At 34.0% G+C, this 64,622-nt stretch overlaps 2 protein-coding genes across 2 annotated transcripts; both read right to left on the minus strand.

The window, feature by feature from the left end:
* Positions 1-4,483: 4,483 nt before the first annotated feature.
* Positions 4,484-22,578, minus strand: LOC149419250 (membrane-bound acylglycerophosphatidylinositol O-acyltransferase mboat7-like). The gene is made up of 7 exons (XM_089637958.1): positions 22,571-22,578; positions 20,918-21,207; positions 17,124-17,275; positions 14,701-14,912; positions 12,022-12,204; positions 6,210-6,345; positions 4,484-4,726 (listed from the first exon to the last, which is right to left on the minus strand). The coding sequence occupies exons 1-7, from the start codon at positions 22,576-22,578 to the stop codon at positions 4,484-4,486; spliced, it is 1,224 nt and encodes a 407-aa protein (XP_089494084.1).
* Positions 22,579-49,154: 26,576 nt separating this feature from the next.
* On the minus strand, positions 49,155-55,631 carry LOC149419251 (membrane-bound acylglycerophosphatidylinositol O-acyltransferase frj-like). The gene is made up of 7 exons (XM_089637750.1): positions 55,314-55,631; positions 54,599-54,870; positions 53,165-53,313; positions 52,320-52,537; positions 51,720-51,902; positions 51,387-51,519; positions 49,155-50,114 (listed from the first exon to the last, which is right to left on the minus strand). The coding sequence occupies exons 1-7, from the start codon at positions 55,571-55,573 to the stop codon at positions 49,857-49,859; spliced, it is 1,473 nt and encodes a 490-aa protein (XP_089493876.1). The 5' UTR covers positions 55,574-55,631; the 3' UTR covers positions 49,155-49,856.
* Positions 55,632-64,622: the final 8,991 nt, after the last annotated feature.

Here is a 64,622-nt window from a genome sequence, read left to right on the forward strand (position 1 = left end):
GATAAAGACCACTCATTTAATAAGCCTTCAGTTATAGATGTATTACATAGAAACAGGATAGGTCTACGCCTCAACAATTTAGAAGCACTTGAAATAAAAAAAATCCCTTAAAGTCAATAAAATTAATTTATTAAATAAACAATTAGATTTAACAAACAGCCCCATTTTAAATATATTTCCCTTTCCTGCACCTATGTTTACCCCCTCTCTCTTAGGTTGATGTTCTCTCTTCCTCTTCCAGCCTAACTATAAGTACCTATACACCTCTGTAATTTATGTAATATGTTTTTATTAACCCTGATGAAGGTTCGGGTTGAACTGAAACCGATTGGTTATAAATATATACAATAAAGTGGTATTCAAACAAAGTTATTTTATTTTAATTATTATAAGTATGTATTCCCACAAAGTGTTTGCTACAAGTGAAAAACAGTAATAATAATTGATTAGATACCCTAAAAACTCACATTTCTAAACGTTTTCACGGAACTGAACAACAAATAAGAACAATCAGTGTTTTATATCAAAATTCGTATGTATAAAGTAACCATTCCGTGAATTCTCTTCAATTTTATTTAACACAGATTTGGTAAACATACTATTTCTTTTTTTTTTATATTGACAATTCGTGATGGAATTCCACTATAAAACCTAACTTCTAGCGATTTTTGGCATATTTTTATTCATTTATTTTGGTACAATATTTTACATTTCATAGTACAATCCAGTAATGTTGGCCTCACTGGGTGGCCGTGCTGAGGCCTCCATTTTATAATAAAAATATATACATAATACATTTAAAGAAAATATATATATAATGTTGGCGAAGAAAAAAAACATAAGATTAAGATAAATTTAAACTAAAAACATAGATTTAAAATAAAAGTAAAAAAAAAAGAAATAAAGTTATAATCGGTATATTTATATTACATGTTGTGTGTTTTATATTGGTTTTGTATGTCACGTATAGGTTTTATTATTTTATGTTATGAAATTTTGGTATTTTTTGTTCTTTAATCCATTTTGTAATTTCGTGTCTGAACTTATCTTTATTTCCTCGATTTTATTTTCAAGTGTTATACTGTTGAATGCTTTTATAGCATGGTATTGATAGTGTTTTTGTCCAAAGCTTGTATTTACCGTCGGAGTTTTTATGTTTTCTTTGTACGCTTGTCTAACTGGTCTGTTTGTGATATTTTGTGTATGTTGGAATTTGATTGTTTTGGTCAAAAATGTAGTTTAGTAGTGTCTTAACGTCTAATTGTCGTATATCTAGTACGTCACTACTGTTGAATATTTGGTCTGTATCAGTTAGTCTATGTTTTTTAGACATTTAAGATCGTTTTCTGTGCGATGTCTATGTAATCGATAGCCGAGTTTGTTGCTCCTCCCCAAGCTATAATTCCATATTCTATTATTGATTGGCAAAGTGCAAAATATATTATGCCTAGTTTACAAAAGGTTTTGAGCGATCGCTTGCCATAATGTGCCAAATTTATAGAACCTAAAAATATGGGATGAACGGTGAAATGAAGGTGAATTCATTGGCTTTAAACCGCAGTAAACAGTTTATATTTTTCAATATTAATATTTTGAGGATTGGTATTAATTAAATAATATGGTAAATATTAGACACCAAGCGGTCTTCTTTTATTTTTTGACTGTTACCGGTTTCAGCTTATTACAGCCATCTTCAGACTGGTTTGACCAGAAATAAAACATGTTTGGAAATAGTTTAAAATTGTTTCAATATGTCATTATAATATTCATAATTTAGACTTTTTGTAAAATACATCGACAATTTCGTACAAGACATTTTGCAATGGTCTTATCCAAAAGAGCCTTAATACTTTGACAATATTACTGGTAAATACGCTAGTAAAACAAAGATATGTATGTGCAGCAGGACCACCAAAGCGAAAAGGACGCAGACCAAATATGAAAAAATGAAATATTTGCATTCAGTAAATCATAATGGCATAATAGAGAAAAAAAAGTTCAGAACTTATTGTTTTTCTTTTCCCTAGTATGAGGTTTTTTATTCAGTTAAAAAATTTTCCTCATAAAACACATTAATGTAACGTAAAATCAGTCAAGTAAATACAACCATCAGATGGTAATAGTAATAAGGTCAAATTATCCGCAGTACTAGTTAGTTAGAGAAATGAAAGGGTATTGTTATAAGCCCTAGCTAGTTAGAGGATTACGAAAGAATCCATAAAATCATAAAAGGGATAATATTATTCCCATATAGATATTGTTTGAGCAACTCAAAAACGTAGGTACGGTGACACATACGCTCCTATGAAAAAAAAATCAAACAAAATCAATGCTGTTTTTTATAAAATGTGTCATCAAAGAACACAAATAGTTTCGTTTTGCGCATCTGTCTATTTAATTTATATTACTATTTTTACACCTGACGATGTTTCTCCCCTCGAAGGATTTATTTTTAATATCATGAACTGTGGCCCTGCCACATACATCCAACCAATTTATATAATTTAATTGGTGTATATGCAATAAACTGGCACTTAACATTACTAAATGTCAAATAATAAGATTTTATAAAATAAAGGAACCGACAATTTATGAATACAATCTTGACAAAATTATATTAAACTCAGTAGAAACAATAAATGATCTAGGTATTATTTTTAACTCAAAACTTACATTTATTAGCCATATAACTAATATTATTAATAGAGCAATGAAGATTTTAGGATTTATTATTAGAATAACCAAACAATTTTGTAACATTGATACTATTCGCATTTTATACATAACGCTAGTGAGAAGCATTTTGGAATATAACTCTACGATTTGGGCTCCACATTACAATATCCATATTCAAGCGATTGAAAAAGTCCAGCATAGATTCCTTGGGTATATTAATTTTAAATTAGGTATTCCAAGAGAATCCGTGGACTATAATTTGTTATTAAACTGGACTAATCTCGTAAATTTATCAGATCGCAGAAAAATCTGTGATCTATTAATATTATATAAAAAAATTCACTCGGTCCTGGATACCCCTGATTTAATAGAACTAATACGATTTCATTGCCCTGGTCGCGCTAACAATAGACTGACTCTACCGTTCTACTATAATAACACACATACATTATCACATTATTACTCACCAATCAGTCGATTACACATTTTGGGAAATGAACATGCTAACATCGACGACATTTATTTCTTAAAATTAGTGCAATATAAACATGCACTCAAAAATTATTTTTCCATAATGTAACTTTATATACGCAATATGGACATGTTGAAATGAAATGATGATATTTCTCATTGTTCTTTTTTTGTTATTTTTGGTTGTGATACACAAATTAATTGTATGTTATTTTTAAGTTTAAAACTACTATTACGTAATGATATTGTTTTTCTTACTTTTGTATTCTATTATATGTTTATTTATAAAAGGCAGTATAGCCGTTTATGTATTTAAAATTAAAAAAATAATCTTCATTATCCATACCATAGAGCAACAATAAGGAATTTGAGTCAAAATATTTAGACTTTTAAAAAACATATTCATGTAGATCAAAAAACACCGATTCTGAATATTTTTACTCACAGAATTAGTAATTAGAATTAACAAATCGTTCTTAAATTATTTAAAATTTTTAAATAATACATGATTGGTCGAAAGAAATCTAATTCAAATGTAATCTGTATTAAGTCTAATAAATTTAAACATCTCTTTCTGTTACATGCGTACTATCATAACAAGAGGGAGAGGTCGCTATACAGTTTTATATTGTGTAGTTCAGTATGTTGATCAGATTTTTGAGATGTTTTATGGTTGTTTTTTTTAGTTTTATCCTTTTTCTTCACTTAATCGTAGTATCTCCCGATATTAGAAGGTTTTGTTAAATTCAAAGCGGTAAAATTGAAGCTATTCCATAATATAATGCAACTCAAACAACTAGCGCGACCGCGACTCAAATCACCTACTGCTAATTTAACGTTTTTGTAAAAATGGGTAAGTAGGAACTCGTTTTAAAAGTCCCGCTTCTTACCGCTCGGATTGCGATCGTTTTGGCGTGCTAAAAAATATTCAAACTTGGAGAATTAATTTAACCATGAAAACGAACGTTAAAAAATACCAGTATTTGTGTTTCAATGTGGATGTTGATTAAAAAAATGAGTAAAATTTCTTATTTGAGGCGTTACTGCGTAATAATATTTCGTCCAAACTTTCCACTATTAGAATTAGAACGCGATAAGCGGCGCGCTTAGACCAGATTCGGTAGTTTTAGTTAGAGCGATGGGAGAGTTGGAGGTCAGATGGAGGTACAAAAGCGGAACCTGTGTTTTCGCTTCATGTCTCATCTAAATATGATACATCAATGTACTACACCTGTGTTTGCGTAGACACAAAACAAAAAAATATAAAATATTTTGAGTAAAAAAAAAAATACAATTTCTCTTAGAGTGTCCAAAATCTCCAGATTGATAATCTATTTTATTTGTAATTGGTCTCCCAAAAATATAATTTACAAGAGACTAGTGACCGATCTTTCTGCAAATAGATGAGGGCAAATCTTCCGAATAAAAAGAAGAAGACGAGTGAGAAGTAAGGAACGAAGTTCATAGCGGCTGCGTGAATAAAGATATAACTGGGTTCCAGAATCAGAAAGGACATAAACACGTGGCCAAATATGTGTGCCTGGATGGTCCACATCGCCACCAAGAATGCAGTGGAACCCTGAAAATTAAGATACAATTTCCATTAGCATTCGATATTTTTCTTTTTCTTCTTTTTCGCCTTGTAAAAATATCAGGTTTTTGAAGTTGGACATGGTACCTACTCATTTGTTATTATTTCTCGCTTTTGGATTGTGTGCGGTGAAAATATCACAAATTCGCGAACTACCTACGACAAAAGTTACAAATTCTTTTCCATGGTAATTTATAGGTACATATCTCATTTTACAAACCTTCTGAGATTAATTCTGTCAAAACCTGATCATTTTTAATGTGGTTCGTGTTATTTTAAAATTATTTAGCAATTCATCTTTGTATAAACTTCTGGAAAGGAAACCAATGATCATAATTCTCCTACATATTATCTTGTCAAAGGAGTCTTCACTAGCTGTTTAGAAGTTCAAAGTATATTACTACAGATCTGTTTTTTTAAATCTCGTCAAACAAGGCGATAACGTAAATACTTTATTCAAGTGATTTTCTGTTGTCAGAGATGCACTAATTACTGAATTAAGAGCACTTTTAATTTAGACTGCAGTCATTTGTACGGAGATTATTGTGCCATTTATAAATTATTGTATTTATTTTAACAATCATAATAATATCAATTATAATAATGAAATTCGGCCACTAACGATTCCATTGTAAATAAGTAGGTACCTAGTATTCGTAATAGTATGCCACTAAGTAACTAGATGGCGCAAAAGTAATCCCTTGGTGTTTTTTTGCAAACCTTTGGTTCTGCTTGTGGATTATGTTAATTTGATACCTTTGTTTTTTTCCATGGCATTTTGCATCACTTTTGCTAGAACTTCTGGCGACAAGTTCACGAAATCATTGCGGATAAACCCGTGACTTAAAAAAACACACAAATGAAGTCTGGAACGGTAAAATCTGGTAATCTTGCCATACCACAGACGAATTAAGAATTCGGCAAAAAATGGACACAATTATTCTGCATTCTTGAGGGGTATAGCGTTCCATGGCTTCTCGACGTGAATTCTGCATATGTTTACTTCACAAATGTGAAAGCAGAATTGATATTTTTGCCGCCATTAAATTTGCTAAAATTATGAATCTGATTAGTTTTGCGCCACCTGGTATATGTAACATTTCGAATGTATTGGTTCATTAAAAGCGATAAATTGTTGTATGGGTATGTTTGTTGGTATTATGACAGTTCAATAATGTTGACAGAAGTTATTGTTTCTCTTCAAAATACACACATAGGTCAATGTTTGTAATTGTCACCTTCAATGCGCTTTTATTTCTATACAAAAACAAGCTTTTTCATTTATTTTTTCAATTCAATGATCGTAATGAAAGAATTTATTATTTTTTCGATATTTTCGAACGGGAAAATATAATAAAAGAAATTAGTCAACAAAAAACAAATAAATGCGATACAACAATAATGGTTTTCAACTTGAAAAATATGTACCTACTTGAAAATTTCAATTGTAGGTATTATAGAATGAACTTACCCATCCTGTTGTGTACTCGTATATCTTGTGGTATGGTTTCTCCGCCACAATGTAAACACCACATAACACCAGACTGGTGAAGTAGCCCAGCTCTAAACCATGCCAATACGCGCTGAACAACATGGTCAGCAGAATACTGGAAACAAACAACGTTCACCATCATTGCACTAAAATCTGGAAAATTGGCATCCGCACTAAAGAATTAACAAATAATATTAGTGCAATCTATTGGATATTGATTTCGATCCCAATCATGTAGAATTTTATGGCTCATAAACCTTTCATTTTCTGACCAAACTGGTTTGGTGTGAATTGATACAAATCACTCTGGGTAGTTCATGATGATTTAACTCGGACGTAGAATTGTTTTCCACTAAACACACTCCATTTTACAATAGCGTATTATCCAAGGTTGATATTTTCAGTTGCGAACTTACCAAATACAAGAGGTCCATAAAATAATATTTCTCTAATGGTTTGTGAATAAAGTTTATGTCTCTATTGTTTATATCTCTATTATAATTTGACTTATATCTACAACCTCTCTCCATGGCTATAAATATATTGTTTTGTAAATTTTTCGTTTTATATAATCTTTTTTTTTGTATAAATTTTTAAATATATATTCCTTTCTCACAAATTTAATTTACTTATGCCATAGTATGCAGTTTCAGTAGAAGTAAAGTCACAAGGAGGAAATCTATAATTGGGTTTATTTTACTATATAATACTTATGTACAAACTGGTTAAATTTAAACTGTCGATTTCCCGAAAATTAATAAATAAATAAATTGTTTTCCAAATGTTCCAACTGTTGAAATCAGCGGAATTTCAGTATTGTGAGAGATAAGGTTCTCGACTAGCCGGAGTTCGCGAATTCAAATCCTGGGGTGCGCAAGTAAATTTTATTTTAAAAATTTGTGTTATTTCACAATTTACTCAATAATATGCAGTATATTTGCAGCACGTTTCAGAGTGGAAGATACTCTGAGTAATCTCTACTAATTCTCTCTTAACCATTTGATGAATTTTTCAAATTCTGTTAAACAACCCGTTCTTAGACTTGATTCAAAAATAAACTTTTTACAGCTTTTGGATTGATATTAATTTGTTTTCCAGGAAAAAAAAAACAATAAATTAAATTTATTACAATAACAACAAACATGTTTATCTACTGATTTAATAGAATCTCTCGTGGTGAAGTGTTCACTCTACTTTCGTCCATACCAAGCACAGACATCTAAATTGATAAACTTGCCCTAACATGAAATCTGGGTATCATTTCGTCATCAGTCATATATTGACCGCCGAAGAGCGCACATTGAGATAACTTCCCCATCGATCTCTTCATCATCTCCTTCTGGGTTGCCATAGTCTCATTGGCTCCAGACGGTCGGGACTCTTGTGCGGCATTCACATAAAAAAGGTTTTAAAAATGGCTCACGATATTTCGTCTTAAAACCAGAAAACCAAATTATTGATAATGTAAAACTATTTTATATTACATTATTTTAACATATATTTTATTAGAAAAGGTATTGTGAAAATTACTGTCACCTCATTTTTTTGTCGTTTAATATAAAAAATTATGAATAAATAATTCACAATGTTTCATATATTTTTCTCAAATTGCGGTTGGAACTTTTGGTTTCATATCCACTTTTGATTTCATATCCCAAAAACAACAGTCAAACTTCTCGGTGTCAATTTAGATTCAGACTTTTCGTTTAAAAGTCAAATAAATAGGACTGTAAGCACCGGTTTTTTTGACCTAAGACAACTTAAGTCTGTCGGAAGAAACCTTCCTTCAGAAGCAACAAAACTACTTATCAACTCTTACGTAGTCTCACGTCTCGATTAAAATGCAACGGCATTTATGCCAGCCTTCCAAAATATCAAATTGACAAACTTCAATCAGTGTTTAATGTTGCAGCACGGCTCATAACCGGGGTTTCAAAATATTCGCACATTTCAGAACACCTTCGTAACCTTCACTGGCTCAAGTGCCCTGAAATAATCCAGTACAAACTGTGCTGGATGGTGTTTAAATCCATCAATGAAATGGCCCCACCCTACATTTCTGAACTATGCTTCCCGGAAAACACTGGTCTGAGGCAGTCAACGCTTAGATCAGCAACATCAGCAGCTGTAGACTGATAAAACCTATGCGCAAGCCAAATACTAAGTTTGGTGATCGCGCTTTCGGAGTATCTGGGCCGAAGGCTTGGAATAAACTCCCTCCGGAACTAAGATCCATAAAAAATCCAACAGAATTCAGGTCTAAACTAAAAACCTACCTTTTTAAGCTGTCGTACCCTTAAATTAAATATACCAATCCTAAGAGAAAGTCCAGTTATATTCAATTTTTCAATTAAGTCCTAAATCCTGTATCTAAATTTCGCCAATAAACAATTAGATAATGTTAATTAAGTGTTAATCTCAAGTGACCTACCAGGTAAGTATTGTACTGTATATTTTCTCCATAAATAGTTAAGTAATAACATAGATCACTGTAAAAATGTATTATAAGTTTGTACAGTAAGGTGAAGTGAAATTTTTTTTTTGAGATTTTCGAAATCGGCATAGTTGGAAAATATGCTCCATATATTAACAATTACAACAAAAATAATAAAAAATATATATTCACAATACCTGGACATCGCCAAAGTTTTATATTTCATAATTTTCACGATTTTACCTAAGTATTTATAGCTCATATACGCGAAATAAAACACACATAAAATGTGTATTTTACAATTTATTTTACAGATAATACATTCGTAGATTGTTAGAATGGAACAAATAGTGGAAATAAAAAAATTACATATATTATTTACCGCATTGAAAAACTTGAAAATTACAAAAGTTCCTATGAACGGTACTGCATTTCGGTGTTAAAAATAGGCATAAGGTGTCTCCAACCTATAACTCTAACCTTGTTTTTATTAATCCATCTCGCCTCAAGGGTCCACAAACAACGGTTGAGGCTTCTGTTACAATTTTCACACATCTCTCTGTAGCTTGAGTGTGGCAAGGAAAATTCTTTATCATTGGTAGTATGACATCGTCAATTATCGTGTGATCGGTAATGGCTTGTAAAATTGTCTCGTCACTTACAAATTTGGTTAGTGGTGGCTCGGTTATATTTTCCCACTTTATAACATCAATATAATCATCTGATGAAAAATCAAAAACAGGCACTTTGAAGGTACGAATAAAGTCTGATTGCATTTTCATTTGCCGAGCTTTCAATATCAAACTATCATAACTTCTCAACGCCAACTCTCTTACGTATTTTCGGTTGTCGTTTAACATGGCTAACAATATATTTTCATGATGCCCAAAAAAGCCATTACGCTGGATTACTGGATCAATAATATCTTTTAAATCACTGGGCATACCGTGAAAGCACTATTGTTTCGTGTAAATGCCTTGCACCGAAAATACATAATGGTTTGGTCTTAATGTTGAACCACATAGGTGCGTAAACTGTTAATACAAATGTCGTTAAAGTTACCATATTTTTCGATGGTTTTAGGGTAGAAATGTAAAGCCGAAGAATCCGATTCGCTGTAGTGAGCCACCTAGATTGTACAATTTTACCGGGATTTGTTTTTGATAAATTTTCATTGCAGAATTCGGAGTCAATAGTTTTACACATTTTCAGTAGATACAGCTGATTTGTACTTAAATACTGTGTATTTGTTGTTAAAATCCGTTTGAGATGTGATTCAAGGCGCCGAATAACACCTCCTTTGTACTGGGGTAACTGCAGTTCCGTCGCATCCAATTGCAACAATTTTTTCCAAAGCAATATCTTTCGAAGACAGTAATGAAATAATTCCATTACTTATTGCTTCAGATTTTCCGGTTTTTAATGAAATGTGTCCCTTGTACTCGCTACCTGGTTCTTTTACTAAACTAACGTGTTCTTCAGTTATTATTTTTCGCCGGTTGTCCTCCATGCTTAAAGTTTTGTCCTTCCGTCCGTCGAAGTATAAACCAAATTGATTGGAATCGATTACTAACGGCTTACTAGTAAGGGCAGTTCTTTTCTTCATTCGAGCTCGACGAATTTTACTCCTATCCACAACGCGAGATGTATCGTTCTGTGAAATTAAGCCAACATCTTGTAATCCAGCGGAAACAATTGCAGCTCCTGTTCGATCTGAAATACAATATCTGTCTAATGTTTTGGCCACAACAGGGAAGTCTTTCACCTCATGGTGAGAATTATTTGGTTGTGCTTCACTTTGCATTATTTCTTGAGGAATTGAAGACGAAGCGCATTTTTTTGAGAGTCTAAAGTTTAAACTACAAGAAGGAATAGCGTCAGTTAATTTGTTTTTGCACTCAAACTCATCATGATGACGTTTCCTTGTTAAAAAAAATCATGTTTTTTTGTAGCATCTTGGTCCAGACCTCCTATCATCATTTTTCGATCCGTTCGCTGATCCAGTAAGAATTTTTGTTCCTTGATAGGAATTTTTCGCTTCTTTTCACACGAACATAAGTCAAAAGATGTGCATCTGCATGTCGCTATATCGAAAAGAAATAGGTTTTTGTCTTTGAAATGTTGAAGTTTTTTACGATAAGCCATAATATTTTTTCTGCTTTTGGACGACTTATTTACTAAACTATAGTACTTATTATAATACGTACGAATTCGTCTCGTAATGCTCCTGTGGTCAATAATGGGAATTGACGCTCTATTCCAGATATCCACTAACTTCACGGAAATTTCTTCATATGTATCTTTAAATTGTTGTTTTTTTAGTATGGTGCACCCACAAAACACATCGTAATACATCTTCACAAGTAGGCAAAACACTATGGTAAATCACTTCCAGAACCGAATACATGATAAGTTAGTTCACTTTTTAACATTGCCATAATGTTCAACTTTCAAAGAACAGTCGATATAAACACAAACTTCGAAAATTAGTTGATTTATTCTACTGCAGCGCACAATTACAAGTACCCACTACGTAAATTGTAAACTCGGCCGACGCGCACGCGATACACTTCACTCTGTTTGATACGCGTTTGGGGTAGAAGGATTCGTTGCTGTGTGGGAATAGTTTAACTGTTCCTATAGTCCTACTTTATAATTATATTATAAAATAATAATGTAATTATATCATAGGTAATAAATAAACACTAGATTTTTTTTTACATAATTATAAGCATTTCTAAGAATCGGGAGAACATTATTGGTGTTTACAGTGTTTTTATCAAAAATTCAAAGTGGTGGCGATGTCGTTATTATAAATAAATATTTTTTATATTTTTTATTTAAGATAAGTACATAACGGAGCACCAATCCCGCGTAAGCCGAATTCTATATTAAGAAAAAAAAATTCTCCATACTAGACCGCTCCACCTTATTGTACAGCGCCCTTGAGGTGTTTTTGCACAAAAACGGCGCTATACAAGTCATCCAAGTATTATTATTATTATATAGGTACATATTTTAATCAATCTGTGGTTAACTTCTATATTTGAATTTTTCATATCGTAACTATAACATATTAAATAACGGAACCAATTGATTTTTAAAAAATTATTTTCGTAGCATACTTTGCGATTTTTTTTCTATCGAGGGAATTTCATATAATTACTTGTTCAACTAATCAAATGTACAGAGGTTATCTTAAAATATGAAATATTTATTTTTTAAGAGCTTACAAACTTAAAGTGTTCGATGTACGTTATAAATCAATAGATAATCTGAGAAACTACGATAAGGCTGCACTATCCTCCTAGCATTACATTCTTACACTTGTTTTGTCAAGATGTTATTTATACTCACCGATGATCAGTAGCCATGTCCTTGAAGAGCTCCTTGTAGATGTACCTCCCCATGAAGTACTGGACCGTTTTATTCCAGTTTCTCCAGAACTCCGAGTGCCAGGGAGTACAGTGAATCCGGTACAGGTTCAAGGTATTAACGGTCTCGAATTCGTACTCCAACTTATCTGCTTCTTCTTGGGTACTGCAAAAATCCAACAATGCTCTCATTCAAATGTTTTCACTAAAACAAGATAGGTGTGTTGTGCGAAATTTTGTAGAAATGATCTTTCTTCTAATATTTCTTTATTTTAATAGCACTGGCGATCTGCATAAGGGGCCGTTCAAGTATTACGTAAGCAGATTTATTACAATTATTTACCCCCTCTTCCCCCTTGTCACCAAAAGTAAGCAAAGCTCTGACCCCCCCCATGCTTACGTAAAAATTGGTACCTATATGCATTTTTCTGTTGTATTCTGTTTTTTAAGGGAGTACCTAAACGTATTAATTATTTGTGGGAATCCCCGAATACGTATTCGGTTTTCAAACATAGACAATGTGTGGGTTACCAATGTGTAAAAAAAAATATCTACTGCTGAGCAGTGCTGACGTAATCACTATCTCGACCCCCCACCCCCCCATGTCATCAAAAATAAGCAAAGCAAAGACCCCCCTGCCCCCCTATAGTGCTTAAATAATACTTGAACGGCCCCTAATTAAGTTTAGTCAAGAAGTGATAATAGATGCTAAAAATTATTTATAAAAATCTCTGCCAATGTCAGAATGCATTAATTTGAAAGTAACTAAGCCAATCACCACGTGTCTTCAACTAATGATATTTGCATTCCAAAATGACCTCAGTAATAGTGAACCTCATCAGTCAGTAGTGGTCAGTAGACCAAGTGTCTTTGACCGGAGACAAAAGGTCTGTCTCTCTCACAAAAAAGGTAATCTTTTAGAAAGTATTGGAGTTATATTCGGTAGGTAGGTCTTTTATTTTCTGGTTGCCTTCAATATTTGAACGTGTTCCTTTTTTGAAGTATCTTAATCTATCTATTTATATAAAAGAGGGTGTCTGTGGCGGACGCCGGACTTTTTTTGAAGTATTTTTGATTATTTTATCCAAATCTACAAATTTATTCAGAGACTAATGTTATTTTGCACACTTCACCTTCGAAACAAGGGGAAGGTCACTGTCTGCATTAGATTTCTAAAGAGTTTACTTTAAGCCCGGGCAACGCCGGAGAAGAAGAAGATTTGACAAATGTATTATTGGAAAAAATGAGGCTGGAGGGAAACAGGGATTAACCGAGGATCTTTTTAATGTAATGTTAATATTAGTAAAGTTAACATGAAGGATCTGAAATTTGGTGTTATACTATATTGGAATGTCCTCTAGCTGTAATTTTGTAGAAATATTTAGAAAGTGTGATATTTTCGGTTTTTTATGATTTTTACAACACGAGGAAAATGCTTGCTGAAAGAATGTGAATGATATATAAATGATCCCAATCTGCATTAATTTTTTGATAATTTATTTTATTTTAAATTGTTTTGGAAAGTTTTAGTTCAATTAGGGTAAACATTTTTGAATTTTTATGAATTTTAAATAAAAGTACGTGAAAATAATAAAAAAAATTCTGTCAATATTTTGAATAATACTAGTACCAAAGTGCGATTTTGTTTTATTTCTTCATGTACACCATGAATTTTGCTTTTGAATTTATACGTCAACATCCATTGCAGTCCCAGCCTCTTCTCGGATAGCCTCTGGACTTATTTTCTTTAACTTTGCCGGGTGCGGTCAACTGGACGTCTTATGCTACGTATACATCCACGAACCGAACTGCAGAACTAAACCTCAACTTATGGGAAAGGAACGTAGCAACCACAATTAGCGCGAAACGCCGCTTGCAGTTGATTCGTTCCATTCCCGTAATTCGTGGTACGGTTCGCGTTTCGGAAATGTATACATACCCTTTATATCGCTGGAATTGCCGTCATGTTTTATGCGGAAGTCGGTCTTCTGTCACACTATGTACCTAATCACTTATCAAAATAGGTACTTAGTGTGACAGAAAACTGACTTAGTTACCGTCTTAGGTATCGCTGAAATTATCGTCAGCGTTTTATGCGGAAGTCGGTCTTCTATCACACTATGTACCTACTCACATATAAAATAGGTAGGTACTTAGTATGACAGAAGACCGATTTAGTTACCGTCTTAGGTATCGCTGGAATTATCGTCAGCGTTTTATACGGAAGTCAGTCTTCTGTCACACTATGCACCTAATCACATATCAAAATAGGTACTTGGTGTGACAGAAAACTGACTTAGTTACCGTCTTAGGTATCGCTGGAATTATCGTCAGCGTTTTATGCGGAAGTCGGTCTTCTAATAGACCAAGTACCTACTCAAATGTCAAAACAGGTACTTGGATGTGCTTGGATGCCATAGTCTCACTGGGACGTTTGGGAGTAGTTAGGACTTTTGTATGGTAGTCACATAAAAAAAATGTCCTGCCTTGATGGGGACAAGGCTTAGTTACCTGGAAAGACACATTGGCACAAAGAGACAACCAAATATTCAATGACAACCCTGGTGAACTTATCAAAGGGACCAGGTTACTGTTAACTGATCAAGGGAACTATTGTAAGCCGTCTCCGGTTTTTTTATGATCAAAAGTATATAATCCTTACATATTCTTGAGGTGGCTGTAGTCCTTGGTTGGCCCATTGGTAGATACGCTATGGAGGGAGGTGGGGTAGGCACCCACCCCCAGAATGCCGCTGATGCACTGCGCCATGAACAGGCCGCTGGTCATCCACATCTTAAACCTAGCCACATGGAGGAAGTTGAAGAAGTTCCTGAACAAGAAGTGGCGACGGGGGAACTCGGCGGTCAGAAGGTACTGAAAAACAAAAGATAAGATTATTATAATAAGAAAAACATAAGGTAAGACATTGTTAAAACTTTTTATGTTTGATATCTAAATTTTAATATTTCAAAAATGAGATGTTCTTTTTTAAATAATAAAATTTGAAAGCATATTTTATAATCTTTCAAAAGGATTCTGTAGGTTCCAAACACTGCGATGGACTGAACATCTAGAAAGAATGCCAGAAATAGGACACTGAAAAGTATCACTGTCTGGGTACCACGAGGAAAACAACCCAGTGACAAACTGGTTCACTGACTGCATTGAAGAGGATTGAACCAGGACGGGAAGGAGACGAATGGTGAGAAATGGGACACTGAAAAGTATGGCTGTCTGGGTACCACGAGGAAAGCAACCCTGTGACAAACTATTTCACTGACTGCATTGAAGAGGATTGAATAAGGACGGGAAGGAGACGAATGGTGAGAAATAGGACACTGAAAAGTATGGCTGTCTGGGTACCACGAGGAAAGCAACCCTGTGACAAACTATTTCACTGACTGCATTGAAGAGGATTGAATAAGGACGGGAAGGAGACGAATGGTGAGAAATAGGACACTGAAAAGTATGGCTGTCTGGGTACCACGAGGAAAGCAACCCTGTGACAAACTATTTCACTGACTGCATTGAAGAGGATTGAATAAGGACGGGAAGGAGACGAATGGTGAGAAATAGGACACTGAAAAGTATGACTGTCTGGGTACCACGAGGAAAACAACCCAGTGACAAACTGGTTCACTGACTGCATTGAAGAGGATTGAACCAGGACGGGAAGGAGACGAATGGTGAGAAATGGGACACTGAAAAGTATGACTGTCTGGGTACCACGAGGAAAACAACCCAGTGACAAACTGGTTCACTGACTGCATTGAAGAGGATTGAATAAGGACGGGAAGGAGACGAATGGTGAGAAATAGGACACTGAAAAGTATGACTGTCTGGGTACCACGAGGAAAACAACCCAGTGACAAACTGGTTCACTGACTGCATTGAAGAGGATTGAATAAGGACGGGAAGGAGACGAATGGTGAGAAATAGGACACTGAAAAGTATGACTGTCTGGGTACCACGAGGAAAGCAACCCTGTGACAGACTGGTTCACTGACTGCATTGAAGAGGATTGAACCAGGACGGGAAGGAGACGAATGGTGAGAAATGGGACACTGAAAAGTATGACTGTCTGGGTACCACGAGGAAAACAACCCAGTGACAAACTGGTTCACTGACTGCATTGAAGAGGATTGAATAAGGACGGGAAGGAGACGAATGGTGAGAAATAGGACACTGAAAAGTATGACTGTCTGGGTACCACGAGGAAAACAACCCAGTGACAAACTGGTTCACTGACTGCATTGAAGAGGATTGAATAAGGACGGGAAGGAGACGAATGGTGAGAAATAGGACACTGAAAAGTATGACTGTCTGGGTACCACGAGGAAAGCAACCCTGTGACAGACTGGTTCACTGACTGCATTGAAGAGGATTGAACCAGGACGGGAAGGAGACGAATGGTGAGAAATGGGACACTGAAAAGTATGACTGTCTGGGTACCACGAGGAAAACAACCCAGTGACAAACTGGTTCACTGACTGCATTGAAGAGGATTGAATAAGGACGGGAAGGAGACGAATGGTGAGAAATAGGACACTGAAAAGTATGACTGTCTGGGTACCACGAGGAAAGCGACCCAGTGACAGACTGGTTCACTGACTGCATTGAAGAGGATTGAATCAGAACGGGAAGGAGACGAATGGTGAGAAATAGGACACTGAAAAGTATGACTGTCTGGGTACCACGAGGAAAGCAACCCTGTGACAGACTGGTTCACTGACTGCATTGAAGAGGATTGAATCAGAACGGGAAGGAGACGAATGGTGAGAAATAGGACACTGAAAAGTATGACTGTCTGGGTACCACGAGGAAAGCAACCCTGTGACAGACTGGTTCACTGACTGCATTGAAGAGGATTAAATCAGGACAGGAAGGACTGGAGACGAATGGTGAGAAATCATAGCCAGCGGTTAGCATTTTCGGAGGAGGTCGAATTCCCCCTGATAAAAATATCACACTAATTAAATAAGGTCTTTCTTTGGGGTGCTTAATTAATTAGCAATATTAATATTTCTCTGTGTAAGGTCTAATTACATCTTGATCTTACCACAAATTCAAAAAAATTACAATTACCTCGATTGGGTAGAAATAACTGATGATTTTACAGCCAACAGCCCCCAGGAACACATGGGGCAAACGGTTTCGAAGAAGCTCTTGGGCATTGCAACTCCTTGCAAAGGGCAGCTTTAGGAAGTCGTCCCAAGTTCTGTAGCGCAAGTATGGACCTAAAAACAAACATTTGGTTAATAAACAAAGAACGAAATACTAAATCATCATTAAGGCGATGCCATACGTAGTAATGCAAAATCATGTGTTTTTGGTTTGAAAATTTGGTCGCCTAGAAATGTTTCAGATACTTTAATTAAATACTGCGAGTAGAATACATCTTGGCCTTTGAAATAATCGAGTATTTTTTAGATAAGTCTTTTTATACGCCCAGAAAAAAATAATGTAAAGGCCTATGAAAACTGCTTTAAAGTTCAAAATCTCCTACTTACGAACCCATTTTCCGTTATGATTTTATTGTATAATGTGGCAAATTAAGTTATTTATAAAATGATCGAAAAAAAACAACATCCACAAAATAAAATAAAAGGCACTTTTTGGCCATGTTTTTTCTTACATAAATCAAAACAGGCGGATGGTGTTAAGCGGGAATTTAAACCTTATCGCCATCTACGTTAGGGTTGTTATTGATAGCGGCTTAATTTAAAATATTACACGACGTAATGCATCGCCTTAAAATGGATTAAAATACGTAAAAAACGGCGGTTTGTGTATGCAATTAAAATGAAATCAATTGATCGATCAATCTTCTATATTATTATTATTATGTAAATAAAAATTTTGATGTTCGTTTGTTCAAAATCTTAAATCTCCAAAAGTTCTTCACTGATTGCTTTGAAGTTTTGACACAACGTTTTTCAAATAGGTACATCAATGAACATTACTAAAATAATGGCAACATTTAAATGTCGTTGGTACAGAGCCTTGTGTAACTGGAGACCAGAGGAATAATTTTCTTGGAATACCAAACGTAGAAAAATGTGTATTGCTTATTTATTAAGAATATGGGAGGTGCACAGACATATGAATATTAATAGACTAGAAATTAAGGATGAGGGGTAAAATCAACTGTTGAAGAACGAAGGGGGTAAAGCTGACTGTGATTCGTCAATAAATCAATCTGACAGTATATAGGCATCTCGCATTATAATATCACCATTTAGTTCTTAAAAGTAAAATCTGCTTTTGAATGAATAGACATTTTTACATGGGAGCGCAAATTACTCGCCACGTTATGAACAAATTTGCGAAGTCCAAATTCGGCAAAAAAATTCGGCTCTATTTTCAGAGTCGAATATTTCGTTTAAGTATTTAGTTAAGACACTTTTATAAATGTTCATAATTTACTTCCCAGCAACCAACCAGCTTTGTGTTTCGCGTCCAGACGTTTCTCGATGTGATAGTAACAACTGATTCATATTATACGATGTGAATATGCTTAAAATAAAGTAAAATAATGCTTATATATGGAATGTAGGATGTATTGTGGGATCGAGGGATGTAATTGTAATGTATTGTAATATTTCGTTTATGTATTTAGGACACTTTTATAAATGTTCATAATTTACTTCCCAGCAACCAACCAGCTTTGTGTTTCACGTCCAGACGTGTCTCGATGTGATAGTATTTATGTTTCTACAACTGATCCATATTATACGATGTGAATATGCTTAAAATAAAGTAAAATAATGCTTATATATGGAATGTAATACGACAATTGGGTTTATTCTCTTTTTCACATCTATTTTTACAAGTTTTCATAGTACAAGTCACCATTTTGCCGTGTTATTTCGTAAAATGAACCGATGATGCCTCGACCATAGTTCGCACAAGAATGATGACGTCACGTTTTCTAAATTCACTTGAGGCCATACGCGAGCACAGCCGGCTCCAATAGAACCGGTATGGGGAGTGGGGAATAATACGCTTTTAATCACTTAGGGCAGGTCTACTAATATTCATATGTCTATGGGGAGGTGGGTTTGGGTATCGCCGCCAGGGAACCATTTATTGGATAACCAACACCTCTGCCATAGGTCACCCCAAGTGGTTCACTACGTTTGGTGACTTAGCAGGGTGCCCGGGTTCATCAGGTGAGGTGTGGAGGATGCGCCTGACCATCAGCTACATGGCGTCCAGATCGGGAGAAGCTTGTTTGGGCAGACCTTTTGACCTACCCGTCTCGACTCTCGACCCATCGCATACACAAATTATCCAATAAATAATAATGATAATACGTCCCTCAATAGTTGCAAAAGAATTTTTATTAGTCTTTCACTCTTATCAACCAACATTACTTTCATAAACTGACTGGAAACGCCCGTATTTGTAACAAAAAGACAATGTCAGTATATTTTATGGCCACATTTTAAATCTGAATCATCTGGATTCTCAGACAGTGATAGCTATTGTTCAATTTTACTGTCATTCTCTGGTCGAGGGTTAAGACTTTTGACTGGCAATCCGGAGGTCACGGGCTCAAATCCCGGCGTGCGCAAGTAAATTTTATTTTATTGATTTGTGTCATTTCAAAGGGTCCAGAGTGGAAGATACTAGCCGTATCGCCCTGACCACCATTCAGAATTGAAACATTGCTTGAAATGGATTTAGCCGTGTTAGATGACCTTATCTGAATAGCCAGGTACTTCCCCACCTTCCTCTTTCCCATCTCCATCACCTCCCCACTACCTTCAGCCTCACAACATACCCCAATTGGGGATGCCATAGTCTCCTGGCGATTGAGATCTATTGCGACTCTCGAGATATTCACATTAAAAAAAATTCAACTCTGAAAATGTGAACAAGACCCGAGATATCGCATATGATCATTGACTTAGGACGGGTTGTTTCACAGAATTTGAACAATTTGTAAAATTTCAAAGCTGATTTACAAGTTCTGTTGAGGTTTTATTCAAGCTCTATTATTATAGCATTATTGGACAGTTACTTCACAAAAGTGAAATAATAACAGAACTTGATTAGAACCTTTACAGAACTTGAAAATCAACTTCGAAATTTGATTAATTGTTCGAATTCTGCGATAAAACCAGTCCCAAGTAAGCATGTGATATTGATAACTTCGAAGATATGAAAAATTTAAAAAAAAATCAATGAAATATTTGTGTCCGGGGGTAAAGTGCATAAATGAGAGATGATTCTACGTGATGGTACGACTAAAAACAAAAAAATCATAAATAAAATATTTTTTCTAATACAAAAATAAGTTTGTATATATTTTCTCGATACAAACAATTCAACTTTTGTACCTGAAAACTAACTTAAAACGTTGAAATTTCTAATTTACCTTTTTTACTTTATCATGTAGAATCACCTCCTGAAGTTTGTGCACTTAACACCCGGACACCCTGTATAATAACAATGAAGTAAACTCTCTGAAAAACAGTTTAAATTATTCATTTAATATCAATGAAATAAACATCTTCATTTTCAAAATAAGACTTTCGTTTTTAAAATTATCTGCAAAAAATTGCGATTTTAATTCAGCTCAGATTCAAAGTAGTTTGTACAAATGTACACCAACATAGTACAATGTCATCTTTAATATGATAACACGAGCCTGTATCTGACAGCCTAATCAATCAATATATTTTTTTAACAAAAACTCTAAATTATCAAATATGATATCAAATAAATATGTTGGTAACACGAGCATGCTTTGAAAAAACAGAATGAGATTTGATTTAAAGAATTAGACCATTTTTTGCCAGAGATAAAAATAAACTAAAAATAGCTGTTTTACCTAAAGTATGTTATAAAAAAAAGATACAACATCAACATACCAATAATCATTCCCGTGAAAGAAAAAGCATAATGGAAGAGATCCATGAAGCCCGGGTCTATGGGCTCTTCAGCAGCCTGTTTAGACGTTTTGCCATTATCCTCAGTTGTCTTCTTCTCCTTGTCCCTGTTAGTGAGGTGGATATCGAAGGCCACTCCGACGAGCTTGAGAACAGTCAGCATCTGGTGGAGATTTACGTCTAAGCGGCTGTGGTACTTGACGGTGGACTCGGCCAAGCGAAAGATCAGCAAGTAGGAGAAGACGTAGACCAGAGTGACTATGTGGCATTTTCTGGAACAAAACCGCAAACAAATAGAACATTTTATACTTAAACGGAACATTTTATACTTAAACAGAACATTTTATACTTAAACAGAACATTTTATACTTAAACAGAACATTTTATACTTAAACAGAATATTTTAAACTTAAATAGAACATTTTATACTTAAACAGAACATTTTTAACTTAAACAATACATTTTATACTTAAACAGAACATTTTATACTTAAACAGAACATTTTATACTTAAACAGAACATTTTATACTTAAACAGAACATTTTATGCTTAAACAGAATATTTTAAACTTAAACAGAACATTTTATACTTAAACAGAACATTTTATACTTAAACAGAACATTTTATACTTAAACAGAACATTTAATACTTAAACAGAACATTTTTAACTTAAACAAAACATTTTATACTTAAAACAATTCGTAACCTGCTCTTTCGAAAAACACACAAACAAAAACAAAAAAATTACGTACGGGCATACACAATAATAATAATGTATAATATTAATGTAATAATAATGTATAATGTATAATAATAATAATAATGTAATAATGTATAATATGTATATATATTATTAATAATAATGTATATATATCGTACTAATGTATCTTATTTTATTATATGCTTTTGTTGTAACATTTAATATTTTTTTCTTTTTTCGTTGTATTATGTTTCCTTTATTGTTTTAATTTTGTAGAATCTATAATAACTGTGATGCTCTACTATTAAACTTTGTGGTGTGTAAAAGCCCATTAGGGCGTGTAATAATAATAAATAAATAAATAAATAATATAAATTTGACATACAACTGTCCGTATACAATTTCAAGTATTTTAAGAAAAGTATACATATAATACAATATTGTATCGATAATTCAATTAGTATTTAACACGTACTAAAGGGGGTTGGCGTTTTGATAATATTTGCTTTGACCCAAAATTACAAACGGAATGAACTTTTATTATTTTTTTAATGATAAACTAATGTTTATAAGACAATGTTTTTTATGCATAGCACAAAGGATAACAAATTATTATAAGCAATAATTTGTTATAATAAACTTTGTAAATTTCGTGATGCCAGAGATGCCGTTCGAATAGTTTTGCTACTTTAAACAAACAATCAATTTTAAATGTGGTTAAAAAAGATCACTTGTGGTGAAACATCACAAAACTGGGCTATAATAAAGATGCACTTATTTTTAATTCAAGGTTTTTTTTTAATTTTCAAAAAGAACATGTGTTGTAAAGTTAGAAAAGTGCGGTAAACAGTTTTTTTCATATCGTAGATTCCATTAGTTTTTTGTCGTTTTTCAAACAATGTAACGAGTAAGTGTGTTAACGGAGAAAACTTTACTTGGTCATTGCGGTCGCATGGTGGTTACTTACAATGGTTACATACAAATACCGTTATTGTTTGCTTTGTTGTTATTGTGACCTCGGTCCAACATTAAAACAACCCGTGGACGCGCATGTCTCCGCCGCTTCTCCCCACAAGGACCAGCGTTAACACATTCAGACCCACTATTTGTTTACCGACAAATAATAAAAAAATTTAAACATTTTATGTATTCAAATAATTATGATGATAGTATTACAATATACATTGTACTTTATTTGGCACCAGATTTATCAAATCGGCCAAGAAATCAATCCAAAGTTGAATATATAATCATTTTCATTACAAAAAAAATTCCTTAGTTTCATTTGAAACGTCAAAAGCTAACAAATTATTATTATTGTCAATTATTTTAATAAAGTTACTCCAATGCTCTGGCGTAACTTTTTCTATACATTCTTGCATGAGTCGTCTTACGGGAATTATTTTGAAGGAGGTATTGTTTACCTTGACAAGCTGTTTAACCATTGACCACATCGTAAATAAAACCGATCAACACCAACATTCACAATTTTATACATATATTACCTATCTTTATCCTTGAATTATAAAAATTCATTGTTGCAAATCGAATATTCATACTTATAACACATGAATAATGTGTACCTGTCTTTTTTTGTTTTTCGTAATTGGTGATAATGAATTTGGACATATCGGCTGAACATCCATTTTATCGCAGGGTATGAATGGGTTAATTTCGCTAAGGGTGGGCAAGTAGAACGAAAGCCAAGGACGTACTGAATTGTGAGCGGAGACAGGAATCTGAAAGAATGAAGCGGGGGATGGTATGCGTAGAACAAACCTAATTTACGGTTCCATGATAACTCAACACAGTGAGAATTCAATACACTTTTAAAAAGTGATATAAAGTCATTGGAAACAATGAATAAAAAAATAAAAATTACCTAACCTACTTAACACAGTTAATAAAGTTTTTGTTTCATCACTTTCAATAATAATAATAATTGGATAATTTATAGAGCGCCGTTTTTGTGAAAAATCACCTCAAGGGCGCTGTACAATTTATTTCCTAGGATCTACATTTGTTATTTAGAAAAGATACCAAAACATACTTACCTGGCAAGTCACTTCCGACAAACACACTTATATTAAAAAGTTTATGCTTGACTTTATATAACTTGACTTTATATAACATTTTAAAGATGTGATGAATTATCATTGTGATGATTTATCCGGTCACCCTAATTTAGTCCGCCAGCAGGACGTTCTTAACTTGGATCGAGAATAGTTCAAAAATATTTGACAATAGCTGAAATCCCGGCGTTGCCCGGACTTAACACGGAGTTTTTTCGAAATCTATTGTAGACAGTGACCTTTGTCTTGTTTTGAAGGTCAAGTGTGCAGAATTTCAATGGCCTCGGAATGAAACTGTAGATTTGTATACAAATCAAATCAACATCGCCTGACCTATGCCCACCACAGAAAAAATCCGGAGGAATAGCGCGTTATGTAAATATTATTACTGTGGTATTATTTATTGCATGATATGTCAGCAAAAAAAAGTTTTCTAGTTTCTCGATGGACGAACCTTTTTAATTTCCCCTACTTTGCCCGCGCCTCTACTGGTAATTCCATAAATTGTCCCAATTCATTTCGATCGTTTTACATTTGACTATGGTGATCAGTTTTTTTATTCAAGACAAACATTCCTGTATTACTAGCACTGACATAAATAATTCATTTAGGATTACCAGTACTTTGCAAACTTTAAACTTCTAGTAGGTACTACCTGCCATCTCATAACCTGGTAATGTTGTTAGTACAATGATATTGGACTACATAACAGTACTCTGCTGAGGAATCGAACAATCGAAGCCACGATGCGATGTCTAGTAATAATTAAAAATCCACTATCTAAGAAATTATACGTCTACCTCAACAGTATCGGCAACCATATTGGTTGTTAGTGTGTCGGCTTTTATATGGAAATGTGTTACTTTAAATAAGTGCTTTTATTATCAGTGCTTTCCAGTAGATTTTCAGAAACCTTTACTTCGATTTTTTTTCAATTCCTCCATATTAAACTCAAGTAGCAGCGTGTTCACAGGATCAGTTGAATATTAAATTAAATTTACTTCCAGAATAAGTTGTGTTATTTAATTAATTGGGTACTATTTTTGTAGACCAAAGGCAATGATCAGAGGTACATTAATGGTAAATTGGATCCAACAAAAACTCCATCAAGCATATTAGGTATATAACATGTTATGGACAATGATCAGAAGTTCATTAATAATAAATAAATCCGACAAAAACTCTACTAAGTATATTACGTATATTACTTGTTATTAACAATGATCAGAGGTACATTAATGGTAAATTGGATCCAACAAAAACTCCATCAAGCATATTAGGTATATAACATGTTATGGACAATGATCAGAAGTTCATTAATAATAAATAAATCCGACAAAAACTCTACTAAGTATATTACGTATATTACTTGTTATTAACAATGATCAGAGGTACATTAATGGTAAATTGGATCCAACAAAAACTCCATCAAGCATATTAGGTATATAACATGTTATGGACAATGATCAGAAGTTCATTAATAATAAATAAATCCGACAAAAACTCTACTAAGTATATTACGTATATTACTTGTTATTAACAATGATCAGAGGTACATTAATGGTAAATTGGATCCAACAAAAACTCCATCAAGCATATTAGGTATATAACATGTTATGGACAATGATCAGAAGTTCATTAATAATAAATAAATCCGACAAAAACTCTACTAAGTATATTACGTATATTACTTGTTATTAACAATGATCAGAGGTACATTAATGGTAAATTGGATCCAACAAAAACTCCATCAAGCATATTAGGTATATAACATGTTATGGACAATGATCAGAAGTTCATTAATAATAAATAAATCCGACAAAAACTCTACTAAGTATATTACGTATATTACTTGTTATTAACAATGATCAGAGGTACATTAATGGTAAATTGGATCCAACAAAAACTCCATCAAGCATATTAGGTATATAACATGTTATGGACAATGATCAGAAGTTCATTAATAATAAATAAATCCGACAAAAACTCTACTAAGTATATTACGTATATTACTTGTTATTAACAATGATCAGAGGTACATTAATGGTAAATTGGATCCAACAAAAACTCCATCAAGCATATTAGGTATATAACATGTTATGGACAATGATCAGAAGTTCATTAATAATAAATAAATCCGACAAAAACTCTACTAAGTATATTACGTATATTACTTGTTATTAACAATGATCAGAGGTACATTAATGGTAAATTGGATCCGACAAAACTCCATCAAGCATATTAGGTTATAAATTGTTATGAACCGTTCGAAAAAAGTTTTGCGTTTGGAGATATACCTACCTAGACGTACATACGCATATATTCAAATTATTTAATCACGTGAAATTCAAACTTCTGTGGTCAATTACAAACGGTTTTTGTAACTATAGTACCTACTTATGCATTGGATCAGCGTTTCTCAACCTTATTTGTGCAACGGCCCACTTTTTATTTCAAAATATGGAATGTATTGCATTGCACTACTCCTGCATACATTCATTAATAAATTATTATTTAATCTTTTTATTTATTTATTAAACTTTCTTGAATCTGTGAAAATAAAAACACCTTTAAAGTGAAAGTTGCATGTTTGCAAGGGGAAACTCACAATTCGTTTCATTAATGTTGAATAATCAAAAATACTAAAATGATTTCCGTTGTGTTTCTGTCTGTAACTCTGGTTCAATGAAATCTGGAAGTCGGATTTGCTTTGAATTTAAGTGACATTTTCAAAATTGGAACTCATTGTGTGAAGTATTCAGGTACCTACCTACATGTATATAATATAATATTTTAACAGAAAATTATTTTAATATACTTTGTTAAAATTGGTATAATTATAATACATTGTGATTTTTCACGGATCTGCGTTAGTAGATAATAATTCAAGCCTACAAATAGAATAATTAACAATAACCTCAACAAGCATCGTTCACATTTGCACTAATGTTGCCAGCTTTTTTATTCTCCGAAAGTCAGGGTTGTAATATCAAAAAAACGTTTCGTAAATATAAATAGTATCGATAATATGATTTGCTAATTGCCCCCAAAACATTCCAATTGAAATGTTGAGAAACACTGCATTGGTTGCTTTTTTGTTGGAAACTCGTTGTTACGGAAATTGGATGATGCCACTGCCTTGTCATGCGTAGTAATGGCAAAAAGTGGTAAGCGAAATGGCAACCTACTGAGGCTTCAAAAAAATATATAGTTAACTATTAGGTAGGTACCGACTTATAATGTTATTTATTTTTATTCCAACTGCGGCCGTAATGCGGTTACACAATAAAATCACAGAAAAGTGAGAGATAAAAGAATGAAGACATTGTTTGTAGATATCTTTGCAGATTGTCAAGGAAGTCGTCCCACGGGTCGGTATGGGATCGACAAAAAACAACGAGTGCTGAAAATACGCGAGAAATGTTGCCTGATAAAAGATCGAGAAGACGGCGCGTAGACATAGCGCACAGACGATTTTGAATCAAGGAAATTTTTGTGATATTATTAATATGCCAAAATAATTAATTCTTTAGAATATATATATTTTTTTTTACTAAAATTATTATTGGTAAAAATAGTAACTAGTAGTGTGTTATGTGGTGTCGCGATAAATAGCATTCGTCCACTGAAATCTCGTACTGCTAAGTGTACACGAGAAGTACATAGCGTGTTTGCAGGCCCCAATACAAATATGTGGATCGGTGGGCACTCGGTATACCGCGCTCGGTTTTTGTCGACACTTCACCGATCTGTGGGAAGAAGCTCTTATACAAATGACAACTTCGGAACCACGCAGTAAAATTTGAAAGTTAATGAAAATAATAAAACCGATCAATCAAGCTGGGAATTTTTACATCGCCGTTATTCAGTTAGAAAAAAACGTCATGGCACCATTAAAATTATTATAACCGTAATTCATGACTTTTTTATGTAATTGTTCGGTTCATATGCCAAAATATTACTACGTAGATATACTAGACCCAGGCAGAGATCATATGCACGTAGGGCTGCCACCTTTCAAAAACAGTAGACCCGGAGATTTTAGAAATATATTTTTTTTTATTAAAACAAAACTTTTAGTATTGTATTTATTATTTAATTAAGGCAAAATTTCATGGTAAATTACCATTGATAATGTTTTTTTAAATATAAATGACCTAGCTAGTGCTAAGCTGACTTGGACCAGCTTGACACTTTCATTCTGAAGGGATTGTTTAAGCATTTTTTCTTGTTCAGGTTTCTTCAAAAATTCTTGGCAATTCATATTGTAATTAATCTTCACAATTAACTCTGCCTTCATGTCTACTGACAAGCAGTTTCGCTCGTCTGTCCACAAATTTCCCATTAAAGAAAAGACGCGTTCAACAAAAGCATTGCTTATAGGGATTGAAAAAAAAATTCAATTATTTTTGGCAGTTCGGTGACGGTTGAGGATACTTTCAATAACTGAACCCATCGTAAATCAACAGGCAATGTTGAATCTCTAGATTGTATGAACTGAGGAAATACTTGGTTTGATTTTGGGTCTCGTCATAAAGTTTATCTTCGTCGACATTTTTCAAACCAAGTGATTCGACAGCTTCCACAGTATCTTCGTAACTTCCTACACTTGTTTGATCGAATTGTTAGATCATAAAAACACACAATGGTAATACAATTCGCATAGGATGAAATAGACACTAACGATAATTATGTATGTACTTATTCATTAACAATTTTACCGAAAAAAGAAATATGTAATTATCGTTATTAAGTTATAAAGTTCATATCAGTTCCTGTCCGGAACTACCTATTTCTAGATTTATAAGACTTTGAATTCAAATGTCATCGTAATGAAATAGTAAGGTGATCACCCAATTTTGAATATTGGAATTTTTAGAACACAAAATATATACATATATTAAAACGTTTACGATGCTATTCAATTAACAGAATTTCTCAAAATATTAATATGGAAACATATGAACTACTCACTATGGTTTAAAGCCAATGACCTAGATTTCGCCGTTTATCCCATATTTTTAGGTTATATAAATTTCGCTTAAAACGTTTTTTCGAACTTGTAAGAGTGGTCATAATTATTTCTTTATACATACACTATCGATTGAACAAATAAATATGTGCTTAAAAATAAATACAAATTTTGTATTAACTTGCGTTTTTATTTCGAATCCACATATTTATTAATTTTACATAGAAATAAATTATTACTTATCTTAACCATCGGTGTACGTAGGTGTTACTAATACTATGTTTATATATAAATAAAACTGTTATAAAGATTATATTAATTATAAAAGAATGGTCATTGTCACATATTTTAATACGCAAGATTTTCATACATTTTCTTTACATTCCTTTCGAGCTCTGCCTTTGTTTACTAAATAATCCCTTTTCTATCCACCAAGAAGATTATTTATAATATCCTAATATGATATTATTAGCCGTTTCTTTAAAGTTCAAAATCTGCTGTTAAATATAATTTTCTTTCCATCGCAGTGACATACCTAATCTTTAAACTAAAAAATAAATGTTTTTTCACAGATTTGCTACCTAAATTATTGTGTACGTTGTTCCCAAAATTGTCATTTATTGGATCTACTTCAATGATGTATCTGTGAATGATCTACTTCATTGATGTATCTGTCAATGATCTACTTGATTCATGTATCTGTCAATGATCTACTTAATTGATGTATCTGTCAATGATCTACTTCATTGATGTACCTGTCAGTGATCTACTTCAATGATCTATCTGTCAATGATCTACTTCATTGATGTATTTGTCGATGATCTATTTCATTGATGTATCTGTCAATGATCTACTTAATTGATGTATGTGTCAATGATCTACTTCATTGATGTATCTGTCAATGATCTACTTTATTGATCTATCTGTCAATGATCTACTTGGTTGATGTATTTGTCAATGATCTATTTCTTTGATGTATCTGTCAATGATCTACTTTATTGATGTATCTGTCAATGATCTACTTCATTGATCTATCTTTCAATGATCTACTTCATTGATGTATTTGTCGATGATCTATTTCATTGATGTATCTGTCAATGATCTACTTAATTGATGTATGTGTCAATGATCTACTTCATTGATGTATCTGTCAATGATCTACTTCATTGATGTATCTGTCAATGATCTACTTAATAGATGTATCTGTCAATGATCTACTTCATTGATGTATCTGTCAATGATCTACTTAATTGATGTATCTGTCAATGATCTACTTCATTGATGTATCTGTCAATGATCTACTTCATTGATGTATCTGTCAATGATCTACTTCATTGATGTATCTGTCAATGATCTACTTCATTGATGTATCTGTCAATGATCTACTTCATTGATGTATTTGTCAATGATCTACTTCATTGATGTATCTGTCAATGATCTACTTCATTGATGTATCTGTCAATGATCTACTTAATAGATGTATCTGTCAATGATCTACTTTATTGATCTATCTGTCAATGATCTACTTGGTTGATGTATTTGTCAATGATCTATTTCTTTGATGTATCTGTCAATGATCTACTTTATTGATGTATCTGTCAATGATCTACTTCATTGATCTATCTTTCAATGATCTACTTCATTGATGTATTTGTCAATGATCTACTTCATTGGTGTATTTTCAATGATCTACTTAATTGATGTATCTATCAATGATCTACTTCATTGATGTATCTGTCAATGATCTACTTACATATTTGTGTGAGATAGTTGCTTTTTAGAACGATGAATTGTTTGATTCTTGCTCAAAATTAAATCTTTACGAAAAATTTTTAAGCACAACATATTATAGTGCCAAGAAAAGAAAGTTTGTCAAGAGCCGTCTTTATATCCCGCAGTACTAAATTCTAAATATTTCGCCCCCGCGAACTATATATGATCATTGACATATAAATGCACCATATTATTAGCATTTTTAAATGGTAATGTCGGGAAACTAAAAACAAAATATTATTTTTGAAACATCAAATAAATTTTTTTTTTCATTATGTATACATTTTTATAAGCATCGTAAACATTTAAACCAACATCACAACACCAATATTTTCGGCGAACAGTTTATCTTATTATTTTTCCGGCAATCGAAAATATGCTAATTCTAATCCGTAAACTGCAACGGAACCACTCAACCATTTTAAAATGAAACGGTAAAAAATTAATAATAAACAAATTGAAAAAGTTATAAAATGTTTTTAATCTTTATAAATATTGTGCCGGTGACTGGCCATAAGATAGGTACGAACATTAAAAAAAAAACAAACAAATCTTCCGTTGAATAAAATTAAAACAAATTTAAAAAACAGTTTCTCAATTCCCGCCACATTGTGCAATGATGAATTCCACTACGAATTTACAGTTTCAAAGATATAATATAATTGAAACTGTTCATTACATTTCCGCTTCGTAATTTCAACTCGCCTTCGGCTATTGCGACCGTTGTGTATCCATTCAACGTTGATTTACTGAACTGCGAAGAGCAGAAGAAAAAACAATAAAAAATATGTAATACAATGCTTTTTTTTCTTACCTCCATCCTACGCACTTCATCAGCATGATACTCGTTATGACCACCAATATTTGATGCCATGATTGGTTCCCCATAACAAATAAGGTGATCACCATCCCTGCAAGGGTGGCCGACCATTTCCTTGCTTCCAGTCCCACTATTGTCTTATGATAAAACGCAAATCCTGTCATACAAATCACAATAAAACTACTCCAATCTAATTCATTTTGATAATCACACAATTTAGGCATTTTAAAAAATTATTAAAAAAAACTTTTAATTTTTATTTTGTTAGATTATTATTGAATTTTTTTATGTTTATCAGAAGAGCCACAAACAACAGCGAAGAACGATAAAAGAAAACATACTGGCCGTTGTTTAAAAATTAAGAAACGCCTATTTTAATAATACATTGCAACGATTCACCGGGTGTTTGCAATTGAGAAAATAATAATAAAGCAATTAATAAACCAACAATAATTGGCTTCTTATATAATATAGGTCAAGCTTTGACCATGGCCCTCACAACACTGATCTCAAATAGTAATAGTTTTTACACCGCGTAATATTAAGTGCTGTAAATAGAAGCTGTCGATTCTCTCTCTGACCGCTTGCTGAGTTGCTGTTCGATTAATTCCTCGAAGCTTTCTGCCTTTTGTGATTTTTTTATTGTTATTTTATCTCACATATGGACTGTTTCTATAACACGTGTAAACAATAGAATAAAATGTACGATATAAAGCAGTGGCGTTCCGCCAGATAAAATAAAGGCGAACAAAATGAAGTCTTACACTCAGAGGCGGATTTGCCCTTAGGCCTATGTAGGCCCGGGCCTAGGGCGGCCAGATATTAGGGGCGGCCAATCGTGACAAAAAAAGTCAGTAACTGTTCTGGAGAACGATCATTTTCTTGTTTACGACGTGTAAACAAGAAATTGAAGTGCGAAGATCTAATTAATGATTTTGCTGCACTTAAGTGCAGACGAGAATTGTAACTGCCAGATTTTTGTTTTGAGTTCAGTTTTTTTTATGTTAGATAATGCTTTACGTAATTTTTTTTACCAACGTTTTAATTTGTATTTTAAGTTTAGTTATTATATTCAAATATGAACCTTAAGTTGATTTTATTTAAAAGAGGTGCTGATTTCTTTTATTTGTTTGGAGACTTAATAATAACTTTTTATCCAGCCCGTATCTGGCAACCCTAATTGTAACTGTGAAACACTTGTATATTATTGTATGATAATTAACGTGAAACTAATTAAATAAATTAAACCTAAAACTGTTTTAAATGTTTTATTAAAATCCTTGAAACCTTACAAAGTATTACAAACTAGCAGCTATTATAGTCAACTAAATTTCTAAATCGATTTAGATAAAAGTTGTCAATAAAGTAAAATCATTATGTAGTCTATAGTCTATATCAGGGGTCTCCAAACAACGGCCCGCCAATGTCATCAATCCGGCCTGCGACAATCGACAATTATACAGTAATTGAACTAGCGAATTAAGCAAGCGTATTTTTTTACATTAATTCCACACAGGAGGCTTTGAGGAAAATATTTTCCCTCACGACCTATGTCATCTTAGGTGATGCTGTGTGGAGGGTCTTTTTAAGGAAGGGAAGGTTAGGAAGTTCTTAAAAGGAAAATGTATGAGGAGTGGGTAGGAATCTGGGGATTAGTGTGTCCAGGAGTGACATACGTATGAATACATCCCTCCAACTGCGGTGAAAGGCGATGGGTCAAGATAGTCCGGCTGGAAAGGTCAAAAGGCCTCCCTCACCCAGTCGCTCTCGATCCGGCCCGCCACGCAGCAGGTGGGCAGACGTATCCGCCGCCAAGACCTGGACAAATCTCACCCCATGAAACATGAATGATAATGGCAGGAAAATTAAAACGGTTTTGACCCTAGGAACTTACTGAAAAGTTTGAATACTCCTGGTCAATATGATGGGTACTGAGAAAGGGGCGGCTACATGGTCTGGGGCCTAGGGCGGCCAAGACTGCAAATCCGCCTCTGCTTACACTGTTCATTTGTCATGATTAACCTTATGGATGCTACATAGTCCCAATAAATTATTTGGAGATTTAAAAAAAACGACTATTTTAATTGGTGTCATAGATTAGATGGGTGCAATGCAATTATGAAACCAAGAAAGTGGTTAGATTTCCCATGCAATCTTCTTTCGTATGGTGGGGGGGTCAGAGAGGGACATCTAGGTCTGCGAGCCAGTCTAGGGCGTCAGGCGTCGCCATGCGGACCTCATCAATCCCGCCGGGGAATGAATGGAGCGGGCATGCGTTGACCACATGTTCGGTGGTCTGCACTGCACCACATTCACACATCCCATCAAGGCCCCATCTGTGCATCATGTGGGCACAGCGGCTACGGGAGCACCTTAACCTATTGATGGCCCAGAATGATGAGAACCCAGGCTGTCTCTCGGAGGGATCCTGTATGAGATGGGCATTTCCCACGTTGGCCGTTTGCCACTCAAGTTTCACCTATCTTCTGGGGTGAGAGGTAATCGGATGAGCCTCTCTCCTTCCGCCCAGAAGGGCTTTCGGGACTTCAAGCGGCATGCCGGCTGGGAGACGACATCGGACGGGAGAGGAGTAGATTTTAATGTCCCGCTGATGGTTCGCACTGTGGCATTAAGCTGAACGTCTACCATGGAAGTGTGGGCGCTTCTAGCCCACACGCAATTAAACTAATTTATTGTGCTTTCTCTCTCAAAAATGGCAGTAAATAATACGAGAGTCCCAACCGACAGGAAAAATTAAAACATTCGTACGGGAGATTTATGCGAAATTGAAAGAACGGATGACCAAAGTTCGGGGCACAAAATAAAATACAACAGGGCATGTTTTATGTGTTCTTACTTTCTGCATCTAATTTATTGTTAGATGGGGAAAAGGAAGGTGGAGAAGTACCTGGCTGTTCATATCACCAAATACAGCTAAAGCCATTTCAAGCAACGTTTCGGGTTTGAATGGTGTTATTTTACCAGGGTGATACTGAGAGTATCTACCACTATGGAACGTGCAACAATCACCAGTCAATAATACGTCAGCAAGATTTAAGCGTTAACATTTTCAATCGGTTAATAATTGTCCGTATTTAAAGTACCTATAGAGATATAATTCGTAAAAATTGTAATGACAGATTCCCGATTTCCTTTGTTATGTAACGCATTTCATTTAAATTCAATATTGTAAGAGAACAGGTTTCGAAAACCAGGTTTTTATCAACGTAATCAGGTGCGTGTTTTAAATTTTCTCCGTGATTTATTATTGTATTTTTGGTTACGAATCAGTTGACTTTTATTTGCAAAATCATTCTAGCTACCTGTACGAATATTTTTTTCCTGCTTTCATTTGAGATTATGAGTGTGTCTTCAAATAGACACCAACTAAGCGCCTGACGCGAAACCCGTCCTCTTCTTTCGAAATCTGGTACCTATTTATAGGAAAATAAAAAAACTGCTTAAGGCGAAGCTTAATGCCAAATCACTATTTTGATTAATCTTTATAACGAATTTGTGAACATTATGAATACCAAAAAATATGCTTTAGATAAATGGAAGGTTTTTCTATCGCTTCGCTTGAGTAGAATACAAACAAAATAATAAATTATTCAATAAAAAATATAAATGTAAACTACTAAAAAAAATATTTTTTCAATAGAAATGTATGAACGCATAAAAGAAACAACTTAAAAAAATATATTATTATAGCTAAGATTATCTGTGATAGTTTCACTTGATTAACTTTTTTGCTTTATTATAAAATTAAAAAAAAAAAAAAAAAAAACTGTTTTTTTGCTTTAAATCGAACGTTTCTAGACTCCGTTTGTCAAACAATTTTAATGCTTATTACCTACAATATAAGGTATACCAAGAATATACACATTTTTGGCTTGTAGCTTCCTCTTAACCCCCCAGGCCTCTGGCATACTCTGTCAGACGATCGGATTATTTCCGCTTTGCAATAAAATCGAAATAAATATAATATTTCTAAACGTATCCGAAAACTAAAAACTTTTATGATACATTAAATTTTTTAATTTAAACATAATAAGTTTTTAAAATTACTCACTTACGTATTTTGTAACTAAAATTATTGTTACTTACAAATGTATTAAGTAATAAGTTATTGTCACATTACTTTTTTGTCTTTTCATATAAGAATAATTAATCTTTTCTTCCAATTTGCGGTTGGAAAAATTGGTTTAAATCAGGTGTACATTGTAATTCTTCTATGGTAAGTTTCAAAAGAATATAAAATTTGGGGTTTCTCTTTATAATACCATTTAGATCATATTTTTTACCATGGCAGTAAGGAAGACATAACCATTTGAGATGAGTCCATTTGAGCTGTTCCCAAAAGCGAACAAATTAGCCTGAGGGGTTAAGTGCTTACATATATTATGATGGCAACAAGTTTATACGTTATACCTTACTAAAATTAATCTAAAAAAATAAATATGCTGCAATACATTTTTTTTATTTGCTTAGCGTTATGCTTTATACATAATAAAAAATCTTTTAATTTCAATATGTTAATATTATCGTTGGACATCTTTGAAAAGTACATATATTATCGATATATTTTAAACATATTATCGTAGACAATTAACAAAAATATAATAAACAATCCCATTACTTAATCATAAAATATATTTAAAAACAAGTTCCCAGTGAAATTTCAATTTCATTCCAACTTTAACCAAACGTTTTCCTGTCAATGGAGGAAGTCTTGGACTATGGTACCTACTTAAAACAGTTATTCACATTCAACCAAATGAATAAAACAATGGGGGAGATTCTGTATTTATATTGTCAATAACAAAAGTGGTTTTATGAATCTGAGTAGGTAGTCTCGTGATTTGATGTAGACATAAATTTTCAGATATATTTTTAATTTGAAATTTTAAAATAAGGAAGAAAGAGGATATAATTAATTATTATTAATTCCATCATATTATATAATTCACGATAAAAAATGTGACAATGAAAAAAAAAACTGTTGACAACACGATATTTATGTAGGTTCTCTAACCAATCTAATTATCTGAAATTAAATACCTTCGTGTAGTCATTGATCAAATCCTAAAGTGGGACAGTCACATTTCAGAGCTAGTAAAGAGAATAAGACGTGTATATTTTTGTTAGGTTAAAAAAGATTTCAAATTTGAAAAGAATCAAAAATGTGTACTATGCCCTTGTTGATTAATTGCTTATCTACGGCATTAAAGGTTGTGACAAGTTTTATAAAAGCAATCTAAACTAGGTAAAAGTTTCACAAAATCTTTATCAAGTAATACGTTTTAAAAATCCTACTTTCCAAACAAAATCACTTTTTAAACTGTTTCAAGTACAAAATGTCAAAAAAATATTATTATCTTGGCTTTGTACAGAAATCTTAACATGCTGATTGCAATGGAATTGGACATACTGTGTTTTTTCTAGCAAAAAGCTTGACAAACGAAACAAAGACGCGACAAACTCGTATCCAACAATTTATGTATCTACTGTTGGCATTTGTCGTTTGGTAGGTACTTGTTTGAATGATTATCCGCACAGCATCCTCAAAAGTGTCAAAGACCCTAAATGATAGTAAAAACATTTTTTTAAGATTGAATTAAATTTGTATACAGAAGTAACAAGTTGTTTCAGACCACCCACAGATAAGAGCTAATGACGATTTGCCTATGATTCCATAGTTTAACAGTTCGATGAATTCGCACGCGATCTTCTCTGCCAATACCAACTGCAATACCGTTTCTACCTGCCACTAGTGTATTGTAGAGATGGCCGATATTCCGGTCTTGGTTACTTGGAACCAGCTCCTTTGGTTTCATTGGAAGCATCGAAGTTATTACATTGTTTCTCCGAGAAACCGGTTATTTTTGTTACCAGGTACTTGGAATATTATTTTTTTAGGAACTCATCGAAAATGTATAAATATTAGATTATTTTTAATGCAACTTACTGTCTTGAAATTATTTCGGAACCGGTTTTTTTTCTCAGAATTTCTCTAGTCACCCTGACTTTTTGTTTTTCAGGAACCGGTTCTGTATTCAGTTTTCTACTCTTGGAACCGAGTTCTTAAAAAATTTAAAATTTATGGTTGAATTTTTACAATTCTTTTCTTGTTTTCACTCTCGATAAATATTAAAAATACCTAGTTCCTTAAAAACGAAAATTCCGATTCCTGTTCCAAAAATAACCGGTTCCTGGGAGAAATAATATTGCCGGTACCAGTGACAGCAACAAGATAGGATATAGTTCATTGACCAATTACATCAATGATCTGGTTACATGAGAACTGAATACAGAACCGTTTACATATTGTCTCCGGTAACTGCAACCGCAGTGACGACCAATTTCAGGTATCAACCATCTCTAATGTATCGTGTCTATTGACTACTGACTGCCTTAGCGGCTTTGGCTTTCTCTAACCGAATCGCTCTAAAGAACTGCGGTAAACTGCGTTTCCTCATTTTTATTTTCCATCTCTTTCATGTTGCTGTTATTACCTACTGCATTTGTCGTGGACATACTGAATGTATTGGAAATGTTGCGTGCTTACAATCGAAGGTGATATTTTACTACGTCATAATTTTGTAATTAGGGCTGCGACATTCATACGACAACTAAACATCCAACCTCCGGAAGTGTGATCAATATCGATTTGAAAAAAAAACCCATGTCGCCAATTTGAACAATTCTAAAGGTTCATCTCGGTGGCTATTTTATTTATTTTTTTAAAAGACCCAACTTGCTGCCTACCATCTGGAGCTAGTGAGACTATGATATTCCCAAAATCACCCAATTGGGGTTCCCACACGGAGAAAACTTACTGATAAAAAATATTGCTAATTTATTAAGAATCTCTTCAAATTATTTGTATTCCGCTTAAAAACGGGATTGCAGGCCTTTAACGAACAAAGTGATGAAGTTTCCTGAAAAAATTTTAGTAAAATACCAATGTATTGGCACGATGTCGGAACACGGGTTCATAAAAATCCTAACATTTTCTCAATCCGTCATTATATATTATATTATTAACGCAGGTCCATGAATACGTGTTTCCATATTATTGTGGCTGAAGGTAGAAAGGGGATGGGAATGGAAAATAGCTAGGTGGAAGTAGGTACCTAGCTATTCAAATCTGGTATAACTATGCATTTCACGTTGTTTTTCAAAAGTATCTACCAATCTGGAATGTGCGGAAAATGTACGATATATTATTAAATAATGAACTGTGAAATAAAATAAACAATTTTAATTTACTTGCGCACGCAGGGATCTAAACCTGCGAAATCTGGATTCGTAGCTAAGGATCGTAACCACTCAACCACGAAAAGTCCGTTTTTTTTGAGCTGTTGAAAGAAAGACAGAACGAAAAATTAAAAATGATTTCTCCCGAAGTAACTCCATTCGTCTGGACCCAAAGCAATTTTTTTAAAAAGAGGTCTTTAGGACTTTGTGTAAAGATTTTTTTAATTATAGATACGTAAATATTAAGTTATTACAGTTTTTTGGCTCTAGCGACTACTATACTAAGCTCATGCCCGTATTATGATGATCGTAAATATATGTTTATCAAAGTAATAATATGTTTGAATAGAATAAATTAATTGAACCCCGCAGAAGAAACTCTCTAAAAACTACTTTAACTTTATGCCAGCAAGTTGGTACCTTCTTGCAGGCTTATTAAGTTGGCGATAATAACATTACAAATTGGCGCAGCCCTATTCTTAATAAGAGTTATTCACATTGTGCCAATATGTATTTAAATTGATATCACGCAACTGATGGTTGATTGAACGTCGATCGTTGAACTTAAGGCTCCGTAGTAAGCGTTCAAAGATGGTTTTAAAGGGAGATTTGTAAATACGAATGTTAAAGCGAAAATTATGCGGAAGTACCTGGCTATTCAGATCTGGTCACCAAACACGGCCAAAACCATTTCAAGCAACGTTTCAATTTTGAATGGTGATTTTATAACGGGACGAAAATGAGAGAATCTTTCACTCTGGAACGTGCCGCAGATATAATAAATATTACTAAACAAGTAATTTGTGAAATAACACAAATTCCTTAAATAAAAAAATATTTGTTAAACTAAACCCGCGCCCTCCAGCTTGCTAGTCGAGAGCCTTACCCCTCGATCACAGTGTTCGTCATTTTAATAATATCATTCATAATTATTGATTTAAAAAACCGCGCATTCCGAAACGCATGGTTCCAATTGGCTACAACTTCATTATGACGTAGAAAACACCACTGGCTAGTAAGACGGCTACCAACAACGTCGCCCAGCGTAACGTCAACATCGTCGAATTCGCAAATAAAAACGAAAATGTCGTTTTGGCGGCTAATCGAGAATGGCACATTTTAAATCGTTGTACAAAAATACTACTTTCTTCATGTTTCACAGTCCCACTGGCTTCCAACAATAAAAGTTAATAAAAAAATTGTAGATGAAAGTTTTTAAATGTTAATTATCTACGTAGGTATTATAGCGTAGTACAATAGGTTTAATAAATTTCATCAATGAATCTGACATACCGAGATACCTTGCCCGTCTATCTCTGTGACAATGTTATAGTTAATTGCCATGTCCTTGAACTTAACTGTTCACACTAGACAATGGGTCCGGAGCTGAAACAAGACAGTATTAAACTTTCCTCGTGTGATAACATAACAATAGGTGATTTCGCAATTCAATATGGTTAGCACAATAATAATAATTAATGTTTTATTTCTTCCTTTTTTTGTAACAAATAGAGATAATGATGTTTTCTATGGGATCTCCGGTACTGAGGATTTCATTTACGTACATTTGGTGACTTGATCTAGCCAGGTGCTTCCCACCTTCAGCTTCACAAAATGCATTGAGGTATATTAATAAAGCCAGCTTTGACATTCGAAGAATGGGCCACGCATATCGGATCATTGTCCGATGTGAGATATCACTGGCATCAGTCGGTTACGAGCGTTCGCCGGGCACAGGTCTCCGACTCCGGCGACTTCAAATTGCCGACATACACGCTAAGATATTGTACACGTCGTACTGGAAAATATAGGGAAATCAATTGTATAACCTTTCATCGGTAAATAAGATTTTACCATAATCAGTAGTCGTGTAAATTGACTTGAATGTTAAAAACTTGTGGAGCATTTGCGTGCCGCCGCCGGTCACCTTCGTCTCGCTCGTTGAGTTGAGCATTCAGAGTTGCAAGGATTCAGGCAACATCGACAGCCGCCACACCCCCTACTCATTGCCCGCACAGGAACAATACTTCACAGTGATATTGCAACGAATGTAGACTCTATTTATATATAACTCAATGACAACATACTACAATTAGGATATCATACCAAACAGTTGGGGTAGTTGAATTCTTGCGCGGTATTCACATTAAAATATATATATCGCCGTGGTATACCGCGAACTCTGACAATAATTAGGAAATTCATATTATAACTTTAGAAACTGTCCATTGTCCAATGACCATAGATAATACAGCGAATTGTGGTTTTACTGTATCGCTGAAGTCGTAAAAGAGAAAGGGGAAAATACTGAATATAAAACATCCCATTGTTAGGCAGATACATCATTTAGGGCAGTGGTGATCGACCTTTTTAACCGGAGGGCCAATTTATCCATTTTCTATTTTTTTGCGAAACGCGGGGTGTATGGGTACATACACACGAAGAAAAATGAGTACCTACATATTGGTATTTTTTTTAAATCTCTTCAAATTATTCGTAATCCGGTTAAAAAAGGGATTGCGGGCCCTTAACGAATGAAATGATAGGTTTCCTAATAAACTTTTAGTAAATTAGAATATATTATCACGATGTCGAAAACACGTTTTTATAAAAATCCTAATATTTTCGCATTTCGTTTTTATATATTATCAAAGTAAATGCAGGTGCATGAACACACGTTCCGATGTGTTAGGAACTTACTAAAAGATTATCAGGAAACGGCCTGCAATCCCATTTTTGACCAGATTACCAATGATGTGAAGATATTTGTAATAAATTAGTAATACTATTTTGTTTTTACTTTCAACATTGTCATAATTCAGTAATGAAACAATAGAAAAAGAAAAAACAAAGCGCCGCAGCCGAAACATTTTAGATTTATATGATTCTGAAACATTAAAGTAGATATAAAAAATGTTGCCATTTTGAGCGACTGATTCAATATAGACATACAAAAAATTACGGCTTAACCCTTTTGCAAAACATAAGAGAAACCATTAAATATTTATTACCGCAATTTTTTTAATATTTCATTTAGCCAAGTGGGCAGTACGAAAAGGCTCTCGGGCCGAACGAAATAGGATCGCGGGCCGCTGGTTGCTCATCACTTATTTAGAGCCTGCCGGGAGTCGGATTCTCTTGTGTCAATTGAGGTGAGATTAAATAATGAATCTGTTCAATTGCTTTCACATGTCAAGTAGCTCTGTCTTTTTTACGGCAAGACTGAAATGAAACATGAAGGTGAAAAATTCTACAGTATTGGTGCATGGGTAAGTTGGTAAGTAGCTACCTACTGTGATATATTCCTGCGTAATGCGTAACATTATTCAATTTTTATAAAATTTAATTTTCAAAATCGGATCTACTTACTTATTATAGGTAGGTTCCAAAATTATTTTATAAATGAATAAATAAATGTGTATTTATTTTGTTTACATGTTTGACAGATGCTTAGATGAATAGAGTGAAGATTCGTTAATGAGACAACGCGCGTTGTTTCATTGAACTAGGTCCAGTGGGAATACTTTAGGGGGCCGTTCATATACACAATGTCTCTTTTACAAGCGCTGCTACATTTTTAATCGATCTTAATTCAATAATTCAAAGAATTATTACCTCATGAAATAATGTTGATACCTTCTTTATTGCTTGTCTGATGTAGGATTAGTAGTTCCAATTTTGAAAATTACTTGAATAATGTTTCGCATTTCGCAGGAATATGTCAAATAATTTACCCATTAACCAACAACCGGAATTAGTGCCTCGCATAAGAATTTGAGTAAAAATGCAATCTTAAACAACTTTTGCCTTTGCTAAATGCGTCGGGCCTGCCTAATGTTGTTGATTTTATCGCAGTGGAAGAAAATCTATAAAAATAATATAACAAAAACTCAACCGTCTCCAAGTTTCATCATCACCATGTTCACAGAATTTATAACAAATTTATATAGCTCAAAGAATCACGATAAAACTGTCGTTACTTTGCATTATTTTTTAATTGATTCCATTGTCAGTTGTTCACAAATTAGTTTTACCGTGTCACATTAAATAATCGTTATTGTTTGCACCAGAGACCATTAGACTTAATTTTCAGGGTGTCTAAAATTTTACATTATGCTTCTGGTGTTTGTATATTGACTTATATTGTTATTACTATTTACTACAATAAATTTATCACTGTTCATTTTACTAATGGAACCCAAAATCTAGTAAATGTATGAGTTTAAAGATAAAATTTTCGTTTTGAATATATTATAAAAATGAACAAAAAAATATTTTTTATAAAATTAAATACGGAAGTTTTACTTCGAACTGATTCGATAGTTACTATAAACACGTGAAGATGTGAAATGGTATTTACACCAACAATTTGTGAAATGTTTGCTCAATTCAATACAGTAATTACGCCTTGTTATGAACATTTCAACAATTTAGTATTACTTATGTTGGCATAACCAGCTTATGCTTAATTGAGGTAAACTACAACGTTATCGTAAAAGATTTGATTGGTGTCACTTTTTTAGTAACGTTTAAACGCAGTTTCATTACAGTTTGTTAATGCTTTTAAAGAATTCTAACAGATTCAAGTGTTTCTCTGGCGTCACATTTACTTTAAGTTGAGCTATGACCCTACCATAGACATATGAATATTAGTAGACCTGCCCTAAGTGATTAAAAGCGTATTATCCCCACTCCCCATACCGGTTCCATTGGAGCCGGCTGTGCTCTCGTATGGCCTCAAGTGAAATTTGAAAACGTGACGTCATCATTCTTGTGCGAACTATGGTCGAGGCATCATCGGTTCATTTTACGAAATAACACGGCAAAATGTTGACTTTTACTATGAAAACTTGTAAAAATAGATTTGAAAAAGAGAATAAACCCAATTGTCATATTACATTCCATATATAAGCATTATTTTACTTTATTTTAAGCATATTCACATCATATAATATAGATCAGTTTTAGAAACATATACTATCACATCGAGAAACGTCTGGACGCGAAACACAAAGCTGGTTGGTTGCTGGGAAGTAAATTATGAACATTTATAAAAGTGTCTTAACTAAATACTTAAACGAAATATTCGACTCTGAAAATAGAACCGATTTTTTTTGCCGAATTTGGACTTCGCAAATTTGTTCATAACGTGGCGAGTAATTTGCGCTCCCATGTAAAAATGTCTATTCATTCAAAAGCAGATTTTACTTTTAAGAAGTAAATGGTGATATTATAATGCGAGATGCCTATTTACTGTCAGATTGATTTATTGACGAATCACAGTCAGCTTCACTCCCTTCGTTCTTCAACAGTTGATTTTACCCCTCGCCATTATCTTCTCGTCTATTAATTCCTATGTCTGTGGACCCTACTAGTCCATTTCAAGCAAAGTTTCAGAATTTGAAGTTTTAAGATTTATGAGGAACCGTTGGTACCCCTCCATTCAAAATATGCATAATGTGACACAGAAATAAAATTTAAACAAATATTGTGTCACATATATCTTGGTTATATAACTCAATTTTCAACACTTAAATTTTGAAACAGTTGTAACAAGATTGCAGTATAAATGAGTTTACTAAGTAAAATTAAGAAATAGGAGTAGGTACATTTACCCAATAGTTTGAAGACGAACATTTGATGATTTTAGCAAGATTTAGCGAGTGTTCGGAAAACTATGTAATATTTTGCGAAAAATCGTTAGAAAAATATGAATTTAGGTGAATGTTTTATACATAAATCCTTTCATAATTTAACAATATAATGATTGTACATTTAATCACTTATTTTCCCAATGTTTGATTTGTTATCGATCTAGTTTTATTGCGCTAAAGCAAACATGTTGACCGAATAATGCTAAAAATCAACACATTTTGAAATGAAATTGTTTGTATCAATAAGGGGTTTTAGAAATTTTTCAACCATGTTATTACATTTTTAAAATTACGACAGAGAAATTCAGACAGTTTGTTGGAAATGTGATAAAGGCCGGTATTTTTAAAGAGTATTGAAATTCTTTCCGGTTAATGGCGATCTTTATCAACAAGTAATAATTTCATAATAATTTCAAAGTCGTGATGACAAATAAGACACTATTTGCAAATATGAGAACATCTTCCGATGGTGTTGAATATTGCTACACCTTTAAAATAAATCCGTTAACATGTTCTTATTTTCAGGCTCCAGTTATTGTAATTTATTATGTATTAAAATAAATAATGTCAAAGCGTATTTTTGGAATCACAGAAAGAATTGTTTTTTGGTAATCTTTCTTTATGCCCTTAATCTGTTTTGCAAGAAAATACAGCAATTCACAAGAGTCAAGGTCTATTAACTTCATTTACTGACACGGACATGATTCACGTTGGTAATGTTGCCCACTTCTTAATTAGTATCGGTACAGGATCGATTAATATGTTCAGAAATATGATTTTTTTACATTGATTCCACATATGTCATCTTTGAGGATGCTCTGTGGTGGTTTTTTTTAAGAAAGGGAAGGAAGATCTGGGAAGGAAAAAGGTACGAGCGGTGGTTAGGAATCTGGAGGTCAATGTGTACAGGAGTGAGGAATGAATCCATCCCTCCAACTGCTGCAAGACGATGGGTCAAGAGACAGTCCGGTTGGAAAGGTACGAGCGGTGGGTAGGAATCTGGAGGTCAATGTGTCCAGGAGTGACGAATGAATCCATCCCTCCAACTGCTGCAAGACGATGGGTCAAGAGACAGTCCGATTGGAAAGGTACGAGCGGTGGTTAGGAATCTGGAGGTCAATGTGTACAGGAGTGAGGAATGAATCCATCCCTCCAACTGCTGCAAGACGATGGGTCAAGAGACAGTCCGGTTGGAAAGGTACGAGCGGTGGGTAGGAATCTGGAGGTCAATGTGTCCAGGAGTGACGAATGAATCCATCCCTCCAACTGCTGCAAGACGATGGGTCAAGAGACAGTCCGATTGGAAAGGTACGAGCGGTGGGTAGGAATCTGGAGGTCAATGTGTCCAGGAGTGACGAATGAATCCATCCCTCCAACTGCTGCAAGACGATGGGTCAAGAGACAGTCCGATTGGAAAGGTACGAGCGGTGGTTAGGAATCTGGAGGTCAATGTGTACAGGAGTGAGGAATGAATCCATCCCTCCAACTGCTGCAAGACGATGGGTCAAGAGACAGTCCGGTTGGAAAGGTACGAGCGGTGGGTAGGAATCTGGAGGTCAATGTGTCCAGGAGTGACGAATGAATCCATCCCTCCAACTGCTGCAAGACGATGGGTCAAGAGACAGTCCGATTGGAAAGGTACGAGCGGTGGGTAGGAATCTGGAGGTCAATGTGTCCAGGAATGACGAATGAATCCATCCCTCCAACTGCTGCAAGACGATGGGTCAAGAGACAGTCCGATTGGAAAGGTACGAGCGGTGGGTAGGAATCTGGAGGTCAATGTGTCCAGGAGTGACGAATGAATCCATCCCTCCAACTGCTGCAAGATGATGGGTCAAGAGACAGTCCGGTTGGAAAGGTACGAGCGGTGGGTAGGAATCTGGAGGTCAATGTGTCCAGGAGTGAGGAATGAATCCATCCCTCCAACTGCTGCAAGATGATGGGTCAAGAGACAGTCCGGTTGGAAAGGTACGAGCGGTGGTTAGGAATCTGGAGGTCAATGTGTCCAGGAGTGAGGAATGAATCCATCCCTCCAACTGCTGCAAGATGATGGGTCAAGAGACAGTCCGGTTGGAAAGGTACGAGCGGTGGTTAGGAATCTGGAGGTCAATGTGTCCAGGAGTGAGGAATGAATCCATCCCTCCAACTGCTGCAAGATGATGGGTCAAGAGACAGTCCGGTTGGAAAGGTACGAGCGGTGGGTAGGAATCTGGAGGTCAATGTGTCCAGGAGTGAGGAATGAATCCATTCCTCCAACTGCTGCAAGACGATGGGTCAAGAGACAGTCCGATTGGAAAGGTACGAGCGGTGGGTAGGAATCTGGAGGTCAATGTGTCCAGGAGTGACGAATGAATCCATCCCTCCAACTGCTGCAAGACGATGGGTCACGAGACAGTCCGGTTGGAAAGGTCAAAAGGTCTCCTTCAAGCAGTCTCTCACGATCCCACCCGCCACGCAGCAGGTGGGCACACGCACCGCCGTCAAGACCTAGATAAACTTCACCCTATGAACCCGAACACCCATGCTAAGTCACCAAAAGTGTTGTACCACTGGGGGTGACCTATGGCAAGGTGTTGGTTATCCAATAAATGGTTCCCGGGGCGGCGGTACCCATACCCGCCTCCCAAATTGGGGAATAAAAAGGGACATACAGAGCATAAGTTGTCTTTGATGTTATAGTTTTTCAGCTTTTTCTCATTTTTATTTTCATGTTTCGCAGACAGTTGTAGACTGTAGAGGTTTGCTGTTTTTAATGATAATTTTCTTGCAAGTTATTTAATGTTTTAATCTTATGGATATTTTCCAGACCGACTACAAATACAGACTACTTCCTCGTCAATTTACATTTTGCTGTTAATTTGTATTTAATAAATAATTTACAAAAGATATTCCAGTTTTGTAATTTTGTGATACGAAGAGATTTCCCGAGACCTTGAAAAAGTGATGTTTACAGAACATAGGTAGAGTTTATATAATTAATTAGATAGTTTTCAAATATGAAAGTAGAACAATGTCAAATATTATGACAAATAAATAACGTTTCCTAGATTCCGCATCATTTTACAAATGTGTAAAATAGTGCAAGGTAAAATAAATGTGTTTTTAATAAATATTTAAAGAATTTAGCATGTAATATGTATAAAAACAGCTGGCATAATAAAAGGAACCTAATGCTTTAAAATAATATTTTGTACATTTAAAAATGAAAATTCGTTTTGTTTTTATTTTTATTTTTCATTATAAGCACCAATTGTAATTATATAAATAAATCCCACACAACAATAGACGCCACAGTAAATAAAAGAAAAAATATAAAGAAGAATAACATTTCAAGTGACTACTATACAAAGGCATAAAATGAGTACATAGATAGACTAAACAACAGTCCAAATACATCATAGGCAAAAATTTGGCATGTGGAGATGGCGTATGCATTAATTTCGTTTTTTTTTTTTTAAATTTATTATAAGGCCCGCATCATGTATTATTATTACTATTTCTCTAAAGCAAAGAAATCGTTCGCATGAGTTTTATTGCAATGGATAATTCTTCATGCGATATGACCATCACCGTATCATAGGCATATACTAATGTACAAACGTGAATATTTTATTCATGAGTGAAATAAATATTATGTATAATATTGGGCAGTTTCATTCTAATTTAAAGATTTTTTTAAATAGTTTTCGAAAAGTTTTAGTCAATTGTTTGTTTGTTATACCTCTCTTTTATATTTTTATACTGCACTCTATGTGAATCTCATCATTTTTGATATCAAAATTTCTGTCTAAAACTGTACCTATTATGCTGCGTATACGAAACGCGAGCCGAGCCTCGAATTATGGAAAACGAACAAAGCAACCGCAAGCTGCGTTTCGCGCCGTTTGCTGTTTCTTCGTTCCTTTCCCATACTTCGAGGCTCGGTTCGCATTTTGGCTCGAAAATGTATTTGCACCATTACCTCCGACGTGTGTATTAAAAGTTCCTCCCAACCTAAAACATAGAGCTATATGAGCATAGTGGAACCTATTTTTTCGCTTCATGTCTCATAAAACAATTAATAAAGCAATGTCCTAAAATAGGTTTGGTAACTCATCGGGATTGCCCTAGCAAGAAATATAGATAAAATGTAAAACAAAACACTGTAGAGAAAATTTGTGGAGCAGGCAGTTAGGAAATAGCGCCATGATGATGATGAAACAGTTTATGGATAAGGCAGCTTATTATTATCTTTTCTTTTGGCAAATTATGGCCAATACGGGCCTTTTTAAAAAAGTTTTCGGACTCAATATTGCATTACTTAAAAGCTGTTTCATGGTAAACTGGTAAATTTGAATAACAACTAAACAGCAAACTTATATCATCGAGGCATCTTTACTTCTACTCGTTCATAATAATGATGTACATATTACTATTTATGATAATGGTTCTCTCAGACCAGAAGACTTGTTTACGAACACTTTAAAATCAAATCAAATATTTTTAAACGAGCGACAAGTTGCATGAACACGTTTGTGTTAAAACTGAACCGAAGTGGTTAAATTATCTAACCCTAACCTTACCACCCTTATCAAAGATTATTTATTGATAATCTAGCAGGATGACAAGATCTGAAAGAGGCAAATCTTATTGAAAATGCCGTATGTATCTCAAACATGCATTCCCCACAACTCTCGACCATTATATAGGTTCATTGCAGGAAAGTATTTAACAGACGAAATACGCCTCTTGGCAATGGCGGGGAAAGGTGAGTCAAGGAGACGGAAGATCAGACAAGGCAGGGCAATGCGATTTAAGGTAAGTCGAAGAAATACGTAGAAGGCAAAAAAGGGCGAGTTGAATGGTTGAGTGGAAGACCAGACAACACGAAGTAAGGTAGGACAAAGAAAGACGTAGAAAGTGAGGAAAGACGAGGCAAGGCAAAGAAAGGCGAAAGAAGACAGAGAAAGACGTAGAAATGCGAGGCAAGACCAGGAAAGGCATCGCCTCGAAACAACACGAAACTGTTTTGTGATAAGAGACCTGAAACATGGAAAAAAGAACACAAGAAATGTGGGCGTGATTAACGTGGACGATTGTTTATAGTTCGGCATGAGTTTTTTATAGTAAAACTTCTTATATGTTCAAATCATATTATTCGAAGTACCTATATTTTTGCATAGTGCGAAATAAAATATTTTGTTTATACTTGAGAGCTATTTATTTTGACAATACAGTACTTTTCATTACAAGTAATAAGGTGAGCATGTTAAATTTTACATAGTTAATATACGTTTTACATACGTATGTCCATACAACATTGCAGGAATTTCGTTTGGGGTGAGTAATAATAATAAAAAGAAAAATGTTTGTGCAGAGATGAAAAGAAGTGACTAAATAAAAGTTTTTTTTTTTTTTTTTTTAAAAGAAAGACAAACATTCCCGGGTCACGGATAACCCAACAATGTTTGAAAATCTCCTACTACCACCACAGAAAGCCGAAAATGTTGCTTGTGTTGTGATGGAGGACTTAGCCAGCCGAGGAATCGAACACGCGACGCTCGGGTGAGACCCAAGCGCTATGCCCACTCAACCACTGACCGGTCAAATTTATTTTATTATTATTTTTATTATTTTATGGCACGGTTGTATATTTATTTCTGGCACCATTTATTAATAACACTCCGATAATCAATCATTCCGATCTTTTCGGTTGGCTTTGCTTTCATCCAACTGATTTTGAACAATCTTTTTCGTTGAATTATTGCTGTAGGTTTTGAGAATCCAGGCGACGAGGTGTAGAAAGATGACCACGAGGAAAGGGGAGTACCGCAAGGCCGCCAGACAAGCCCTGACTTTCTGGTCATCGATGAGCAAGTTCATCAGCATAGTAAAGCCTAAAATGTACGTCCTCACCGTCCAGTTGAAAAAAGCCCAAACTTTAGCTTTCTAGAATAAGAACAAATCATTTAGGTTTGGATGTTTCACAGAAAATCAAATGCAAACTCAAATGGCCAATCAGCGTCATTTCGTTTGTTTTTACCCTTGAGAGGTTTCCGCACAGAGAAAACTTAGGAACTGATACAAAATATTGCTAATTTGTTAAAAATCTGTTAAAATTATTCGTATTCCTGTTAAGAACGGGATTGCAGGCCTGAATTGACAGATTTCCTAATAAACTGTCAGTAAAACACGAATGTGTTATGTCGAAATACTTATCGTTAATCGTAAAAATTCTAATATTGTGGCATTTCGTCATCACATTTATCAGGAAAAGCAGCCGCATGAACACGTATTCCGATGTAATCTTAATGGACTAATATTTTATCAGGGAATGGCTTGCCATAACGTTTTTAAAAGGATTTTAATAAATCAGCCGTTTGTTTAAGATTTTGAACAATTTTTGATCAGCATGAGCTAAGGAACCTTTAACTTTATAAATTGTGTTTTTGGAAAAAACTATTACATTCGGAGGCGTCGCGGCCGTGCAATGTCAATGCCAGGCACGCGAATTACATTGAAAACTCCGGCCTTTTTCACATAAAACTTAAATTTGGATTACAGGCCAAAATACCTAACCAAACTGAATAATTATTTATTTGTAATTAAAAGGCTTAGTAAATATCTAAAATTGGTATGAGCTTATTTATTTATTTGAGTTTTAAATTTTAAAAAAACATAAATTTTATTTTTAATGGCTATAACTTTGTCCATTAGGTATATATAAATTAAATTATATTATTTTTAAATTATTATCGTATTAACTCACAAACAATTGCCAAATTTTGGCCTCAAATCAACATTTAAGTTTTGTGTGAAAAAGGCCGCAAAGCCGTTCCCAAAACAAATTTTTACTTATGCATAAACGCGACTTTTTCCCCACCAATAAATAACTAAATTCAGGGTCGCAGCCCTGAACTTTGTTATTTATTAATACATTTTAAACGAATTTAAATTTCGAATGTAATATTAAGAAATAAAACAAAAGATAAATACGTATAATGAAAGAAATTAAGAAAAGTAAACTTATTAAAATAAAAAATTTAGGCAGTTATAAAAAATAAGCAATTGGCTGGTTGTGTACAATATGTGTACTATGGAGGTATATTGTTTGTTCTTTTAAGAAATATAGTATATATTATATTTTCAAATATCCTTTTTTGATATTTAATTGATTTCTTAATTTACATAAAATATGTGTATCTTATCGTAAGTACTTACCCAACCCTCCAATTTTTCATATTGTGCCTTGAAGACCACCTCAGCAGGCATATAGACCGAGGATAGACACACCATAAAGTAGCTGATGTCAATTCCATGCCACAGGGCATTCATCGCAAAAAGCAAGAAGACTCTACAATTATCAAAAGAAAAAAATATGCTTCAATTTTTCTTTTTTGGCATTATGTAAATAAATATATGTTCCGTATTATAAATGCTTTTTTTCAACATGAAAAATACGAAATGGTGATGAAATATGGTCAAAGCCGGGAAGACTAGTAAACTAATCAAAATTATGATTCTCAAATGCTATTTGGTCAATTAAATAGTTACCTTATAGACTTATTCCAGGTGCCTGGCAGAATCTTGTATAAATACATTCCCATGAAGTATTGGATATTCTTGTTATATTCCCTGTACGTCTCAGGAAGCCAGAGGGAAAAATGAACCACCTTTACGTCCATTGAATTAAGGGTTTTGAAGTCATAAGTGCCTGTACTTGCTTCATCAGAAGTTCTATTAGAAACATTTGAAATTTAAAAAAAATAACGTCGTCTAATGTAGCTTAAAACAAATTATGCCTTTCAAACAAAACATGTAATTTACAATTTAAACACATAGATTTCTTTTTGATCACTTTATTTTAATTACACTCAACCAAGGTTTCAGAAGTACCCTTCCTTTGTCAGAAGAATATTAAAATTGTTTAAATATTCTCCTGGCCAAGGAAGGGTACTTCTGAAACATTGTAAATTATGGCGAGCCACAAATTTAACGCTTTTAACAAATATGTAAAAAAATATATTTCAATGAGAGCTTCTTTTGGGGCCCTCTCTTATCAGTTATTCCCTTATGACCAACAGAGATTCTAATAAACGAATCCATTTCCATAATCTATAAATCAACATGCATCTAACTTATTATGGAAGTTACCTATTCTTGCGTTTTATTGCTGCATAGTTCTTGGTCGGTCCATGACCAGTTTTGTTCTCTCCTTCCACTGGGTATGCTCCAAGGCCCACAGATGAAGTCATGGCTTCTGAGATACAGAAACCAGAAAATATCCAAAACAGGAAGCTCTCGAACACGATGAAAATATACATTGTCTTGTACAGCATGCTCCTGTCACTGAATTCTTGAGAAATTACGTACTGAAAGTTGAAAAAGAAAAATTTTTAAGACAAGGTTTTGCTGGTGCTGGTGTTAACTATTGACTCCCACTAATTGTGCTATAAATTACTGCTCTCAGTCACATAAGGCTCAGTACTCAGATTTCTGATTTACTAATGAATGAGCTGAATAACCTAATACTTATGGGTTCATATCCTAAGCTAAAGCAAAGATGTCCAACCATAAATTGGATGGCGCCAACATTTGTCTGTATCTTGTGGGGGTAAAAACTAAAACAGAACATTTTGGACACTGTATTAGGGTTGGGCAAATATTGTCTCAAATGTTTTCCCAGCTTTTATTTATTACATTCAAAGAATTGCTTCAAGTAAGTAGACGGGTAGCAAAAGTTTTAAAAACTCAGTAACGAAACTGGAGAATAGCCAATATAACTTATTCTGGGTGTTATCAAGAGTCAGTATTAGGTCCAGTTTTATTTATCATTTACATTTTTGCTAAATTCATTTTTTAAACTTATTAAACCAGCGGTGGTTGGCTTTGCATAGTTCTCCCAAATTTACTAATATAGCGGAGTGAAGTGCCATTTAGGTAATTTCGGTTTAAAAGTGCGAAAAATTTATACAGGAACATGCTACATTCAAACTTACATCTACCGGCCAGGTGCTCTCTATTGTAAGGTACATGATCGCATAAACCAAACATAAAACCATCTGTTTGCAGGTGAAACCAATTCCAACTGCACGGGCGAATGGAAGATGCAAGTAGTCGTCATAGGTTCTGTATCTTAAATGTGGACCTATTGAAAACATAATAAGGTAATATATTATTCAAATCTTAAGTGTCATTACATAAAATTATTTTACTGAAATTAGTCCTAAGGCCGGAGACCCTTTGACCTCTCCAACCGGACTATCTTTAAGAGGAGAGATGGATTCATACACGCGTCACTCACGAATATACTGAGTCCCAGATATATTAGGATTTTACGAAAATTTTATCAGGAAACGCCCAATCCACTCTTCCAGAACTTCCTTTCTTCAAAAATACCCTCCACATAGTATCCGCAAAGATGACATAGATTCTGATGTAGATTATTTTTTTGAGTTAGCTTATTTAAAGTAGATTAAAAAAATTTCATCTAATTTCATTTTTTTCTAAAATCGTTGTTGCCATAGTAATAAAATAAAATAGTTATGATAATATGGTAATTATGGAAATTTTATTACATTTCTACTTTTTTGTTTATGTTTGAACCTTTGCTAGCAAAATATAGATAAAAAAATTGAAACGGTTGATTTCCAGCAAAGTATGTATTGGAGGACAACGGCAGTAAATTTTGACAAACTATTTGTTAGTCAAATTGTTAAGCGGCAAGCGGTCGCACTAAAATCTTTCTATTTTCTGAGCGTACCTATATATATATTTTTCTATTACGTATTAAGTAGTTTTATACAAATTTAAATATTGCTTCGATTATTATTAACATGATTATAGTTCGTTCATAAGTTTTATGAAGTAATGAATTACTCCCTAAATAAATGATACTAAATATATATAAATAACTTTGTAAACACCACGATTTAATCAAAACGGATAAACGTGCTTCAAAACCAATGATTTCTTCACAAGGATATACGTTTATGCGTTTATTTATATAGGTTAAAGTGTGCTAACTTCGGGAGGTGATTCTACATGAAGTAGGCAACGCATTATGGATTAGCCTATTTTAGAATATCACTCGCCATACACTATCAATGCGATATGCTGAAATAGGCTAAGCTATGAAAATATAGCGTGATTTGTCACAGGCTTGATGGTGTAAGTAAAAATGGTAAATAACTTTTTTAGAAATTTCAATGTTTATTTTCCCATAATTTTTTTTTTCCCATGAAAACAATTCAACTTGTTAACCTAAAAACTACTTTAAAACATTTGAATTTCGAAAAAAGATATTTTTATAAAATCGTGTAGAATCACCCCCCGAAGTTAGCGCACTTTACCCACGGACACACTGTATTATATAAATTAAAATGACGCCACAAAGTGATTTTGCAATTATTGAAGAAGTAATGTTTTTTTACCTAAAGTTATCCCCAGGAAAGAAAAGGTGTAGTGCAATATTTCGACAAACGTTGGATCAATAATTTCTATTTCATCCATGTTCTTTGCTTTATTTGTGTGGGAATTGTGAATCTCAAATGCGACCCCCGTCATCTTCATAAACAGCATCATGTGCATGACGTTGATGAACCTCTGATTTGGATCATTATTGCTTTGTGCGGAATATTTCACGAAAATTCGATAAGTTGTCAGATACGTGAACATGAAAAGTAATGCTGCAATGTGACACCTCCTGAAAAATATTATTAATTGCATAAGTAAGTAGATTTCATAAATACGTCACGCGTACCCCATCAGATTTCGATACGTTTGGCGGGCTTTGAAAAATGCAAGCTTTGAAAATTATTTTCACTCTAAAAATTTGTAAAAAAAATTAACTTGTTAAAAAAATAAATTTATGATTGGATTATTGTTTGTTTTAAATTGACTGGTATTCCTTATACAGTCAAGCGATAAAGTAATTACATATAGATAGTGCCCGTTCATAAATGTTTTTTTTTGTTTTAAATTGGCAGGAATTCCTTATATGTATAATTTAATATTTTAACAGAAAACTATTTTTATTGTTTCATTTTGCAAATTGGAACTATGTGTCAAGAATTCAGACTATCCCGTGATTTTTCGAAGGTCTGCGCTATAATTATATTTATAAAATTAGTGTAGTTGGTAACGTACCCTTTTCCGATCGTCTTAATGATATATGCACAGATTAAAACACTGCAAAAATAATGCCACGTCTCTATTCCCATTATTAAAAAAACAACTGAAAATCCCATACACGATCCTAGCCATCTTTTCGTCTGCACACCCCTTATATTTTTAATGGCCAAACCGAAAAATGTTAATAAATAAAGCATTATCAGAAACACAGTGTCTTTATCATTTCTCACTTTATCCACCACTGATTTTATAAAAGACATTTTTAAATCTAACATTTCAATGAAGATTTTTTTGAAATTTTTACTTTTTCAATACGTCCTTTCGGAGGCAATGGAATTTACAATGTAAAAGCAATACATTTTTAAAGGATACTCGAGTAAATGGCACGTCCATGGCAGGAGTCATAAATAGAGGTGAGGTGTATTTATCGTACCCAGTACAAGTACCGTGACAAATCTCCAAAATACCTGGTTCCAAAATACTCACAAGTATTTCATACTTGGACTAAATATTTGTAATAGGTACTTTATAGGTACTGTAATAGGTGTCTTGAGTATTTTGATGGGTAATTTTACGAAGTATTTTTAATAGGTATTTGTAACTGTTACTCTTGTGTATTTTCAATAGGTATTTATTGTTGATTGGAAAAGTGTGGGGAATTTTTCGACAGGGAATTTCGTAGCCATCCCCCTCATGGATTTTAAAAATCACTGTGGGGAAACACATATGATTTTTTTTGTGGGGAATAACTTTTCACAGAAGTTCTCTAACAACCCCCACCCCCCCCCATGGATTTCGAATAATTATTGGTGGAATTAAGCTTACGTAAAAAAAATGTAAGGAAACTGTGGGTAAAATTTATGTCAGTATAGTTTAGTAATTACTTATTCTTAATCAATCCTCAGGTCAGTATTAAATACTTTTGAGTATTTTGTAACCGGTATTTTTTGTACTTGTACTCATTGTACCCAGTAACGAAAAGTACTCACAGGACCCACCTCTAGTCATAAATAAACCACTCTGTCGCGGCGGAGACTAACAAAATTGCGCCGAGTTAATAAAAATGCACAAACGCGAATCGAAATTAATTACTATTTTATCCTTAAAATTTTTTTGGTCGTCAATTATTTGTAATGTTTCAATAATGTCTTAGTAAATTATTTTTGTAAAAAAACTGAACCATACCGATTTGTAAGACCATAAATAAATAGTCAAATTGAAGGATTTTCGTCACAAAACGCGTGCTCGGATTTATTTATTAGTAATTTCATTTGAAGTAAAAACAAAAATCTTATAAATTTGATCCGTAGATAATTTATCTATTATTCACAATGTATAATTATATGATTTGAAATATTTGTTGTATAATCCAAATTCACCTTTGAAAATGAAACAAATCTGCGCATCGACCAACGGTTACCCTTTATATTGATAAGAAAATAATATTATTTTTCATAATTTAACGTCTTGCTTTAGTAGATAAAATAACGATCTTTCGAAATCAATTTGTGTTTTTTTGTAGAAAATTGTCCACACGTCTAAAATTGGCCTAAAAAATGACAAATTTCAGGTCGAATCTACCTATTTCGCCTTAAGGGTGTAATCTTTGAATCTTTTACGATTACTTTTGCAATTGTCTGTATTTTCTGCTCTCTTATGACATATTTGTTTGTAGGGTTACACACTATTAATTAATGGTACGAGTTTAAATAGTGTGATATCTTATCTATGAAACATTCACTAATAAAAGGTATTTATGTAGGATTACCATTAGTTATTAATCTGATGGGTTTAAATAGTGTGATATCTAATCTATGAAACATTCACTAATAAAGGGTATTTGTGTAGGATTACCATTAGTTATTAATCTGATGGGTTGAAATAGTGTGATATCTAATCTATGAAACATTCACTAATAAAGGGTATTTGTGTAGGATTACCATTAGTTATTAATCTGATGGGTTTAAATAGTGTGATATCTAATCTATGAAACATTCACTAATAAAGGGTATTTGTGTAGGATTACCATTAGTTATTAATCTGATGGGTTTAAATAGTGTGATATCTAATCTATGAAACATTCACTAATAAAGGGTATTTGTGTAGGATTACCATTAGTTATTAATCTGATGGGTTTAAATAGTGTGATACTAATCTATGAAACATTCACTATGAAAAGGTATTTTTGCGATTTTCTGCTCACTTACGATATATTCTTTAAAATATTTGAAGCAATAGAAACAAAATGAAAATTACCACCTTACAAAGAATAAGAGCTGATGTGATAGGTATTCCTTGAGAGATAGAAAGACAAACGAGTGGATAAGGAGAGAGTCCAATAGTACCGAGGTTATTTTTTTCCTACTAGCGTATTCTTATCCCTAGGTTCTAACAGAAACGTATTGTTGACGCCATGATTATCCGTACTAACTGAATCCACCGCGTCTCCAACCTTCAACCTCAAATAAAACAATGCTGAGTAAAAGTGGCACGACTAGTGATAACCGTTGAAATCACAGTAGTTATCAAATCAAGTAAAATGGTGCTGAGATTGAAGAACTAACTGCAGGCTTCAGACGCTAAGAATAGGCAAATCTGGAGAAGACTCATTAAGATGAATAAGAAGGCGTGTAATTCAAAATAATCATTAACGAACGCTATCGAACTACTAATAAATCACACCCTTTCTGCATATGACAAGAGATGTATGTTTGCGCACATTCCTATGCTCCCGGCCTAACCATAGCAGTGTGTTAAAACAAAATAATATTATGAATTTGAATGCGCAGGAAACAGCAAAAACAGCATGTGTTCAACATATAACATTTCTTTAGGACTGGCGTCTTAAACGTGAGTTTGTAAATTTAAACATGCTAATTGATTGCTTTTAACCTTTGTACCCAAAGAATACAAGGAAAAATATTTTTTATTGAACAAACAATATTGCTCTGGAGGCCACTTCTGGGGATGTATTTGCTATGTGGTAGTTATTTTTTGACCTATTAACACTAGATGAGACCGTTAACTAGATATGTTTGATACCTGAAATGGTATCACTTGTCACTGGGATTACTTGTTACCGACATAAACCTAAAAAGCCTTGGACAGAGTAATAGTGTGATTTTGTATGAATAACATTGAAGCCAAATTTGCCTGAAAGCCATCTTCTATGACATACTTTTGAAACGATTTGTATGCAAAGTGCTATAAAATTTAGAATTTTAATTTAATGTTTAATATCGATGCAATAAGGAACTCCAGTCCATTTTTAAAATTATTTTTATCAATCCACCGTATCCGCCGTGGTCGAGGGGTAAGACTTTTGACTAGCAAGCCGGTGTTCACGAGTTAAAATCCCAGTTGAAATATAGTTGTGCAAGATGCTCTCAGAAGAGACCACCATTCAGAATTTAAACGTTCTTCCTCTGAACGGAACTTCCTCTTCCCATATCCTTCCCCTCTCCACTACCTTCAGCCTCACAACATACCCCAAGTGGGAATGCCACAGTGGATCCAGGCGGTTGGGAGCAGTTGGGACTCTTGTGCAGTTAAAAAAAACGCAACCATAACCAAAATTATAATTTATACAACCATAATTTTAATTTTCAAGTATTCCTTTTTTGAGTCTCAACAAAACGCACCGAGGCTGTGTATTGAGTGTGTGTGTGTGTGTGTGTGAGAGAGGGTGTGTGTGAGAGGGAGGGTGTGTGTGTGTGTGTTTGATGTCACCAGTCACAAGGATCTTACTTTTATTTTTAACAAGGTAAATTTAGTTACTAAATAACTGTTATTACTCAATACCCAAATGTTTTTTTATTCATAAAATAGGTAGGCATCTAAAAATACAGCCATTTCCGCAGTCGATTAAATTTGTATGTTTAGTTAACTCCACTGCTATTTTTTTTTTGTACTCTACAGCTCAAACTGAGACTCATAAAATTCGTTTATCTCCTTTTCTGAGAGTTATGATTTGTATTCTTAGGAAGAAGTAAAACCACGCTGTGTATTTGCATCCAAAAGTTTACCATATACTTACAAATAACTGTAACATATTCCAAAAAACCCTAAAATTTTACATGTTTTCGAAAGATTTCTAAAAGTTCGTGGATTTTTTATTCATTATTTTTATATGATACGAAAAATAAGTGAAGTGAGATTATCCTTAGTCGTACTTCTACAGTTTACAAAAAAACAATCGTGAAAACATCGTTTCTTTTTTAAATCAGAATTAGTACTTTTTACATATTGTTTCCTTTTGTAAAATTAAAATCTAAAAGAGTATTTTATTTGCTTTCAAATTCAGTATTTTATTTTATTACACATTCAAAAACAGCGAATCTATTTGAAAATTAATGTCATCTGGTAATATTTCCATGTAATTCCAAAATCTCAAAATACCGATCTACCGAACAGCGTGTAATATAATTATGTTCTTATTTCTAAACTTTAACTCACAGAATAATAACAATATTCATAATACGAGGCACGTCCAAAAATTGAGAGTACTGGTTGCCCTCTCGTGCTGTGAGGATTTTTTTTCCTATGTTGTAGTTGTAGTCGGCAGGGGCGTTGCCAGCTTCCAATCTAGAGAAGGGGCAGCTCAATTTTTGACTTAAATCTTTCTTTTGCATTTGGAAAAATCAAAAGAAAATTTATAAAGAATTGCGAATACCCAGGGCCGGCCATATGCACACGCAATAAGGAAGTTGAGTGAAAAATATTTTGACTTATAAAAAATATGTTCATGTAGATCAAAAAATATCGATTCTAAATATATAAATATATTTCTATATTATTATTCTTAGAATTAGTTAAACGTTCTTGAAAAAGCATTCAATAGCAATAGACTGCATACGCTCCACGATTGGTCGAAAGAATTCTGTCGTCACATGTGTCGTGACTTGTACGTACAACGGAACACCTATGGTGCATCTCTTTCTATTACATGAGAGATGGTCGATTTAGATGAGAGAGGTGTATAGGCCAAAGGTTTATTTGGGTTTGTCAAATATATGTACGTATTTATTATTATTATTATATGAAATGGATTTCTAAAGATACATATTCGTATAGTGCTTTATAATAATATGTTGTTTATTGCATAACTTAGATGTTTTTATTATTATACATGTCACATAGCATGTGATACACTTCAGGCCGCCGGCCGCTCAGAAAAGTCTCACAGTGAACTGGGCTGTAAACCGTTATTTTACTTTTGGTCTTTACTTTTCTGCGCGGTGGTCCTGAATTCGCGCGGGGAACGTCAACAAGTAGCGACGGCGATACCGTACAATTACCGTATCGGGCGTGAAAAGCAAATATTCTAACTTAAAATATTAATTTAACTATGAAATCTTAATCAATTTTCTTTTTTTTTTAATAACATCAATTATAATAGACGGTTAACATTGGTAAAAAAATTACTGGAATTCCTTGTTGAAGAATTAAATTTTTTTCCATACATAATGCTTAAGCGACGTGGTTTTCACAGTTCTAATGACGTCACACTACACCCCGCCTGTTACCGCTCGGATTCCGCTCGTTTTGGCGGGCTTAATAAAATTTAAACTTTGAGAATTAATTTAACTATGAAAACAAACTTTAAAAAAAAAAAAAAAAATACCAGTATTTAAGTTTGAATGCGAACATTGATAAAAAAAAATAAAAAAAATGGACTCAACTTCCTTATTGGGGCGGTCCGCTCCGGACACCGAAACTCCCAGGCGCCAATGATCACATTGTGATCACCTACCTAGTACCTAATACCTGCTATTTAGGGCCTAGGCGTCTAATGGTTTTGATAAGGGGTGTCAATATTTACTCACACTAGGCGCGTGCCGTTTGGCTCAGGGCCGGCTACGCGAATACTAAGCATAAGTTTCAATTCCTCAATAACCTCGAAGCCTGTGGAACTATGGGATCCCCAACTGCAGAAAGTGACGAGAACGAGCGAATGAAAAATTAGTTAAAACTAATATTCATGGTATCCCCGATTGGGGTAGGTATGTGGTGTGGGTGAAGAGGGTGGAATATGAATTATTGCATTAACAAGCACCCGGAAAAACGTCGCAGGCAAAAAAATTCTCGGTCTAATGGCGAACCAATAAATGCTTTAGATTTCTATTTTTAGGATAATGATATGTAGACTAAAATCTTTTAGTATTTTCTTAAACGGAAACCTTTAAAACATATCAGCTTAACCGACTAGTAGCCAAGTGGACAAATGCGTTGGATTCCCAAGTTCAGAGTCCCAAGTCCACCATAATTGCACAAGTAAATTTTCCCGCTTGCACAAAAATGTGAAATAAAATAAGTTCAGTTCAATATGTATCATTTTGGCATGTAGCCGGGGCCCATTCTGACAATGGTACCGTATGGAATATTCGGTGTATTATTTTCTGACGTGTGTCCTCAATGTGTACCATTTTCATAGCGTCCCCAAAGATGACATATCATTCCTTAAAATGAACTTATTTCCTGTCAAGACTTCCTGTGTGGAGTTAGTATTAATTTATTGTTTTTATATCGGTCAAAATCGGGCAAAAAATCCTCACCCCGAGGTTAGAACCGTTGGCCGGGCCCTCTTGGGCCAAGACAGAAATCCGGCCCTGAACGAGACGACGTGTTACGTGTATATAATAAAATTGTATACAACAAGGACATACACAAACATAAAACAAGGACGTTCAATGAAATCAGGCTATCAAAAAAGGACAAGGCGAATACTCAGAATAGTATACTATATAAAGGGATGAAATACTGTAATGCGCTGCCGGAAAACCTAAAGTCTGTCTTAATTGGAAAGTTCAAGATGTTGTGTAGGAGCCACATCAAGCAAGAAAAAACCTAGAATATTTATATGTAACAAATTAACTAGTCATTTGCAAACTTAAATGTACAAATTACTAAAATGAAACTAATAAATAAATAAAAAATAAAATAAATAAATCTCACACCAAACTTCCACATTTATTATTTAAAAAGTTAACCCGTAAAAAACAATGTTTTTTTTAACGTTATATACATCTATTTTTATTAACAACACTGTGATGTTCTACCCTTCAGGGTAGTCAGCCGTGGACTTCTTGCCACAGACTTCCAACACTCCTTGGATGGAAGATACCTCTTTCAGTAATAAATAGGTTACTTGTTATTAACTGGTTTATTAAGAATATCGCGTGTACAATATAACCGCGTTGGTCAACCTTTATCGGAACTAGCTAGATTCGATCTCCAGCGGGATTCCAAATGAAACCTAACCTGAAGCTGAGACGCCCTCTGTCGTCGGAGGCTAAAACTAAGAGCACTGCCATCTGTGTCTAAAAGCCCGAAGCTTTATACACAACATCTTCCCCCTGCTAACTAGAAACCTGTCTACGATATTTCATTGTTACAGTATTATTTTTAAAATCACGAATCTATACAATCGCAAACAGATGTCACTAAAATCAATATTATTAAAATCAAGAACTAAATATTTGAAAATATATCATTACACACAAAATTAAATAATTCATTAAGCACTGACTCTACTCCAAAAAGATGTTGACTCTATAAGTAGCTGATTCTTTCCCTGGAGGTCATTTCAAAGACGTCTGGGACGAAGTCGTCCCGCCCATGGTGCTGGTTCATTTTGTGGTGGGCTTCTGTTTCTCCCTGGAGACCTGAAATCAAGAGAACACCGGTTAAAATCTCTCAAAAGGAGTGACGTGTCAACCTCATCTGCCCAGCATTTCGTCATATCAGACGCGAAAGGTTCACTCTCTGCCTCTTCCTCTCTGTGCTGCGGACATCCTCTCAGTTGATCAATATGCCTTTTCCACGACATCTGTGTCCCCACAATTTTAATAATATACAGTTTTTTTCCCAGTCTTTTTTCAACAATTCCTTTTGCCCAAGAACATTTATTCACTTGTCTGAAGTCTCTCGCTAAACACTTCTGACCTATCTGAAAACTTCTACAAACAACCCCACCGAAATTCCTAAACTGATTTTCTTGACTTTTATTAATATTCGCATTCGCTAAATTCTCTGTCGAGGTTGCTACGTTTCCTTCAAAACTTTTAGGTAAAAGGCTACTAAAGGTTGATTTTAATCTCCTACCAAACATTAGCACTGAGGGTTCAATTCCAGTTGTGGAATGTGGAATATTTCTATAATCACTTAAAAATTCATATAATCTATCTTTATAATTTGACTTAAATACGTTATTAACAAGAATTTTCTTTAAAAAATTCTTCACTGTTTTTACCGAGTTTTCTGCCTGCCCATTGCTTTGGGGATGACGCACTGGCGTTGTTAAAAACTCAATATTATTATACTCTAAGAAATCTTTGAACTCCTGACTAGTAAAAACGGTTCCATTATCAGTTACAATACAGTCCGGGTACCCAAAATTTGAAAAAATTCTCTTCAACTCATTAATCGTATGACTTGAGTCTGCTTTCGGTATTTCCACGCAATCTACCCATTTTGAGAAAGCGTCGCAAATAACTAAAAACATTTTCCCCGAAATTGGCCCACAATAATCCAGATGCAGCCTCTTCCATGCTGATCCTGAATTAGGCCAGACTGATAAATGACTCTTAGGTGGTAACGGCCTAACTGCTGCACAATCTTTGCAACTTTGAACGATTTTCTCTAAGTCCTTGTTCATTGACGGCCACCAAAAATAACCTTTGGCTAATCCCTTCATTTTTACAATGCCCAAATGCGATCTGTGTAACAAATCTAAAACTATATTCTGAAGCGAACTTGGAATTATAATTCTATGTTGCCAAAACAAACAATCATTTTCAATAGATAATTCATTCCTTTTCATCCAGAATTTCCATAAAAAACTATCGCGATTTACCCACTTGGGCCACCCTCTACGAAGATGCCCTAAAATTCCTTGAATTTCTGGGTCTGAACCTGTCGCTGCGACTATACGCTTTACATCTAAGTGTTCACACTTTTCTATATAGCCTATGAAATCGGAACCTAGATCGTCTACCGATTTTTCCTCTGAGTTTTCCAACGGCAAACGCGATAAATAATCCGCATGATTATTAGCTGATTTGACGTACTCAATTTTGTATGAGAACCCTGCCAAGATGATCCCATAACGTTGCAACCGATTAGCTGCTAACACCGGTATATGTTTATTTTCTCCTAAAATCCTCATTAGTGGCATATTGTCTACACATAATGTAAATTCTCTTCCATATAAATAGCGAAAAAACTTGTTTAACCCAAAAACAATAGCCAAAGCTTCCAAATCAAGGATGCTGTATTTTTTTTCCGCAGTTGTTAAACTTCTAGACGCAAATTCAATTGGTCTCA

This window comes from Hesperophylax consimilis, chromosome 12 (genome assembly GCF_061612785.1).
Source record: "Hesperophylax consimilis isolate HC1 chromosome 12, BYU_Hcon_1.0, whole genome shotgun sequence".
NCBI lineage: Eukaryota > Metazoa > Arthropoda > Insecta > Trichoptera > Limnephilidae > Hesperophylax > Hesperophylax consimilis.

Excerpts from the sequence above, each read along its gene's own strand:
- LOC149419250 (XM_089637958.1), bottom strand. Across the intron at positions 12,205-14,700 it reads TACAGCCACCTCAAGAATAT|TACCCAAGAAGAAGCAGATA; the intron begins GTAAGGATTATA and ends GGATTTTTGCAG. Across the intron at positions 6,346-12,021 it reads GACATGGCTACTGATCATCG|TATTCTGCTGACCATGTTGT; the intron begins GTGAGTATAAAT and ends GTTTGTTTCCAG.
- LOC149419251 (XM_089637750.1), bottom strand. The coding sequence starts at position 55,573 with ATGTTAGATTTAAAAATGTCTTTTATAAAATCAGTGGTGGATAAAGTG. Across the intron at positions 52,538-53,164 it reads AGAGCACCTGGCCGGTAGAT|TACGTAATTTCTCAAGAATT; the intron begins GTAAGTTTGAAT and ends TTCAACTTTCAG. Across the intron at positions 51,520-51,719 it reads ACCTGGAATAAGTCTATAAG|AGTCTTCTTGCTTTTTGCGA; the intron begins GTAACTATTTAA and ends TGATAATTGTAG.